The following is a 72,089-nucleotide window of genomic DNA, read 5'->3' on the forward strand; positions in this document are numbered from 1 at the left end:
AAGTGAAATATCTGCACAGACACTATACTACTTTCTCCCACATTATATACTGTTGATATTATGCAACATCTACCAATGTTCTTTTCCTATGCTATTTTATTTTTTTAATTTTTATTTTAAAAGTTTTATTTATTTACTTTTTATTGAGGTAACATTGGTTTATAACATTATATAGATTTCTAGGTGTACATCATCACATTTTGACTTCTGCATATACTACATCGTGTTCACCACCAAAAGTCTAATTTCCATCCATCACTGACCAAATGTCACCCTTTACCCTTTTCACCCTCCCCCCACCCCCCTTTCCCTCTGGTAACCACCAGTCTGTTCTCTTTAAATATGTGTTTTTTTTTGTCTTCCACGTATGAGTGAAATCATACGATATTTGTGTCTTTGCATCTGACTTATTTTGCTTAGCATAATACTCTCAAGGTCCATACATGTTGTTGCAAATGGCAAGATTTCATCTTTTTTTATGGCTGAATAGTATTCCATTGTATATATATACACCACATCTTTAGCCATTCATTCATCAATGTGCACTTAGTTTGTTTCCATGTCTTGGCTATTGTAGATAATGCTGCAATGAATATACAGGTGCATATATCTTTTGAAATTAGTGTTTTTGTCTTCTTTGGATAAATGCCAAAAAAAGTGGAATAGCTGGATCATATGGCAGTTCTATTCTTAGTTTTTTGAGGAATCTCCATACTGTTTTCCATAATGGCTGCACCAATTTACTTTCCTGCCAGCAGTGTACAAGGGTTCCCTTTTCTCCACATCCTCTCCAACACTTGTTACTTCTTGTCTTTTTAATAATAGCCATTCAGATGAATGTGAGATGATATCTCATTGTGGTCTACCAATGTTCTTTGATAAAGAAATTTTGCTGATACTTCTTTCTTTCCAAACATAATATTTATCATTACCTTTGTGGCTTTGTACCTTTTACAAACTTCTTGGCAACAGTGCAGCGTATATCTATTTTTCTATGAGGAGTGCATCCTTTATGACCCTCTGTAGTTTTGGTTTCTCTATCATCTTTAGCAATAAAATTCATCAATTTTGTATTGGGAAGCATTTACAATGGTTGCACTTGTTCTAGAAAAACTTTACTGTTCTATCAGAGAAGTCATTGTACTTTGTTAGAAAATAACTCTGAAGCTTTCATGGCTTTCTGCTGTTATTGGAAAATATTTTTATAACAGATGCCACCCTGGAGGTCTAGGAGCAAATATATCACTAGTCCAATAAAGTCCAATTTTTAGATTTTTCTGGTCATATTTCCTATTCTTGACTTTCAGACTTACATTTTTGTTAGCTTGAGCATCACAGTCATATTCTGCCTTCTGGCAGCACATACTGCTTCACCTCCTTTCATTTGTCCTTGAATCTATTCTTTACATTTAAGATGTTATCCCAAGTTACAGTATTTACATTATTATTTTCATCATTGCCGCTTTTGAGCCATTGATTGATTTTTGTTAATTGGGGAGAATCATAATATCAACAAGTAAAAATACAAATTCAATAAGCAAAAACAATGACAATCAGCTAACATTAGCTGAGACAAAATACACACCATGTAACTGAATGTTGGCTGAGATGGATGATGGGTTGCTGGGGTAACCAAGGGTTCTGAGGATCTCATTGGAGCAGCCACACCTGGTCTTTTCTCTTTCCCTCTCTTCTTCCTGTCTTTTCCTTGTTGGTCCTAACTAGACTCCTCACCCACCTTCTTCCCCTTCTTCTTCTCCCTTTGCCCCATTCCTCTGTTTCCGTTTTGAGAGTTATGGCGTTAAAATGGAATGAGACTTTGGAGATCTTTAGGTCCAATGACTTCATTTTACAGATAAGGAAACTGAAGTCCAGAGAGGTTCAATGAATCAAGCCAAGACAGAGGTACCAGACCTGGTCTCCTGGCTCCTCTGATTCATGTTTTCCATGAGTTTCCATTTTGCCATGAAGCCACTAAGCCTTCTCCTTCAGCTCTTCTTCCTGGTCCTTTCTTGGCACTGACAGTGGTTGGACCTATAGTGATTAAGGTTGTTTGTTATCAGGGCTAAGGAAGTAGGTGGTTAAGGGAACCAAACTTCCCTCCTCTGTCTCCTCTCACCCGTGTGAGTGAATATTCAGTCACTCACAATATCTGTGAGTTTTGCCTCCTAAAATATCTGTCAAACTTACTCAGTGCTTTCTAATGGTATACTGGTACCATTGCCCAGTTCATGCTGTCATCATCTTTCTCTTGTACTATTTAAACACCTCTTTTCTAGTCTCTCTGATTTTAAGAACTCCTTCCACCCCTCAAGCCCCAAATCCAAATATCCATCCATCTATCCATTTATCCGTTCATCCATCCATCCAACCCTCCATCCATTCCAGTGCTGCCAGAATGGTCTCATAATGTCACGCTCATCTCTACTCTTTGATTACTCTTAAATCCCTACAAGATAAAGTACAATCTTTGTGCAGGGCCCCTGCTCAAAGTTTCCTTGTGGTCTGGCCCCTGCCCTCCTGTCTAGTCTTATCCCCAACACTCTATATACTAGTCAGTCTAAGTTATGCTATATTAGCAAACAACTCCAAAATCTCAGTGGCTTAATACAACAAAGGTTTATTTCTTAGTTATACAAAGTCCGCTGCAAGTCTAGGTGACTCTCCAGAGGACCTCTTCTCCATGCAGTGACTCAGAGATCCAGCTGCTTTGACCATGTGACATTTCCATTTCACCAGGTCTCCTCCAAAATCACAATGGAGGAAAAAGAGAGAGCTGGAGGGTGGGCACGAGCTCTTTCTTGAAAGTGACACCCACAGTCCCCTGGTCAGAGTTTATCACTTAATTTCAAAGGGGCTGGGAAATGTAGGGAATGTTTGGTGAGCACTGCTATTTCCATCAATGTCCCTTCTTGCATTTGGAGCTCTGGAAATACCTGACTACTTGTTCCCTGAGTACAAACTCTTTTAAAGCCTCCATGTCTTTCCACTCTGCCTAGAATATCTTTCTTGCTGACCTGACAGACTCCTACAAACCCAAGTCTTTATTTCCTCTAAGAAGCCATCCCTGACTTTCCCAAGCCAACTTAGTAGTTCATTCTCCAAAGTCCCCACTGCATCTTGTAGTTACCTCCATCACAATTCTTTTTATGTTGTTATAATCATTTGCCTGGCTGTTTCCCTCTAAATGGAAATCTCTTTGTGGATTGAGAAAGTGTATTTTTATCCTTAGGTCCTCAGTTTTAAGGTAGTGGTACATAGAGACCTTTTATACCTGTGGTTGAATAAACGAAAGAACAAATAAATGAAAGAAATGACTACAAAACTATCCTGTTTCTTCCCAGCCCACCACCACCTTAGCCCACGTAACCACCTTCTCTTGCCTGGGCAACCACATAGACCCTTTCTGATAGTCCTCTTCCATTCTTGCCCCTATCCAATCCATTCTCCACTCAGCAACCACATCATAATGAAACATGAATCAGAGTGGGCCTTCCTATTTCTTTGGAATAAAATCCAAACATCCAAATTCCTTCCCATGACCCCCTGCCTGCCAATCTGGCCTCAGCTCACTCTCTTATACTGCGGCTCCCACACTGGCTTCCTCTTAGTTCCCTGAACACGCTAAGATTTTTCTTTCCCCAGGGCTTTCTTGGGGCTGGTTCCTGTGCCTGGAATGCTCCTACTTCCTCTTCTCTCTTGGTTAGTTCTTTCTCCATCTTTAAGCTTAAATGTCACTTCTCCAGCAGCTAAGACTGTTTTGTTTTGATTGCAAGTGAGAAAATCCCACTCAAACTACCCCAAATAATAAAGGGAATCTACTGGTTCCTGTATCTAAGAAGTCCAGAAACAGTGCTGGCTTCAAGAAAAGCTTGATCTATGTCACTGAGGACCCTGTTTCTCTCATTCACTATATAGCTGCAGCTCTTTCCTCATGGTCACAAAACGGCTGTCACTGTTCCAGACGCACATGCTCCCACCACCATCTCCTGGAGAAGAGAGAGGGTCTCTTCTGGTAGCTCCTGCTCAAGTCTAGGGATTCAGTCTCTCTCACTGGCCTAAACTGCATCACCATGTCTAAACCAATCACCTGGGAGGGACATGAAGGTAGAGGGGAGGGACTGGACTTGCTTAAGCCAATCAGGACCCTCCCTGAGAGCTGAGGGTGAGGCCACACATAACTAAACAACATGGCTGCACATGGGGGAGAGTTTAAATTCCCAAAGGATGAAGAATACTTTTGGCGGGAAAAGTGGGAAATGAATGTTTGGAATACAACCCAGAAAAAAAAAGTCCATGAGACTTTCTCAGAGGAGCCTTCAATGCCCACCCCATCTAAGAAAGTGCCCTCTGTTATCTTCTATTACTGAATCCTGCTCACTTCCCTCATAGCACCTGCTGCTCTTTGTAAGTATTTATTTTGTTTACTTGTGTATGATCTGAATCTCCCACTTGGCTCTAATTTCATAAAAGCAGATACCATGTCTGATTTGTTTCCCTAATGCTGGAACATACTAGAAAATTCAATAAATTTTTTTTAATGAGAGAAAAAAGAACAATTTTCTTCTTTTCCAATTTAGTCCTGGGTTTTCCCAAGAGATGCAGGAGAGGAGGAGTTGGAAGGATGAGGGTGAATGTGAGCCCTGCGAGTGTTAATCTGGCTTTTCTTTATCTAGGAGCTTAGTCCTCTTTCCCTTCCAATACTCTCTCAAATTCCCCATCCCCAGATCTTTTCTTATTAACCCACCTGCTCCTGGCATTCTCGTAATTTGATGCTCCTTTGAGGTTTTTTAAAAAAAATTTTTTTTTTAACCTAGCTTGAATTAGAGTCTCAAAAGGAATTTTGGTTTTTAAAAGAGAGTTAGTTAAATTATGTTTTTCCCAGAGAAGGTAGGAACCAAGTCTCCTCTCTTGTGTTTTCCGAGCTACTGCAAATGTGGTGGATGAAAATTCAATTTCCCTCATGGAAACTGAGACTGAAGTTGACGCCAGGCAGTAAAAAGAGAGAGAAAAGTTAGGAGCGAGCAGGAAAAAGAAAAAAACCACCAGGAAAGCATAAAGGTTGGTCAACAGTGAAGTGAGAGGCCTCTTGGGTGAAACAGACATAGCTCAAGAGAAAGAAAGTTAGAATAAACTTGAGAAATGAAGACTGAAGAACTTATGAAATAGAAATAGACCTGGAGAAATCTTCCTTCCTTCTTACATTTATCCAATTAGTCATCAACAATAATTGAGCACCTAGTATGTGCCAGGCACCCTTCTAGGAGCTGAGGATATGGGGGAAACCAAAACATACCAGTTCTTGCCAACATGGAGCTCATAGTCTAGTGAGGGAGAATAGGCAATGAGCAAGTGACTAGATAGAGACATGGACTGCTGATACAGATGTCAGATTGAAACCACAGATCTGCTTTTACTCCCTCCTGAGACCCCGCAGAATGAAATAAAGGCCCTTTTTAAAGGCACAGATACTCATGGATAAGGAAAAGGGGAGAGGAGGCAACAGGACCAAGTGTGGGAGCTGAAAGGCAAACTTGAGAAGACTGGTCCTCAGGGGGCAGAGGGGAAAGCTGGGATCCAACCTGGTTTACACTCCTCACCTCCCAAAGGGCAGGGGTTGGTGGTGTCAGATGAATCTGGAATGCGGTGTGTGTGTGTGCGTGTGCGTGTAGGGAACAGAAGATAAAATAAAGAGAATTGGTTCAAGGTCGGTTCTCCAGACCCTCGCCAAGAGCCGAGTGCCTCTGGCAGATGACTGAGCTTCATTCTCTGGAGAAGACTTCCGGCCCAGCTGAGGATGGCAGACTGGACCAACCAGGGGCATTGAGTGGACCTGTACTTGATATTGAGGCCCCCTTTCCCCAATAATGATGGCAGCCAGGCCTATACCATCCAGTAGGAGTTTAGAGAAGTGTTCTCTGGAAAGGCTGACCATCTCGAGCGAGAAAAACCTAAAGATATTGATATTGGGGTTTTCCAACCAAATAGTGCAGCCTCATCACACCAAATACTGAAACTCTCCAGTCAGCAAGCCCCACCTGTGCATTCAGAGCTACCAACCAGAATTTGAGTTCCCTGTTTCTCAGAGGAGCAGATGGTCAAGGATCACCAGATGTCTAAGGAAAAGTTCTAATAAGAAAGACCAAACAAAAACCAAATGCACAGAAAAAAGCAACTTGGAGAAACAGACTACGTAGGGAGAAGAAAATTTTTGAGAGAGAGAGAGCAGGAGGGAGAAAATTCTCGTTAAATTCTCAAAGAGATAAAAGATATTGCACCTCTGAAATAAGAACAGGATGCTGTAGGAAAAAAGTAATATTCAGAGAACAAAAAGGAGCTGTTGGAAATTAAAAATATGATGGCAACAGGAAAAACTCAGTAGAATAATTGGAAAGTTGAAGAAACTTCTCAAAAAGTAGAATGAAAAGTCAAAAGAGGTAGATGAATAGAGGAGAAAAGATGAGACAATTAGAGGAGTAGCCCAGGAGGTCCAAATAATATGGATTTCAGAAACAGAGAAGAGAGACAACAAAGGAGAGAGGGATTGTCAAAGAAAGAAAGAATTCAATCAAAATTCCCAGAGTTGACAAATATGAGTTTCCAGATTGAAAAGGCCACCAAATGCCCATCACAATTGCACAATGGGTGAAAATGGTCCCACACTCACATCGTCATGAAGTTTCAGAACACTAAGCCAAAGAAAGAGCTTAAACCTTTCAGACAGCAAAAATGTCACTTACAATGGATCATTAACTAGAATGTCTTCTACTGAGAAACTTCGGGAGCTGGAAGACAATGGAGCAATGTCTTCAAAATTCTGAAGAAAAATGACTTCAGAGCTAGAATTCTACTTCCAGCCAAATTATCAATGAGCTGTTAGGGTAGAATAAAAATATTTTCAGAGGTGCAAGGTCTCCAAAACAAGTGCCTTCCAGACAACCTTTCTCAGGAAGCTTTTGGAGCACGTGCTCCACCAAAAAGGATGGAGTAAACCAAGAAAAATAAAGATCTCGGAGTCCAGAAACAGAAGATGCCCAGGATGATGGTGAAGAGAAATTCCAGGAAGTCGGCAATGTCCCAGATACACAGGGAAATCATTTAGATTGGACCCTGTCAGAAGGGGAAGGGGGGAGAGAGCTCCAAGAAATTAAAATGATACGACACTATGTGTCTGAATATCTGCTGAGAAGATTTAGGTTAACTGGTGAAGTTTGGTTTATATTGCTGATAAGGACACGGAACTAAGGAAACAATAAAATAAGAAATTTTGAAATTAGCAACTCCAGGCAAAACAGAAATAATCAAAAAGAAAGAAGTAATACTATAATATTATATGGTTCATTGTGTTTACATAGTCAATTCTGTAACACTGAGTGTTGACCTATCCCTCCTATTTTAGAAGGACAGAGGGATGGAAAGTGTGTGCCTACGTGGTGAGGGCAGAAGGAAGAGAGAATCAAAATCCTCACCTTCCATAGTGGGGAATCAATAGATAATGCCTAAAAGTATTTTTTGTTTTATTTTCTATGGTTTTAGAGGCAATAACCAAAAAAACAAGAGGAATCAGTTAAAGTTGTTAAAAGTGGTTGGTTTGGGTAGGGGATACGGAAGGGGTAGGAAATTGCTGCTTCTCAGAATAAGCTTTGTAGAGCTAGTTGATTATTTAACTCTGTGCACAATTAACGTTAATAAAGAGTAAGACCAAAAGAAAGGAAAAGGAAAATACTAGAAAGAATATAGCAAAATGTTAGTTATCTCTGGGTTTATGGTAATGGACTATTTTTATTTTCTTATTTGTACTTTTTCATATTTTCTACATTTTCTAAAATGAACATGGCTTGGTTTTAAAATCATAAAACATATTTTAGGTTAAGGATTGAGCAAGTTATAGTGAAAAGAACTAGTTCTGATAGGAGGATTTGGGAAGGCTTCACTGATGGTGACATGTGGCTAGATCTTTGAAGGAGCAAACTATGTGGGTACTCAGAGGAAGAGCATGCCAAAAAAGATGTGCGAAGGTCCTGGGGTGGGAATGTGCTGAAATCGTGCTTGGTGTCTGTGAGGAACAGCACAGAGGCCAGGTGTGTGCTAGGTGTGGAAGGTGAGAGAAGATGAGGTCTGAGAGAAGGCTGGGGGCCAGATCCTGTAGCATCTTAAGGGGCATGTTAGAGACTTAGATTTTATCCCGACTAATAAGGGAAGCTATCCGAGTCTTGAGGAGAAAAGTGACACAATCTGCATTTTAACAGGATCACTGTGGCTGCTGTGGTGGGGGTGGCAAGGGTGGAAACTGGGAGACCATTTAGGAGTCTCTTGCTGTAGTCCAGATGAGGGATTCTTCAAAGTTAATCACTAGTGTTCAAAAAGTGTTTATTTTCTTTTAGCAGCAGAAATCGTATTTCAAAGGAAATCTGACATTGATCCCTCATCTATAAAACATTAAAGTGAAGCATAAAAGTGAAGGGGCTTTAGTTGAAGCAGGAGATGGAGAGTCCGGAGCCCCCTGCTCCCCTGCTCACCCTGCCTCCTGGTCCTGATGGTCCCTGGGAGGTGTGCCTTTGAAGCTGGGGTTCTGCAGATCGCCATTTGAAAACTCTGATTCCATCTAGCTCCCTCCTCTTACTGAGGTCCAGTCCGGGGAGGCATTGGGTGAGGAGCGGGGTTTGGGTAGGCGTGCTTCCTAGGTGGGGTTCATGCTGCAGGAAGAGGTGGGAGGTAGGAAAAAGGAATCCTGTGCCAGGCCCCTATGAGGCAGAGCAGTAACCGGATTTCTTCAATCCCGCTCAGGGCCCTTCCCGCTGCGCTATTCCGCTTCTGGCCGCTTTCAGGCCAAGTGTCATATGTCAAGTTTTTACCATGTCTACACACCCCCCACCCCTCTCCATTCCCCAAGGGGACATGCTTTGACCCAACTTGAATCCATAAGACAAGCTGGGGGAGGCGAGGTGAGTGAGAACAACCAGTGAGGTCTCTTCTGTGGGGAGGCTCTAGCATCTCTCTCAATTCCCCCACCCCACAGTGTGCTGGTAAATGTTTGACAACTGTTCTCTGGAAGAAAAAAGAAAAGAAGCAAAGAAGGAAGGGGCCTTGACTTGTAGCACTCACAGATTTCCATGGTGTAAACAGTCCCATCAGGACGGATTGAACGGAACTCACGTCAAGTTACTGCACATGAAGCTGGAGAGGTGCACGTCATCAGGCAGGATTCCCACCACACAGATACGATAGATGCAATAGCCTCATGAGCTTAGATAAGAGTCAAATGTAGTAACACAATTAGAAAGTGATGTTTTAAGTATTTATTACCTTTACTTTTAATTTAATTTAATTTTTAACTTTTTAATGGCTGTGTTTAGCAACTGGCTGGCACAATTTCTGAAAAGTTAACAGTTGGCTCTCATGAGCCAGTTTGAGCCAGCATCCCACTGCCCCACCTCTCAAAAAGTCCCTCTGAACTTTGCATTAAGAATTCTTCTGTAGGAGCCAGCCCTGTGGGGTGGTGGTTAAGTTTGAGCAATCGGCTTTGGTGGCCTGGGTTTGCGGGTTTGGATCCCTGGGAAAGACCTACTCCACTCACCAGCCACACTGCAGAGGCATCCCGCATAAAAAATAGAGGAAGATTGGCACAGATGTTAGCTCAGGGCTAATCTTCCTCAAGCAAAAAAAAAGAGGAAGATTGGCAACAGATGTTAGCTCAGGGCGAATCTTCCTCAGCAAAAAAAAAAAAAAAATTCGTCTGTAAACAAACTGTGGTACATCTATACAGAGAAACACTGCTCAGTAATAAATAGGAATGGACTACTGATATACCAAAACCGCAAATGAATCTCAAAGGCATTACACCACATCAAGGAAGACAGTATTGACTCCATTTTTCTGATGGGCTTGAAAGACGTAACTACCATGATAGAGAACAGATCAGTGGTTGCGAGGGGTTAGGGATGGCAGGAAGGCATGATGATAAAGGGGCAGTGCGAGACAGGTTTTTGGGGTGATAGAACTGTTCTGTGTCCTGATTGTGATAGACATTACATGAATCTATACATGTGTTAAAATTCATAGAACAGTATGCAAAAAAAGTCAAAATGATAACTTTTAAAAAAGGAAGAGGGCTGGCCCCGTGGCTTAGCGGTTAAGTGCGTGTGCTCTGCTGCTGGCGGCCCGGGTTCGGATCCCGGGCGCACACCGACGCACCACTTCTCCGGCCATGCTGAGGCTGCGTCCCACATACAGCAACTAGAAGGATGTGCAACTATGACATACAACTATCTACTGGGGCTTTGGGGGAAAAAATAAAAATAAAAAAAAAAATAAAAAAGGAAGAAAAGTCAGCATATTGTTAAAAACAACAACAGACAATTTCAGTCTGAATTGGGCAAGTCACTTCAACCCTTGGGGCCTCCTCTGAATCTGCTGTGAAATGAAAGGTCTAGATGGTCAGGAGCTGCAGATGCAAATGCCTATGAGGGGACCAATGGATAATGTAAATGGAAGACAATAGGGAATGGTGGGGACTGTGGAAAACTAGTGAGTTTCCACCTGCCTAAATGGAGCAGCTTCAGCTTCTGCCTCAGCTGACAGCTACCATGCTGGATTATGGGCCCAATTTGTCTGATCTTTTGCATTTTAAGATAAGTGGGAACTCTGGGTTTTTTTAAGCTGAAATTTCCTTTTTTGTAAGCACTCACTGACAGAAACCAACAAAATATGTCTATGAATCGTATTTATCCCAGCAGCTGCCAGTTGGTAGCGCTGGATAGGTTGCTCTATACCATCCTTTTGAACTTGTTGGGCCAAGATTGTAAGCCCTGATAAGCAGTTTCTTTGTCAGAGATTGCATCAGAGGTTTGGAAGTAACTTTGAAGGTTCTTTCACCACTGAACGTAAAATTAGACCCTGCTTTCCCCCATTTAAAAGTTGTGCAATTGAAGCACTAGGTGTTACTGTGGCTGTGGTTGTCAGAATCCACACGTGGGGAAGAGGACCCGGTGCCAAAGTGGACTCAAGTGGCTCTGCTCCCCTCCCCCGTGGCCCTGCGGGAGGGAGCACTCAGAAATGTGTCATTTAGTCTGTTACAGATCACAGCCTCTCATAAATGGGCCTGACTTCTCCGCACACATTATCTATTTTGTGATGATGAGTAAGAATTGAGGCCATCTTTCATCCCCATTGCCAGATCATGATTGATGCCTTGCACACTTAGATTTACACTTGGCGTGTAACAGGGGAAGGCCCATTAGAAACGGTTGGAAAATGGCATCAGAGTAGGGAACAACACGCATCCAGAGTGGGAAGCCGGGGAATGGAGTGCAAATGTGAGTAGGACAGATGAGCGCGTGAGTCGGAGGGCATGGTCTCAGGCTGGAAGGATGCTCCCCTCCCCGCTCCTGTACAACTGCACTGCATACCAGCACTGCACAGCCAGGGAAGAGCCCCATTTGGGAGTCTGTAGATGTGGGCCTGGGGCTGGGAGGGGACCTGGAAGGGGCTGGCCTGAAAGAGCTTTACTCCTTATGGCTGCATCCCAGGAAGCCCCAGACCCAGGCAGAAGGAGGGTAACAGGAAGAAATCTGTAAATTCAAGAGTCTCACTCCTGGGGCCTCCCAACCCACGAGGGGAAATCGGGCCTTTTCTTGCCAGTAACTGTGGCAGCCAGAGCTTTTGCCCAATGTGGTTTCCCTTCCGCACTTCATCTAATAACCAAAGCTTGTTTTTCAGAGGGAACCTATTCCATGTAGTTTGGGAAGAAAAGTGACCTCCCTTCCCCTTCCAGAAAAGGGCATATAACCAGCCCCCTCTAATCAGAGCACCTGTCCTCCTGGCTTCAGTGATTAGTCCTGGGAGGGATCGTGACTCCAGCTGGTATAACGTGGGTTCTTCCTGGGACTGGGGCTGAACTAAACAGAAAGCGGCACCCTTCTCTGTGAGTATTAGCTATAAGGATGGTATAACCCAGAGCATCTTGCTGCCATATGGAATAGTCTGTGAATGGAAAAGTGAACTGATAAGTGCATTTAAATGGTCTTGAAGCTCTTGATTGAGCCCCTGGATACAGTCCTACCTGAAGTCGTACTTCATACCTGAACTGGTTCATATCCTGCCTCTTCCAGATGCTAACTAAAAGACTTCAGGCCGATTACTTAATTCTTTGAGTCTCAGTGTACTCATCTGTAAAATGTAAAATGGAATAATAATACCTTCCTTGAGAAGGCACATAGCAGGTACATAATTATTATTATTATCCATCCACAGAAATATAATGATAACATTACTTGAGAAAAATCATCTCAGAGGAATTAGTAGCAACTGTTATTATTTTTGTAAACAGCATTCAGACTCACCACCTAGTCCAGTTCTCATACTTTTCACCAAAATACTTCTGGGAACAGAAGAGGGAAAATTATCCTGAGGGTGGGAGGCTGGAGGAGGGTAATGACCCAAAGTGGCTTCCTGCAAATGAGAAATCAATTTGTCTAAACTTATAAAGTTTTTTTTTGCATTCCAGTCTGTGGTAAATTCAGACCTATTTTAACGTGAAAGTGTTTTGAATTACCAAGTTAAATTGCTTCCAGCCCTTTTCTCCCTACCTGACACACCAGTAGGAAATGGCTGGTTCATCCTGTGGCTCCATGTGCCCTCCCCCGCCGCATCCTATGCACCCCTCATTGTCCCCCAGTGGGGATCTGTCCCCTCAGTTTGGGAAACACAGCCTCAGGGCATTCCGAGTGGCAGTGGGCTTGGAAGTGATGTCTTACTCAATGCTGTGTCACAAAGGGGTGGCCCTCCAAATCCCCCACAGCACCGGAGTGGGAACGAGGGTGACGTCACCAGTACATTCCCTAAGCAGCTCGAAGGAAGGTTAAAGGTGCTTAATATTCCCTCAAGGTTGTTTTTCAGAGTTATGTCGGGAAGAGATACCAGTGTCAACTGGCCTGAACCAGATCGAGCCCCACTGCAAGGGCAGCGACTGTCCAGATGACCTGGAGATGACCAGAAAATGCCCTGTGCTTGATCTTAATACTAAAGTCTCTGCCCTAGGAGGAGCCTAGGCCTTATTAGCATAACATGTGATGTATGTGAGAGCATGTTTTCAGACTGTGCCTGCACCAGCTAATACCCCCCTCTACATGTGATGACAAAACTTCCCTTTTCAATATTCATTCCCCACCCGAAATAAAAGGACGTGCTTCTCTTTGTTCCCGGAGAGCCACGACTTTGCAAATGATCCCACTTGGTCTCCTATTTGCTGCAAATATACTTTACTTTGTGTGACAACTCTGCTGGTGGAGAGTGATTTTAACTTGCCAGGAAGTGAACTCATTTTGGTTTGGTAACAGTGAGTGGACCCAGGTCAGCCTCTCTCTGCCTAATTTGGTAAACATGTGCTAGAGGCAACATATGTTAGGTAATTCTGTCACCAAGATGAAGAAAAGGCAGGATAAAAGATGTGGAGAAGTACATTAGTCAGGGTACTAAATCCCAAGGGAATATTCCTCCCATCAGGCTGTCACGGAATGATGCTGGCAGAGGGAGAACCAAATACCACAAACCAGGCACAAGAGTCAACAGGCTGAGAAGAGGGTACAACAGAGCAGGGAAGGAAGGCCCTTGGTCATTGAGAGTGAATTGCACACATTTGGGGAGTAGGAGTGATGAAAAGCTTTAGAATTGGGCACCCCCCAATCTTTTAATATGATCAGGGTGAGACATACGAGCATCAAATTTGCCGGAGTTGACCCGGAGCTGGCTGCATGGGCCATATGGTTTCCCTGACCCATAAAAGTCACTAAGTGAGGAAGTAATTTACTGCTAGAGATCACTGTCCACACCAGATTATCCTGGCGTGTTCGCTTCATTGTTTCCTTAATAAGGGAATGGGAGAGGAGCCCGGCTGTGAGGGGGTGGGAGTGGAGCCAACTGCTTTAGGTTATTTGTTCTAACAGTCAGACCTCATTTGGTGGGGAGGAGGAAGACTGGGAAGCCCGATGCTTCTGTAGCTTGATTCACAGGGGTTTTTCCTGCTCAGTAAATTGTGGGAGAGAGAGTGCTGGGAACGTAAAGAGGAAAAAGAGGTCATGAACCTCAAATGCATAACATGAGATTTGCTCAGTTTGAAGAGAAGACATTTCATAAATGGCAAGTCATTCCAGAACTCGGGGAAGGAGGCCGATATGTTCTAATGAATTGATGCCATAAAGGAGAGGGCTGTTTTCTTCCCTAAACATCGCAAATGAAGAAGCATCAAGACGATACCTGCTGATGACCTTTCAATGGAAGCTGGCATTTGGACAGTGACTCCTTCGCTAGAGGAGGTGCCCTGTGTAACAATGAGCTCCACACAAAGGCCCAAAGCTAAGCTGGGATACCAGGCGGCAGGAGAGCCTTGCAAGTTTGCTGGTACAATGAGAGTCTTTTCTTTTTTCAATAGCCCCAGGCTTCACAGCAGCAATTGTTTTAGTGATTGCGTCCTGGGTTTCTTACCTCAGTCTTATCTGAAGATGTTATCTGTATGAACTTGAAATAGGAACATTGCTCCAACACCTTGTCTGATCTGCTTCTGCTTTTAGAATAAAAACACATGTACTGACACTAAGAACATTTTTGCTTTCTGTTTTCCAGGCTGTGTGAAAATAGATTCTGCTGGATTGCTACCCGGGCATTAAAAAAAGCTCCCTCACAGTGTTCCTCACTAGCTGCCCTGGCCATTTTAACTATCCCCTGGGCTAATTGAACCCTGGGGTCATTTGTCAGTCCTTTGGCAGGCAGTATTTTAAGAAGTTAGGCCCATCTTAAAATGTGTCCAAGTACTTCCTCGGAACAAACATTTCAGATGGGCCTATGTAGCTCGCACAACCCGTAAGGCCTCTGTCTTCTCTCAGATTGAATCAGACTAGCCAGGTCCTCTTAGGCCCCAGCCCGTGGATCTTTCCAGCTTTGGGTAATTAAAGAACTAAGTACCACCTAGAAGGGTTTGTATCTGGGAAGGAGGAGATAAAAATCTGGAGAATACAAGCTCCAGCCATGCCCTTAAATGGTGGTCATTTGTCCTCTAGGGTGCTCTGGGGAGGCGGGGGGCGGCTAGGAGTCATGTGTAGAAGCCAGAAGTGGGGGGTGTGGGTCTTAGTGCTCTGTCCTGTGTCTGTTTTAGCACTTGCAATTGTACATCCCTGACCTTCCCAATGAAATTGGTTTGCTTTACGAAAAGATCTGGAGCTGTGGAGTCAGGTGACCCAGGTTTAAATCCCAACTATATCACTACCTAGCTGTGTGACTTTGGGCACATTTCATAACCTCTCTGAGTCTTAGTTTCCTAAGCTGAAAAGCAAGGCTCATAATGCTTACCTCAAATGGGTTGTTGTGAGGATCAAAATCTGGGGTACCTGTGGGAAGAACCTGGGATGAATCCTTTGTGTGTGGTCCAGCAGGGGCTCCCTCTCTCTCTCCATAATACAAGAGATGCAAGGCCCCCTCATTTAGTCTATTATAGTGTCCTGTTAGCCCCATGAGAAGGGGTGGCCCATCCTCTGAGATACATGGGAAGGGAGAAAGCATGGAAGGCTGAGAGAGAGAATCCAGGGAGAAGAGAACCAGTTCAGCAGGTGAGAGAGTGAAAAGTGAGGCTTTGGAGCCATAAATGTGTGCCTTGTCTGCAACACTAGCCATCTGATCTTGGACAATCTATGTATTGCCAATGATAGATATGTCAGTTACCACATCTATACATGGGGATGATATCTAATTTGAATAACTGACTCAATGAGATACTGCAAAGTGCCCAGAACATTCAGGCTCTCAATAGATAACCCACTGCATATCATTGTCATCTTCATCCTCATTGTATACTGACAGTGGGGACTCCTGGTAGGCTGGGGACTTGAAGAGAGGGACCAATGTTTGGAGAAACCATTGTGGAATGTAGTAATAAGAGGCAGCAAGGGCTCAGTGGAAGTAAGACAGAATGGATTAGTAGTGAACCAAGTCCATGATGCTCAGTGATGTCCAGCAACGTCCCTGCCCAGGATCAGAACTAGAGACCACAGAACCAGGTGAGAGGATCCAGGACTGGGGCCTGGCCTTCAGACTTAGCAGATGATTAGAGGAGGACAGGGAACAGGTTGCTCCTGCAGTCTATACTGCAGACAGCTGCAAAAGGGGAAGGCAGAGGGGTCGAGTCCAGAGAGGTCTTGGTGATGGTGAATAGCTGACACCATAGTGGAGTGGAAGGATGCTGTCAGGAGGGAGAGGCCTCGGCTGTGCACTCAGCAGGGAAGCAGTCCAGAAATCCTAATGTGAAATGAGGCCATGATGCGGGGACTATGGTGTCAAGAGGTCTGATGTGTTGTCATAGGGATGTTGAAGTCTTGACAATTCCCGGGTGGCCAGAAATAATATGGACTACAGTTACCCAAGAATGAAGAACTGGGTCATGGGGAGGGTCAAGAAAAGCCATGATGTGAAGAGATAGCCTCGCTAGACCCAGCAAGTCCTCTAGGGAGAGGGATATGCTTTGGCGAGGGCGTGGAGGGCAAGATCTTGAGCAGAGATGTGCATATTGTGTTTGGCTTACACATTATTTAAAAAAATAAAACTGAGCCAACATTTACATATTTTTATGAAAAAAATTAATCTTGATTTCCAGAAAAGTAGGACTATCTGGCAGTCCTGTGTCTGTATTTCTATATGTCAACATTCCGCTGTCCCCATTAGAAGGGGATGTGTTTGCCACACTCTCCACCATTCCCTGTTGTGCCCAATACTGAGTTTAAGTGTCATTTGTTATTTATTCTTGAACTGTCCTGTGGTTTCTCTATAGTAGGGAAATATATTATGTGCATATAGAAATATGCACCTGAAGGCGTTTGAGTTTGTGATCTTGATTTGGAGCAAGGGCTGTACCAATGAAGCTAGGCCTTGATCCAGTGGCAGAAGAGGGGACCCTAGTTGTCCCAGGAGCACTTTGTGACCCTAGTGCCAGGGAGAGAAGGGGCACGAGAAGACAGAAGTAGCGAGTCAAAAGGGACTGAGAGAAGGTTAACGGATGTTACAAAAATAAGGAAACCACTGTTCCTAGGGCTACTTGCTGGGGTCCCCTGAGAATCTTGTTCATTCAAAGTAGTTGTAGGTAGTTCCTTTCCTTGTCACAAGGATTGAGCCCACGGGACTGAGGGCTCTGTGGCAGATCCTTCTGGTTGCCTGTTCAGTGGGGGGCTATGAGGCTCCCACTGCACCTACTTCTTTCTTGCTGGCAGAACTCACCTTCCACTATGGAAGCTGAAAATGTCAGATTTTCCCTTTTCCCGTCTTCCTTACAACTAAGACTTGGGCACTGTTTTAGTTTCTTTGTGCTGCTATAACAGAATACCATAGACTGGGTGGTTTTTAAACAACAGGCACTTATTTCTCACAGTTCTGAAGGCTGGGAAGTCCAAGATCACGGCACTGGCAGATTTGATGTCTGGTGAGGGCCTGTTCCTCATAGACAGTGCCTTCCTACGGTGGAAGGGGCAAGGGAGATTTCTCTGGCCTCTTTTATAAGAGCAATAATCCCAGTCATTGATTAGGCACATGTGTGTGGTGATGGGTTGTAATTAGTCTTTGGGTGGTGAACATGATGTAATATGCAGAAATAGAAGTATAATGATGTACACCTGAAATTTATATAATGTTATAAACCAATGTTACCACACACACACACACACACACACACACAATCCCATTCATGAGGGCTCTGCCTGCAGGACCTAATCACCTCCTAAAGGCCCCACCTCCTAGTACCATCACCTTGGAGGTTAGAATTTCAACACAAGCATTTTGAGGGGATACAAACATTCAATCTGTAGCAGGCATATGGTTCCATTATGGCCAGTAGGGCTTGAGAGAAAGTTTCCTGGGAGGGCTTTGGGGAAAGGTTTTCTTCCCTAATAAAGTATGCTCATGAGAGGAAGCATCCATTTTCTTCACCCAGATGTTGTTGTGTTCATACAGAATGCCTTAACCATGACACCCAACTTGTGCACATGAGAGGATAAACCGAAGGATCCAGCCAGCACACTGAGGCTGGCAGAATGGAAAGCTGCCAAGAGCCTGGGTCATTGATGACATTTTTGAGGCACTGAAACAACCTTGTACCATCCACCACTGGAATTTTTTATGCGCAGTAATACATTTTTGTCACTGTTTAGGCTACTTTAAATTGGATATAGTGTTACTTGCTGCCAAAAGCATTCTAATGGATAGAGACTTCATCCAGAGTTGGCTTATTAATGGGGTTTATAGGCCAGTGAGCTGGGAATACCCCCAGTAACCGGATAAACACAGTATATTCTCCTAGTGGATCCATCTAACTTGATGATAGCTTAAACAGCACTTTCATATGAAAACAAACATGGATAATATTGGTATAGAGTATAAAATTCACAAGATAAAACAGGAGTCTTGAGACTTCTTCCAGACAAGGATCCCATAAGCTTGGGATGTTACGTGATGTAAGTCATAGTATTTCTCTTTCTATTGAGCACAAGACATAAGATAATTCAAATTAAACTGCAGTTGGAGAGATTTAAGTTAGACACAAGGAAGGATTGTGTCTATTGTGATTATTAAAGGGATTCTAAATTGGAAACGCAGTAGGACAAAGGAATGTCAGAGCTTTGGAAGTTTTAAAGAGAAGGGTATTGTGGTTTCACAAGCAGTTTTGCCTGGACTAGTTTTCTCAGCTTTCTAGGTCCTTGTCAATGTCTTGCCATTGTTTTGTATTTGTGAAGAATAATGATGTTTTTTTTCTTAGATGATGATTGCATTCCAGACCCTCCAATATTTCTTTGGTGATTTATCCTTTGTTTTAATTCAATGTGCTACTCAAAATGCTGCCCTGGAGATTTCCTTTAAGCAGTTAATGTGAATGAACGCAGAAAATTGCCAGGAGTCAGCCAAATGTTGAGACAGATTGTAAATACCTGTAGGGAAAGTACTTAAGCATTTCCGATAGGAAGGATACTGTAAATTTTACATGTGAGGGCTCTGCATCAAAGCCCAAACCCCAGCTTTTCTTCCCACTTTAAGACTTCTTAGCGAAGGTCAGCACAAAGGATCTACTGTTTCCACAGGCATTTACATCACCACTCTATCTTGTTATTCCTGACTTCTTGCCAATCATATTGAGAATTTCTCGAGGGGAGTAAAAAAAGAATAACCAAACCAGCTTTGCCTCCTTGACAGCAAAGAAAAGAAAGAAAAGTCCCTCTCCTGGAGACAGGCTTTTCTTTTCTTTTTCTTCTTTATTTTAGCTGTATGTTCTAACTTGACAATCTGCCTTTGACAACCCCAGGAGTCCAAGCTGATGAAAAGCTGAGTTAATTTTCTCTTCCACAGCTCCACCTCACATTAATTTTTTTTTTTAAAGGAATTTTGGAGAGGCATTGGTTTAGGAATAGGCCTATCAGATTTCTTCACTGGGTTACAAACCTACTCCCCAGGCCCCCAGTCTGAGGACGTAGTCGCTTCCTTTGGTTCTGTCAGCAATTGTGCAATGGGTGACGACAACAGGAGGATGGGAGGAGGGAGGGAATGTCCCTGACAATCTGTGTTCCATGGGCATTTGCTCCCCCTTTTGAAAAAGATTTAGCTTGTGCTAGCTTGTGTCTAGCCAGGCTAGACCTGCTCTGCTCTGTTTTAATTGCTCTAGCAGTTCTCTGCTTCAGCTTTCAGCCTCGAAGCAAGCCTCAGTGGGTCCTTCTTCCTTTATCCACTCACTCGGTCTTTCAACAAATTCATTAAGCGCCTAATCATTGTTGCAATAGCTAACATTCTGTGAGGACTTTCTATGCCATTTCTCAGGAGAAAGAGTGGAGTGGAGTGGTTAAGGGCATGGAGTCTGAAGCCTGATTGCTTGGGGTTGGATCCAGACTAGCTGAATGACCTTGGCCAAGTTACTAAACCTCTGTAGGCTCTGGATAATAGCATCCCACCGCTTCTCGTGAGGACAGGTATGGCATCCTCAGAGCTCAGCCCAGTGCTTGGGAGGACATAACAAGCTGGTAGATTGTCATTGTTGGAATCATTGTCATCAGTGTTCAGGAACTCACAAACATGGCGGCCCTTCCAGTGGAGCTCTTCTCCTTTCCTGAGAATTTGCTTATCTTTTATCCACCTTGAGCCCTCTTCTGCCCACCTCAGTGATTCACCAAGTGAACATTTAATACGTGCCAGGAGCTCTGCACTGCTCAATGCTGTGGGGTGACAAAAAGGTGGGTGCCATTGAGCCTTCAAGGGGGTCTGCTGTCTGAATGGAACTATATGCTGACACACACAGCACCAGGCAGGACCTAATGTATGTTGATTTGTGTGCTAACCAGAGGGAGGAGCCAGGGAGAGAGGAGCAAGGGAGAGAGGTGCCAGGGAGAGTCCACATGTTAGGAGGCGGGTGGAGCAAGGCTGCATCTCATCCCTGGTCTCAACACAACCCTGGGGAAGTCATTGTCCCTCTCAGGACCTCACTTTCCCCATCTGTAAAACCAGAGGGTTGGCCAATAGTTTTCAAACTTTTTAGATCAGGACCCACAATTTTACACGGTAACACTCAGAACTACATATATAACTGAAACAAAAGTTTTGTAAAACAGTAATTACCCTTACTGTGTGGAATTCTGTGTTATCTATTAAAAAAAAATGGCAGTCATAACCCTTTATATTGACTTCCTGACCCCCTAATGGTTCAGTTTGAAAAATATTGGACTAGATGATCCGTTAGGGGCCTTTCAGCTTGAACTTCCTATAATTTTAGATCTACATTGGCTGTACGGATTTAAGAGAAGAAGGAATAATTAATCCCCTAGGGTAATGACTTGCTAGAGCCCAGTTAGATTAATTTAAAACAAATTATATACATGATTGGCTCCCATACCAGCTTTCTGGAATTCAAGAACGTGGTCTAATGGAAAAGAAGAGGCTAATTATTGGGACTCATTTGCTGGAGCACAATGAGGCTGTGAACAGTTACAATGTGCATTGCTCATCTGAATTGGGTTTTCACATGTGGAAAGAGAAGAAAGAATCCTGTCATCGAAGTTTGCTCCTGCTCTGTAGAGTATGAGAATTCTGGAAAGAATCCACTCTCCTCAGGAAAAAAAAAAAGCCAGTTTATTTTAATCCCTAAATGGATCCAGTCCTGTGAATTAGGGGCCTTGGGAGAAACGACTTCCCTGCCTATATAAATGTTTGTTTTTGCCCTAATGTGTTTGTCCATTTGCTTGACTGCTCAGGAGATAGTCATCTAGAAACACAAGCTTCAGGAGAAATTTAAAAAGCGAACAGAACAAACAAAACCCACCACCCCAACCCCCCAGACAGAAAAACCAACCTACAACCTCCCATTCCATTATCTTTAGGTCACACTTTAGCTCCCTTTTGGTAGAGAAAATTCACATTCCAATGGGCCCTTTGGGACTATGCTCTGTGCTAGGGCTTCTGAACACTCGGGCATTTTAGTGAAGCACCTTCATGTTATCCTGAATCAAAGGTATTAGAAGACTTCTCTCTCTGTTTTTTCTTTCTTTTATTTTTTTACAGATGGCTCTCTCTTGCTCTTTGCACCCTAAAGAAACTTCTGGAATTGTCAGTGACTTTCAGAGATCAATGGCCTTTTTAACACATTGAGCCTTTCACAGTGCTTCCTGCAATCTGGAGCGAAGCCTGATCAACACCTGCAGAGACAGGCCCTTTGGGAAAATGTCAGCCAAAGTTTCATGGATGCAGACTTTGGCTTAAAGTCAAAGCTGCTTTTCTGCCCTTCTGATCTGTTGTCTGGCCTGGATTCTGGTTAAGAACACAGGATTCTGAGTCAGTGGGTTGGGCAAGTGTCTGAACCTCCCATGCCTCTGTAAAATGTGATCAACAATGGTATCGAATTTATAGGATTAAATTATATAATGCATACACAGTGTTTAGAACCATGTGGTAAGTTACTCAATAAAGAGCAGCTGCTAGTTTTACACAATATTCTAGGAAGAAGGTGGAAAATTCAAAGATGGAGATGGAGAGAATGACGCTAAAGGAGGTACCACTTGCCTAAAGCCATATTGCCAATCCAGGAGGATGGAACTAAGATGGTGTTTCGGCCCTTCTGACCCAGCCATCCATCTAACTGGGGAAGGGAGGGAGGCCGCCATGCAGTCTCTGTGGAAAGGGAGCAAGAGTGGGGTCTTCAGGAAATGGGGATAGAGACACCAACCCTGCAGAGTTGCTAAAAAGATGAGCAAACCCTCGGATAAAGCATTTGATTGGAGTTTGGCAGACAGTAGGGGCTAGATCAATGGCGACTATAATAATAGCCTTCTCTTACCACAGCTGGGCCCCTTGTCAGAGCTTCAGGCTTTCTGAATTTAGAGCCTTCTTCAAGGTAAGGAAATGGCAGTTTGCTTGAATACAATGGTCTTTTTAAGGCAGCTCAGATGTTTATCTTATTCCAATATTTACCCTATTGAATAGGATTTGGGTGGCTTATTTGTCTATTCCTCTGGGGAGTGAGGTTTCACTGAGTTAGGTTGAATATCAACTTTTAAATGAAAAATGGATAAAACTGGGAGAAAACCCTCTTCTGACCCAGGGGAGAAAAAGGCTCTGATAAAATCTGGCCTGGATCCTTCTCCACCCACAACCTTGCCGGAAGGGAGCCCAGAGGAAAAGCCGGAAGGAGTTCGGATTGGCTAAGAAAACTGCAGAGATTTAGCGGGAACCCCGTCCAGGCCTGCAGCCAGGAGTACCTGAGGTTCTAGCATCTGATTGCCTATCAGCGGATGGCAACTTGTCTAGAGCTCAGAGCCTCACTGTTTACTGAGCCAGAGCTCCCATCCCCCAACCCCCAGTGGCCTTAGGTCCGGCCAACCTTTAGCCTAAGTTAAATCCTACACCATTTATTTTTTTCCCAGTTTGAAATCAGCCCCAGGAAATAGGATCTATAACAGCTTCTTGAAGTAAGGAGGGCAAAGGCCAAATGATCCCCGTGGTATAGGTATGTGTTCAGCTACCAATAATTCTCCTTAGAACGGAGGACTTTACAGTATCTTTCAGAACCACCACCAAAAGTTTTCCCTTCAGGTAAGACTCAAGACAAGTGTGTATTCAGAATATCCAAAAGTTTTGAGTGTTTCTTTTTTGCCATGACTGTCGACCACTAGATATATTTTTACTTAGTTAATCCTCTCAACAACTCTATAAGTAGCGTTTTACTGATGAAGAAACTGAAGCACAGTGAAGTTAGGTCACTTTGGGATTAAATAGCTAGTGAGGGACAGAGTTTGAAGGTGTGTCTGCACAACTCACAGCACGACCCTCCTCCGGGAGCAGTTCTTGGAATCTAAGCACGCTGTGGGTGTGTGAGGGCGGTGGGTTTTATTTCTCTCAGTAGGCTGCCATCAGGTTAGAGGCACAGGACTAGCCAGACGAAGTGAGAGAAGAAAAATATTGTGTATAAGATTAGGATTTAGGTCCCAGCACGTGTTGTCTGTATGGTACAAACTAAAATTCTTTAAATTTCCAAGATACTGGGAGACAGGCAGGACACTTGCCACTTCCACCCCACCTGAGCAATTTCATTTGTTCTCTTCAGTTGACGCAGAAGCCATGGGCAAGTGGTCCAGAGAGAAAAGACTGGAATTTTACCAGACAGTGGGCATCTTTCTAGTCTGAACCTTTCCTGGTGGCTGAGGTTGTGTGAAAAGAGAAGATAGACAGTAGCTGCCCATGAGCTAATGAGAAAAAATCTCAAAGCAGTGCTTAGGTATGGTACTAGTGAGCCCCTCCTCCTCCAAACTTCTACCTCCAAACATGAGAATTTCCCCAATGATGTTTTGAAGTCTCCCATTAGCACAGATTTGCTTATTCATTTTGTTCAATCTATAGGGGTCTACTGAGAATTGTCTATGTGCCAGGCACTGTTCTAGAAGCTGGAGACACAAGAAGGAGAAGATAGATTTGATGGCATTAACAACAACAAAAACTCTGTTATAGTGAAAGGTGGTATGAACGACATTAAAATTAATCAACAGAGTAAGAGAAAATAGTACTATGTATGCCAATTAAGAGGTAAATATCCATAATATGTAAAGAGTACCTACAAATCAATAATAAAAAGACACACCCAACAGAAAAATGGGCAGAGAATAGGAACAGCTTTCCCAGAAAAAAAGTGGCCATTGCCTTGGATTCAGAATTTAGCAAGGGGGGAAAAGTCATTCGCTAGTGATAAGTGCTATAACCAGCAACAGGTACAGAGGAGTCACATCACATGTGTGTGAGTTTCTGAAGTTTGATGGTAACAAAAATCAACTTAGTAAAAATTACCCTTAATAGATCCCTTAAATCCCCCATGTACAGTATATATAATTTTGTGTATACAAGCCTTTACCTCTTGGTGTTTAAGAAGTGCTGGGACAGACTAAATGAAGGAACAGAGGGAATTCAGAGATCTGGAGATTCAATCAATACTGTCCTTAAAGATAATGGAAGGATGTAGTCCAGTTTGAGGCCTGTTGGGTTTGAGGTGCCGTGGGGACCTCTGGTTGGAGCTGTCCAGCACAGAGTTGTGAACATGGACCTAGGCTTAGCTCAGAGCTGAGGAGAGAGAGGCTGGACCTTGTGTAAGAATCAGCTGCTCCTGTGAGTAGAAGGGCCTAGAGTAGGAGTGAGGAGGCATGACTTTTTTTGGTGAGTGAGGTGAGTTTGTCTTGTTTGGTAAGCTGTGTGGTGAGATCTTCCTGTGAACTCACCTTTTAGGTGTGAATGAGCTTATCAACATCCTTCCGCCCCTGAGAGAAGAGCTGCTGGAGATCCCTGGGTGTCTGGCCCAAAGCAGGAGGCTCTGAAAGGGGCTGAGAGGGGACCCTGGAAGATACCACTTGACTGCTTTTCACTTAAGTGACTCTATCTCTACACAGGGATTGGAGACTTTGGACGGAAGGTAGGAGTGAGGGTAAGGAGGAGGGAGACGCACCATGGCCCCCTCTGGCTGCCTGTGTGGTGTGGCCTTGTTCAGGGTCCCCAGGAACTAAAGTGGAGGACCCTTTAACTTTACTCTCCATGAAAATCATCTGGGGCGTTTACTAAACTGCATAATCACGGACCCTATCCTCAAAGACTTTGAATCTGTATTAGTTTAGCATAAGGTCTTGAAGTCTGCATTTTAATAAGCACTCCAAGCGATACTAATGCAGGATTCAAAGGGGCATAGACGCACACAATATAGACATGTATTAAAAAATATGGAGAAGATAAAGTTAAGAAGAGCCTTTGAGAAACATTGGCCGTAAAGACAGTCCAAAGGACTGAAGCCGCAATGTGCGGATGTTGAGTAATGGATGTCTTTGTTGAAAGGTGCTTTGGCATTGTGCCTTCCGCGTGCACTGAGACACGTTAACAGAAATCGGACGTGAGACCCCCTTTTGTATTTGCTGAAGAGCTGTGGGAAGGACCCAGCCCGGCTGCATCACAGAGCTTCCTCTCTGGAGATCCATGGAGCAGTGATGTTGGGTCCCAGCACTGGGAGACTGTGCTTCTCCTCACTAACTGGTTTGCTCTCGTCTTGCGGGATATGGGAATCTCCTAACTGATTGCTTGGGTTTCTCGATCTGCTCTCTCCTCTGGGAATCATGGCTAAGTCGGTGGCCCACGCCTAGCAATTATGGTTTGTACTGTGTAACAATCACTTCCCCTCACTCCCAGGCTTCATATTAATCTTTTACCTTTCATTTTCTCTTCGTGCTTTGTTACTATTTTTTAAAAATATTTTTTGAAGTAAAATTCACATGACATGAAATTTACACTTTTAAAGTGTACAACTCAGTGGCTTTTAGTACGTTCACAATGTTGTGCAAGCATCACCACTATCTAATTCCAGAATATTTTCATCACCCTAAGAAAGAAACCCCTTACCCATTATGCAGTCACTCCCCATTTCCTCTCCTCACAGTCCCTGGCAATCACTAATCTGCTTTCTGTCCCTACGGATTTTCCTATTCTGGACATTTTCTGTAAATGGAATCACACAATATGTGGCCTTTTATGTCTGGCTTCTTTCACTTAGCACAATGTTTTCAAGGTTCATCCGTGTTACAGCATGTATCAGTACTTCAGTCCCTTTTATGGCTGAATAATATTCCATTTTAAAGGCTATATCACATCTTGTTTATCCATTCATCAGTTGATAGACATTTGGGTTGTTTCATTACTCTTTTTTAAAATATACTTTTGTATTGTATGTAGCTTTTAGCCACCTCAAATGCTTTTTATAATAAGGCAGAATACAGACAGGCAATTAAAATTCATCTATATGTCTGCATATGTATAGCTGTGTATGATTCTGTGCAATAATCAATAAAAATAAAATATTGTCATCATTTCTGAGCTCAGATGATAAAACGTGGTTTCTACCTATTCAGCGAAGTATCAATCTATCAATCGTACCCAGTCCTGAGTCTCTCCTGGGTTCCCACATCTCACTTAGAGGTCAAGGCTGTCTGGGGATGTGATCCACTTGTGCTGGTGATAACTGCTTACCTGCTGCTCACCAACGTGGACACCTCTTCTTTCTCAGAGGCAGGAACAAGAAAGAGGAGCAGGATTGGACACTCTTCCCAAGTCCATTTTGCTCTTTACAGTAATGGATGGGTTTCAATTAAAATGAGGTCATGGGCTGTTAAGACGACTGCGCAGTCTATGGCAGAGGGTGCGTCACCTGTGTGCATGTGAAATGCCCGTGGCTGTTTGGTAGAACTCGGGCTCCAGTCTCTGTTTTCTTCTGGGAGTGGGTTTAAGAGTGGGCAGCAGAGGCGTCATTGGAAATGAATGCACTCCCTGCAGGATCCAAGATCAGCTCCCTGCTTCCACTCTCCTCCCTGTCTGGACTCACAGAACAAAACCGTGTGAAAACAACAGAGGAAAAAGTGGCCAAACTTCAGTTGGTTATGTTCCTGGAGACCTCAGTTATATGCAGCGCCCTGAACCAGACCTTGATGGTGGGAAAGGGGTTTGGGATCAAGGAATGGATGGGCAGTGGGTGTCTTTAGGGCCATGCCCAGTTCAGCTGTGCTCTGCCTGGTCAGTAGTTCTGGTGCGCAGCTGAGGAGGCCAGGAAAGATTCTGCCTAGCTGTCCTCAGCTGCTGTTGATGGCTGTCCTACTGTCTGAGGAACAGCCAAAGGAGAGTCAGGGTGCTGGGCTTGTCTCTGAAAAAAACCGTGGTGTCTGAAACTGATTCAAGACATTCAAAGATGGGCCAGTTCCCTATCGCTTTTTTTAGAGGAGAGGGTGATGAGCCTGTCTGGGGGCACAAATACCTAACCTTTGAACTCTTACCAGAAAGGGTGACTTATGCAGTCCTGTGACAAGATCACTTAGAGCCACTCTGTAGATGTAGAGTTCCAGGCTGACTGAGCTGAGCACCAGCTCCAGTGGGCACGTTTTATGCTCTGATGATCTCTGGGACTGTCCTGCCTGCTCAAATCCCCACCACCCCCACCCCTGGCAACTCTGTGAGCAAGGCAGTGGTAGAAGAGGGGCTGCTGAGACTCTGAGGCCGGTTGAGTTGGTTAGGTTGGGTCTCTGACCAAATGGAAGGTGTCAGAATTTAGATTCTTTGGAGGTTTGAGCTAGAACATGGTTGTTTCAGATCTAGGTTGCAGATCTCACGAGAAGTAAGGCAAGTTGAATGAAAGATCATTAGGGACAGCCCATCTTCGGGTTCCAGAGGGCTCAAGAGGAAATGCTAAGTGTAAAGGGCCAGAAGCAGGCCTGGGGGTTGAAGTTCAGGGTTATGGAGCCAAGACATGGAGAATTAGCAATCAGGGAACTAAGAGTGTGTGCACATGTGTGTGCGTGCATGCACACATAGGGTGTTCCTGTGTGAGCACACGTGTAGGCTGAATATGGTGCATATAGGTGTATGTAGGGTTTGTGTATAGAATATGCTGGATGTGTTTATGTGTTTGAGACCAGCATGTAGACGTGAATGTGAGTGGTGGGGCCCTAAGCACTGTATGAACTTTGGAGTGTGAATTTAGAGGCTGGCAGGTGTGCAATGATGTTTGGGTTGTGGGTTGGGCTGCTCGTGAACTTGGGCCTCACATGTGGTTGAAGCCAGCTGTGCTCAGTACCTTGCCTTCTGAGGGTTGCTGTTCTTAAAGGGCTGTTAGGAGTAGAGAATCTGGGGTTGCATTTAGACCTTTCTAGGGTTGCATTGATTAAAATTAATGGAGCAGTGTATCTACTGAGAGAGGCAAGGAGAATTACTGGAACCTTAATAATAAAAGTCTGCTGACAGTTCTCAGGGAAAAATTTCTCCCTCAAACCTCTGACTTCCTAGTTTCTAGTTCTAGCTTCTGAGTTCAAATGCTCTCAATAGGCTGTAAACTCAAAGGCAACTCATAGTTTTAAATGACATCTTCAGCCGTCAGCAGCTCTGATGGAATGCACTTGGGGGAGGAGGAGAAGCAGAGTCGTCTTAGGGTTGTGCGAGCTCCGTGGAGCTGCAGAGGAAGCCTGGTCTGGGAGTTAGGAGCGCTCAGTTCTGGACTGGGCTCTGCTGGGTGACCGTGGACAGATAGATGCTTCTGGTCCTAGTGTCTCATCTGCATCCCGTTGTCGGGAGTGGGTTCTACAAGCCCCCTTCAAGTGTGGCAGTGTTGGGATTGCAGGCCAACAGCCTCCCGTGGTTTCAGGCTAGCAGGAAGATTTCTAGTAGTGTTGTGCTCCTTTTCCACTACTTTGAAAAGTGTAGTGATGCAGGTTTTCTAGAAAAATGACCCATTGTTTCTAACGGACAAGGTGCTTTACTTTCCAGATCAATCGATACATGTTCACAAAATGAATATTTTTCCATGAAGGTGTGTGTTTAATGGCGTTGCAGTCGGGGTTAAAAGATAATAATAAAATCCACTGGCTCCTTCTACGCTGAATAGCTGCTGAACTGCCTGCCCTTCACAGACTGGACCCTGGGTTGGTAGTTAGTCCTCTCAAAACCCTATGAGGCAGACACTATTATCCCCTTTTTACAAATGAGAAACAGGCACTGAGAGGTTAAGTAATGGAAGCCTGCGTGCTTCACCGCTGTGCTAGTTTCTCTTCTCTTCGATTCCCAAGGTCTTGGTTACAGAGGATCCCTTTCTTGATCTAAGAATACGTTACAAGAAAATGCGTTGTGTTTCAAGGGAGAAGCAAATTCCCAACAGATTCCACGTAGTGACAAAGTCCGGTCCCTCTACCCAGCAGGAAAAATCCTAGGCGCAAAGCAGCTCTGACAGCCAAATCTGGGAGTCAGCTTCCCGCAGCCCCAGCCAGTAGCCTCCTGGCGGCAGCAGGGGGAGAACCTTGGGTGGGGGCCATGTGGGGTGAGCCCAGTGGGGCCCTTCTAGTAATATTCGCACAGTGCTCTCAGGTTCCAGTGATGGGTGGTGGGATTTCATCCTTCTAACAAAGACCCTTTCACACATTTATTAATGAATTATTAAACATGATGTTTAGAGACATTTTCCTGTTAAGACAGAATCCTCCAGTCCATGAAAGAGAATCAGCACCCCTCCCAACCCCCTTTCAGAATCTCTCTCCCCACCAGCGTAGCTGCAGGGTTTTGTGCTCAGAATCTGGGGCGTCCTGCTTCAGCCACGGCTCTTTGTTTTTCCCTCCATACAAGTTAGTTTTCCCAGGGTCACGCGGTGACAGTTCACTATGGACACAGCATTTTCCTGCAAGATATTTTCTGAAACCGCCAACAGCTTTTGGTTTTCAGAATCCTTATTTAAAGAAATTTACATTAATAGCTCTTTGGGCCCCCTCATTTACATACATGTTTGAAAGGGCAGGAGCTTGGGGAATGCAATGGGAAAAATCGTGAATGAGCTGGTGTTGCATGCTCTGCAGAGATGCCAATGACTTTTAAAAGGGAGAAGTTTAACTTCCAGTTACCTTAGTATGTTCGTGTGCGGTTATGCAGTCTGGGCAAAGAATATTCACGTGCAGTTATGCAGTACGGGAAAAGAATGAACGCTTTTAATTTTTTCTTACCTTTGCTTCTATGATAGAGAACATTGTTATTAGCTTTTGGTTTTCCAGAAGACAATAAAGTTTTTTGTGTAACAACAGTTTTTCTGGGGATGGGGGAAACATGGGATTAATGAAGACCCATTAGGAAATGAAGTGGAATGTGTTCTAAGGAGACAAAAATGTTTTGCACTTAGCACTGGATCTAATCTGGTGCAGTATCCTACAGGCAAGATTTCTTTGAGTTCATGATTCTGAAAAGAAGGGGCTTATGTGTCAAAATACAATTTTTTTAAACCAACGATGTTTTATATTGTTTGGAAATTAGGTTGGATCTATGTAATTTGCTATAGTCCTGTTGAGACACGAATGTGTGTTTTGTGTTTTGTATAGCAGATCCTAGGGTAATTACCGAATCACAAGTATAACTCATTCCAAGTTTTAAAATGAAAAAAAAAAAAAAAGCAAGGACTCATACAGCCATATTTTTTCAAGGAATATGAAATATAAGATGAAATGTAAATTTGAGTGGCATGAAGATTTATTTAGACATGTTGAACCTGACTTAAATTAGGGTCCATGGACCCCCCCCAAGGAGTCTACGTTTAGAATTCTGAATTTCTCTAATTGAAAATTGACATGTCCTTTAATTATGAATGTAGGCGACAAACCATAGTAACATTAACAGACCTATGACTGTCACCAACAGAAATCACAGCCGTTATCATAGCACATAGAAATTGTTTCAGATATCTCAAAATATTATTTCTCTCACTGCTTCAAAATTATAGCAATTACTAGGCTAGCCCATAGATTTTGTTTTAAATGCTTTAATATATGGTAATATCAGTCACCGCTACATAAAATTTGCTTTTTGATATTTTGATAACAATATTTCAGTGTAGTTGTTTTCCTTTATATCCCGGGTATTCTATGTCAAGCAGTGAAAAACATCGTTCTGAGAAGAAGTTCAGCGACTTCTCCAGACTCCCAAAGCACAAGAAAGCGAAGAACCTGCAGCTTCCTCCCTTCTCTGCTCTCAGTGAGACTGGAGGGACAGTGGGGGTGAAGGCACACGTCGGGGGACACAGGAGTCCCCCCCACTCTGGTGCACATGCTGCCTCGCAGGCCAAGTGGTTCGGGGCAACAGACCCTCTCTGAGGCTGTTCTGGTTTCTAAAATGGTGATGACAATAATAATAACCTCCTTGTTTCCAGGAGGTCCAACTATATCCTGCACATGAAAATTAGTCAAAATGATTTGCAACTTTCCTTTCTTGCTAAGCTAGGTTGAAGGCTGGTGGAAGTTTACAGTAGCTCCCAAAAATATGTGTTCATCCTGATAAAAACAAAATCACCTTAGAGGTTTGTAAATTATTAAGATGTACTGAAAACCATTGTAATTGTATGTTTAGAAGGAACGGAAGCTGTCTTCCTTCCTCTAATCTGCATGTAGACACCATCCACCTTCTTATCTGTTGAAATCCTCCTCCTTTTTTGCTGGTAACTTGAACCATCCAGGCCAGTGGTTCTCAAAATGTGGTCTCTGGGCCAGCAGCATAGGCATTGTTACAAATGCATATTCTCTGGCCCTACCCCAGACCTACTGCGAATCGGAAACAATGGGGTGGGACCCTATCATGTGCGTTTACTAATCCCGTCAGGTGATTCTATTGTTCCTTAAAGTGTGGGACCCTGTGCTTAAACCATCCCTTATCCCACCACCAACTCTGGGATTGAATAAAATCGGAGTCAGCTGGTCTCCACTGCCTGATTGACTCTTTGCTACTTGCTCTTGGTTGAACCTAGGATGATCTCAGCTTTTGATCTATTTGGGCTTGCCTTGCCTTTTGGACCTGACAGCTTTTTGGAATCTATCTTTGGAACTGACAAACTTCTTCTTTTAGATTGGTTTTCTTGATTATGGCTACAGGTAAAAGTGACCCTCATTAGCTGGATTCCAACAGTGGAAGGGGAGCTGGGAGGCAGGGATGGGGGTGGGGGTGGGGGTGGGGGTGGGGGTGGGGGCTTGGATAATGTGCTTAGAGTGAGCAACTCTCAGCTCTTCCTAGCTTCGCCTTTGCCCTTGGTGTTCGTCCACCTCTTCCCTGCCCTCGTCTACCTGTGTGAGGCAGGCTGTTTGTAGCTTGAAATTCGCCACAGTGGGAGGATTTATACCCTGGAAATCGCAAATGCTACAAATCAAGGTATTTTTTGTTTCTTTGTTGTCTAGAGAGTCTGTTTATGAACACCTTTGAATATGTGATTTAAAACACCATAGGCACTTAGCTCATGTGAACTTGGGAGTGTCACTCAACCTCTCCGCTATCTCTGTACAAAATTGAGAAAACATGACAAGTCTAAATAAGAGAATGGAAATCATCCATAATTCTACCAAAGATAACCATGATTAATGTTTTGATGCATCTCTTTCATGCTTGGCATTTTAAGTATTTGAGATTATACAAGTAAGCATCCTTTTTCTAACCACCATCATATCATAAGCATTTTCCTGTTTTTATTAAAATTGTTTGAAAAAATGTTTAATGACTGTGTAATTAAACACTTTACCTGATCTGCATTATAAATAATGTTGCAATGTCTTTTTTTCCTGCATTTTAATTGTTTTCTTAGATTATTTTCCCAGAAGAGGAATTACTGGATCAGTTTTTGAGGTTTAAATACATATTTCCAAATTGTTTTCCAAAATGTTTGTACTAGTTTATGTTCCCCACAAAGGAGAGGGAGTACTCCTTTTGGTCTTAGTTACTATGTTGACCAAATTAAGAGCTCTGTTTTAACTTAGAAACCAGCATTTTGGCACATTACATTTGGATGTCTGTTTGTTGCCTGATAGCTTTAGAAAAAGATGACCAAACTTGGAGTGTTACTAAAAAAAATTTTGGTATCAAGACAATTTCTGAAGCTCTACTGATGGAAGGAGGTTGGCCAAACTGAAGAAAAATGAGAATATGCTTTTAACGTGCCAATCTTTTGTAATTTGAATGCATTGCAATGAAATTTGAAATGTAGGTAGAGGTTTCATAGATGACCATATTGAGTGAGGGTAACAGTGACACACAGTATATCCCAGGGCAGTGGTGGCTGGGGAAGTTAACCACTATACTTTCTTTATTACTGCAGACATGTAGGCCTCCTCTTCCATCTAAATGGCCATGGGGTGGGGGGCGTGAGAAGCAGGAGTGAGTGAGGTGGATGTAGTCAAGATTGCAGCATTCCTTTTCATAATTAAAAATTTACAACAGCAATGGCACCTTTTATTGTTCTATTCTTATTGCAAAAGGAATGTATGCTCAATATAAGTATTTAAAAAAATAGACAATCTAAAACATTACTTAGTTGTATTCTTCCAGTCTTTTTTTCTATGCCCATGTATATGTATATAGTTTTTATTTTTTGCATATGTAATTTTAAACCAAAAAGCCATGCTATATATGCTGTTGTATACTCTCCTTTTTTCTCCCTTTTACTCCCTTTAAACTGAATAGACTGTAAATACTTTTCCATGTCATTTAATAGCTTTCTAGGCATCCTTTTAAATGTCTGCCCAGTATTCTATATATGGATATACTATTTTTAACTTAAGCCATCCCTTATGGTTGGACACTTTTGCGTCGTTATGTTTTACATTATTGTCAATAACGCTTTTTATCCACTGAACTCTGGGTTTCATAGTTAGCAGCCTTGTTTGGGAACAGTTCAGAGAGAAGTTGACTCACTTTTAGAAGGTCCCAGCTGACCAACTCCAAGACAGATTACTGTGCCTGCCTTGTCCATTTCTCCTTTCCTCTGATTGTTCCCTTCTCTTCCTTTCACAGATCTGTAACAGGGAAGTACGGGGCTCTCCATCTTCCTCCAGCTCACTCTGTCTTGCTCTTCATCTCAGGAGCCCAGAGATCCCGAGACTGAGATAATTCTAACTATACCATGCTGCCTCCTCTCCTTGTTTGTTTAAAGTAATTAAGGGCATGGGTAAAGAGTAAGAAAGTACCAAGAAGATTAGGCAAGAAATGACAGTTGCCTGCCTGACTCCTGCCAACCTCCAATTATCTATCATTCCTCAGAGGTTATGATATTTTTACTTGTTTCTTCAGATATTTGTCTCTTTATTTCTGTATAACATGCTTATATTGCAAATTTTTCCATATTACACTTTATTTATTGTTTTCCTACTATAGATTTAGACAGTATTCCACTATCTCAGTCTCCAATTCCCTTTTTTACATTCTGTTGATAGAATTATGTAACAGTTTTGGTTAGATCAATCTTCAGTATTTACATCACTGTGATTATATAGACATTGTTCACAGCTGAGGCAAATAGTGTACTAGCCTTCTAATTCCATTTTTTGCGAAACATTTTATTTTCCTTGTAGTTCGTAATTGCTTTTTTGTTTTTGTATGTGTATTTGTACCTGTTACTAATATATCCCTAAAGTCTGTATCAGAGTTTTAAAATACCTCTCAAGATGGTTGAAACTGTCAGATAATTTATAGTCTTCTTAGCTCCCTTTTTGGGAGATGTTTTTCCTAGAACCCTCTATCCACTTTCTCCTCAGCTATCCTGGGATTCCTCTTTATCGACATCTTTGAAATTCACTTAGCTTTTCTCCTAAGTGGGATTCCTGTTTCCAGGATCCTCTTGTCTTCTTTCTTTTCTTGGTTTATTCCAGTGGTGTGCTGGTAAATGTTTGACAACCACCCGGGGGTGGGGGAGGGTTGAGGATGAGAGGAAGCCCTAGTTGGTAGTGTTGGCGATTTCTCTGGTGTCAATATTTTCACCATGGCTGATTTTAAGCAACTGGTGTGAAGTCACTAAACTTGGTGTATTCTGTATTCATATGTATTATTCATATATATATGAAGAGATGAGGAATTGGCTTACGTGATTATGAAGGCTGAGAATTCCCATGATCTGCTGTCTGCAAGCTGGAGAACCAGGAAACCTGGTGGTGTAATTCAGTCTGAGTCCGAAGGCCTGAGAATTAGGGGAGCCAATGGTGTAAATCCCAATATGAGGACAGGAGAAGACCAATGTCCCAGCTCAGCAGGTAGCCAGGAAGCAAAAGCGGAAAATTCCTCCTTCTTCTGCCTTTTTGTTCTCAGGCCTGTAAGATTAGATGGAGGGCAAACTACTTTTACTGAGTCCACCAATTCAAATGCTAATCTTATCCAGAAACACTCTCACAGACATACCCAGTAATAACTTTTAATCGGGGTACCCCTTGGCCCAGTCAAGCTGACAAATAAAATAAACTATCACACTTGGACTTGGGAAGAGATGCTCTTGTGAGCTGGTAAGAGTCAGCTACAGCACGCTGCTGGGTTACTACCTTAATTTTGATGCAGCACATTTTCTAATAGCTTCCTGAGAAAGTGTACATGGGAAGTAAATGTTTTAAAAACTTGCATTTTTTGAAAATGACTATTTTACTTTCACACTTGATTGACATTGTCTTGAAATTGAAATCTAGGCGGGAAATGGTTTTTACTAAGAACTGTGGGGGGGTTGCCCCATTTTTTTTCTTGTTTCCAATGTTGCTGGTGAGAACTCCAGTGCCATCCGGGGTCCAATCCTTTGGTCCAATCCAATGTATCTTATTTTACTTCTTTGGAAGCCTCTAGAATCTTCTTTTTATCCCTGATGATATGAAATTTCATGATATCCTCTCTCCCCTCATTGTTCTGTATCCTTAGCAGAACCTTTTCAATCAAGAAGCTCATGCTTTTCACTTTGGGGAAACTTTATTTGATTCTTCTCTTCCCAGAACTCTTGTTTGTTGGATATTAGATCTCCTGTTTTGATGGTCTAATTGTTCTTTTTTTTTTGGTTGCCGGGAGCTTTTTCTCAACTATGTTCCAGCACTTCTGTGTAACATTAGATGTTCCTGTCAGAGTGGTGATGGCACCTTGGATTTGGGGTTATGTCCTATGTCTGTGTCTCCTCTGGAGTGCCTGCCTGGCACAATGCTTGACAGGATAGAGAGGTATAAACAGCAAAAGCTTTTGATCCAGGTAGATCTGGTTTTCAATTGCATACCAGGGACAAATTATTTAACTTTTCTGTTCTTCAGCTTTCTTGTTCAGAGCTGAGGTCAAGTCACCCCATGGGGAAGGAGACCAGAAACCCTGAGGGGTGGTCTACCAGATCTGGTGAAAGGAGGTCACGGCCCTCCCATTATCCCACCCTCCCCTCAGCCTGCATTCTAAATAATGTGTCTTCATCTTAAAAATGTAAAATCTCGCAAGAGATTACTTTATATTTTATAGTACCCTATGTCACAGTTAAATAATTCCATCTTACTTACAAAGAACATTTTGTTACTTAAATAGGGGTATTGCTTTTCAGTGATGAATTTAAATTGTCTTCTTCCAGCTGCCTTCTACATCCTTGACCACATTAATGACAATAATAATGGCCAAGATTTATTGAGCATTTACCATGTGCCAGGCCCTATTCTAAGTGCTGAACACGTATTTATTTAATTCTCACAACAACCCCATAAAGTAGGCAGTACTGCTATTCCCATTTACAGTTGAGGAAACAGAGGCTCAGACAGTCCTAGGGTTGTACAGCTAGTAAATGTAGTGTTAGGACTTAAACCCTGCGATAACTACGGATTGCATACTACTGTGAAATCTTCATGGAGCGGCTTCCCTATGTGGATCCCTCACTTGAGAGAAGCCAGGGGCCCAAGGAAGGTCTCTTTAGCGGGAAGGCTGAGTACCCCAGGACCCCACTCTGAAGCTGGGAAGAACGAAGAACAGCTTAGCAGATATCCCAACCCACAAAGGAGGAGGATCTTTGGGGCCACACAACCTTTACAGCTGTCCCTGAGAGCAGCTTTGACAGGCCCGGCCAACAGCGAAGCCTCTCCTGCGTGAGCAACCTCAACTGCTAACATACAGTTTCGCCTCAGTGGCCATGCTCAACTCCCGGCAGGCCTTGTTTAAACAGACAGCTTGTAGCAGCTGGGGCTGGCTCAGTGGAGCGTGCGGGCAGCCAAGGATGCTCCGAGTGCAGGTGCCTATCTCTGAATGTGCAATCGTGCAAATCCGAGAACCCAGACTGACGTGAATGGAAAGCCTAGTGTTCAGTTCCAATAAGCTCGACTGTCTATTGCCAGAGCAACCCGGACTGGCAGTCCTCGACTCATCAATTCCAGTGAGCACTTCTGGTGACAGAGGAAAGAAGTGTGGGGTGAATCCCAATCAGAGCTTGCTCCCTTTTGGGCATGCAGCATCTGGGAAAGGCTCCAGACACCTTTCCAGGGGGTAATTCTCATAGGAACTGGACCTGAGACAGGAGGTGTTGCCGGAGAAGGAGGTAAGGGAAATCACACCTGGTCACAGGATCATGGAGATAGCCTGACCCTCCCTCCTCTTTTTACAGAGGAGTTAAGTGAAAGCCAGTGAGGGTAAGGGACTTGCCCAAGGGCACACAGCTCAGCAGACAGCTGGACTTCCTGACCCTGATCCTGGTTTCCTTTTAGCCATTCCACCCATCAGGCTGTCTCTTCTAGCTCACTACTTGGAGCACCAGGTCACAAGGGAGTCTAACACCTACCAACAGCTCTCTCCCTGAAGCCACTTAGGGAGACTAGTGACAGCAAACTTCACATTATAGCGAAGAACTGAAAGTGTTGCTTGAAGCCCTGAAAAGGGGAAGCTGAGGGCAGGTTGTGGTGCAAATGTCTAGGCATTATCTCAATGACAGAGCGGCTCATGGGCCACATTCCGACATTCTGTTCTCATGGACTCTTAAGAAGCCTTCAGATTGGATCTTAACTATTGAAGTCTGCTGTGTAAGTTAGGGCCCTTGGGTTGCCAGTAATATGAAGCAACTCCAGCTAATAAAAAGCAAACCTGGGGCATCCTTTCTCTACCAGTAGAACAATGTTCTCTTCTTTGGTCCAACTGGCCAACCATGACTACCCTACAGTCCAGGGGCCCTGTTATACAGACCTTGACAACTCCCTACTGCCCAGCCCTACCTTGCCCTGGCCTCCAAAGTCCATGTAAATGCTCTAGGCATAAGTCTCATCAGCCTTCTGATTTGCAGTAAGTGCCAGGATCATGTTATTCAAATGCCATACAGCCCAGTGCAAGGGGAATGAATTAAATGGTATGGGCTTCCAAGCTCTGAATCACCAGTTCAGGAAGTTACCTTCAATGCCATCTTGAAGCTCACCTGCCAAGCTGGTCTACGCACTTAAGCTCCCACACCATCCCGCCAAGCCAGGCAAACCAGCAGGGAGGCTATTCTGGCATCAAATGTTGGTTACACAGTTCCTATTTTTTCACCCCTACCAGCCCACCTTGTGTATCACATCCCAGGAGAAATGGTAAAAGTTTTGGTGGGCAGACACACCTAGGCAGTTGTAGCGCTGTAAGAATGAACCCCTCAGATTTTCAAATTCAGAGGCTAGAAAGAATGGATGTAGCATGAGCACACAGCTTCTACCTGAACCCAGTGTAGCCCACAAGGTATCTTACACTTCCAGTCTTAGATGGAAATTAACTTGCAGTCTCAATCCCAATTCTGAATTCCTGGGAGAGAGAATCTGATTGGCTCTCCATGGGCCAAGTGTCTATTGTTGGCCCAGTCATCAGAAGGAGCAGGGTCACAACACTGCCACTGGAAATCCACCCGTGTGAATTGCTTGGGGAAACATTCTCAAGAGAAAAGAGATTTCTGGCCAGCTGAGAAGACACCTAAGAGATGTCTACTCCCATTGCCTAATTAAATATTCGGGTTAAATGACTTTTCTGTCACCAATTAGCCTATTTCATTTTGGAGACTGTTAGCCAGTTTTCTCAAGGCCAGACCACCCTGTATTAAACCAGCCCCTCAGGTGGGTGGAATCTAGGCTCTTTGGAATGGTGAGAGGGAGCAGTGTCCTTGAAACCATCTCCTTATACAACTCAGACTTGTAGGCTTTGGTGTCATAGCTTTGTTTTTATAGATGAGGAAACTGAGATTCAGGGAAGAGACATATCCTGCTCAAGGTCAGCCCACCCTCAACAGGTACTTTGTAAAGTGGGGAAGATGGAAGAACCACCTTGCCAAATCCTTCACCAGCCATCGGCACCCTGTGGAAATGCCGACTTGATAAATACTGTACATCGGTGGCAAGATTTGTGGCCCTCGGAGGCCTTCCTGTAACAATGCCTAAGGATGTTTTAATGACCTGCCTACTGGGCATTTCTGAAGCATTCATTTTAGAGAAGGCCAAGGTGCTCACATTATAATTCTGAAGGTAATTTTTCCCTGGGCTCTCACACCCTGGCAGCGAGAGAGCACGAACAAGGAGCCCAACTAGGATTGCGCCAGCCCTTGATTCTTGTCCCTTTGACTTTGTGCTGCAGAAAGAAGATGGGCTTGGTGTGACCATTTATACCTGCCTCAAAATGTTGTTACAGAGGGCATTGAAGGAGGGGATGAGGGAGACTGCCATAGCCCAGTGCCTCTGCCTGCTAAATATCTTCCTGTAGTCCTTATGCTCTTAACCCCAAGATCAGACTACTGCTGGGAACCAGTGGAGCGTAGGATTGAGCTGGGGGTAGAGGTGGGAGTGGGCCAGTGTGAAGAGAGGGCATTGTCACAGCTTCTTTGAGCCCTCTGTATCCCAGATCATGGGGAGCTGAAGGATTAGGGAGGAGAAGATGAAAGGTAAGCCGGGGAAAATAGGTGAAGGAAGTAGGTATTAAAATAAGAAGTGAAATTCATGGGAAACATATCCAATGTTTTGTCCATGCTGAACTGGATTAGGAACATATAATGAAAGCAAATAGATTTAATGGGGTGGGGATGATTAACGGTGTCTTGTGATGCACTTAATTCTTATCTGCTTATGATGTTTTAGTTGCTTAACTTTTTAGTACACACCTGTAAAACCAGAAAGCGAGGCCTGAGGTTTAATATGTTGTTTGCAAAGTAACTTGAGATATGAATGTCTGGAGCATGTGCTTTAGCTTTATCAAGGACTAGGTTTTTTCTAGCCAATTATTGTAATAAGTGGATGTTCCTAGTGGTTCTGATGACTGATTAAACGTCACCTTCCAATGAAATAAAAGTACAGCTCTTCATCTACTCAGTCCAGCCAATTGTTGTCTTTCCAGGGCCCAGGTAAAGTTTTGTCTGCACATAAACCTTAGAACACATCCTCTCTACTTCGAGTCCTTATAATGCTTTATTTGCACTACTCATCTTTGTATCGCATCATATGTGGTTTTGTATTGCTAGTGCCTTGTAGTGGGATTTGAATTTTCAGACCTTTCTAATATGGAGACTTATGGCAGAGAATGGTAATTATGCCTTCCTTACTTTTAATAAGACACTCCTGCCCCCTTGTAGAAGGCAATGACTACCCAGCTCAAACCCACATTTCTCAGCCTCCCTTGCAGCTAGGTGTGGCTGATGATGGAATGTGAATAGAAGTCCACAATTGTTCCTTACAAGGAAATTGCCTGCCCTCCTTCCTTCCTTTCTAACTGGCTAGAATATAGACCAGAACATACTTGTGGGGTACTGGAAGAAGAAAAGGGACTTGAGTCCTGGGTTGGCTTTGTAGAATAGAGTTGCCTACCTGCTCTGGACTGCCCATCTACCTCTTGAAATGAAGTAAGAGAGAGAGAAATTGATGTTTTGTTCTAGCCTCTATAGTCTCAGTCTCATTGTAGCAGCTTATCCTATATCTAAACTAATAAAGAAGTTAAATGCTTTGCATTTCTTCCCTTTCCTTGTTGGTATACAGATGTTTCCCCCAACCCCCAGGGGGATGTGAGGGCTCTGACCTTCTTGCTCCTCAGGAAAGGGGGACTGATTTTTCTCTTATTGGACTTCTGGGTCTGATGGGCATCATGTTTATTGTGAAGGAAAGAGAGAAGAGGATTTGAGGAGCAGGTAGTGGGAGGGAAGTGTCTCTGCAGAAAGAAGGATTTCATCAGTGCTAAAAAGGATACCAGGGGGGCAGAGAAGGAGAAGGAAGGAACCTCAGGGTGGCCCCAGGAGCTGGAACTGAGCCTGGGAAGTTACTGAGGAGGGAGAGGGTCTGGGGTACGGGTAGAGATGTGAGAGCAGAGCTGGCAAAAGGCTAGCAAGAGGAGTATTGTTCAAGCACTGTGTGGAAACTGAGTAATGGCATTTGAGATGAGTCCAGGTACTGTGCCAGTAGAACTTTCTGTAGGTATATGGTGAGGCCTTCCCTGCATCAACATTTGACACCTTGACCTGTCACTGCCTGGCCAGAGTGACATCCATCCATGCTCCAAGACTTTGCTCAGCCCCACGATTACCCTCTGTAGCTCTTCTCTACATCCTCTACCCTAGGATACTGCTCGGCTCAAGAAAAGGCCAGTGGAAGTAGAAGTTCCCCCAACAACTGAACTTGAGAGTGGAGTTGCCAGATTTAGGGAAAAAACACAGGATGCCTAGTTAAATTTGAATTTTGGATAGCAATGCATAATTTTTTGTATAAGTATGCCCCATGCAATAATGCATGTATTTTATCTGGCAACCCTCCTTGGGGGAGGAGCATTGCTAGAAGTCTCTTGAGCTAGGCCAATGGTAATAACACCCCTGTTACATTACTCTTTCAGGAGTGTAGATGGTATAAATCTAAAGTAAGAAGATTAATGCCAGTGCCACCCACAGCATGAGGAAGAAGTCAGGGTTCCCAACCTGACTGTAGACTTCTTAGGGAGTAGGCACTTATCAGACACGTCTGAGCATTCAATTCAGCAGGAGCACAGGGCCAGGCACGTGGTTGGTATTCAGTGAAGCCTTGCTGCTGATTTGAATTAAAAGGCCCCGTTGAAGCCTGAACAGGAGGGAGCACTGGGGAGTCAGGAGACTGGGTCCTGTTCCTTTTGTTACCTTTGACTTGACATATGCTCTTGAGCAATTTTCTCTACCTCTCTGGGCCCTGGTTCCTTTAGGTATAAAATAAGGGGTTTGGATTAGAATTCATGGTTTTCGATTTGAGCCTTTTAGGAAAATGGGAGAGGTAAGAAGAGAGAGGGTCCAAATAGGTAGGATCCCAGCTCTGCGTTGCCTGCTTGAAGCAGATCACCAGCAGCAGCTTGATATGACTCACAGTCATCTGTCTATTAATAGTCAATTAACATGACTGGCCCTGCTTTCCCCTTTCCCCCCCCGAATGGATTTGGGGAAGTCCATTTTCCTGTGGTTCTTCTACCAAGATGTTCTCGGGGACCTCCAGGGTTGTTACCCTGTCCCAGGACATTAGCCTGATTAATGTGGTCAGGAAGTCTGCCCAGGCGCCTGCCGTCCACTGCCATCAGGCTGTCATGGTGCCACTGCTGAAACTTGGGCCCAGCTGTAGGCTTCTCTGCTCGTTGTTGCCCCTGCTACCCTGGCCCCCAGCCCCCAGCCCCCAGGAAGAACCAGCCCCTCCTGATTTTCTCCGAGCCAAGATGTAGGCCTCTCCCTCCCCTCCAGAAGTCTAACTAGGTGTGGACTCCATGACCCAGGCTAGTGGTCCATAGCACATTTCCCATTTCTCAGGCATTTGTTCTTAATCCTGCTGGGGCTAAGGAACAGGGAGAGATGAGGGTCCAGGATGAATTTCTCTCTAAGAAAAGCCATTTTTCTTCTGCTTCCAGAAGCACAGTGTGGTTTGGGAAATCACTTTACATCTCTTTCTGTAGCACATATATGCAAATGTAAGAAAACCTCACCGCTTCCTCCAAGGACCATGGGTGGGGACTTGTCTTGCACTGATGGAACTGAAAGGCCTACGACTTTCCCAAAATAAAGGGAGTGGGCTCCAAAGGAAGTGACAACCTCTGCTTCTAGAAACCAAAATTACAATCTCAAATAACAATTCCCTCACTGAAATGAAAAAAACAACATCCAAACTCCCTCTTCACCAGGTACTCTACTATATAACCAATGTCCTTCTGTGTTAGGTTTCTTTTGAATAAAGTTTTTAAAAGCTTGAAAAGCATTAGAGGCTTTAAATCTAGTAGAGGAGGAACGAGTAATATGAAGCAAAACTGGAGGGCATGGGACACGGCTCTGTGGTTTGGTATCAGAAACCAGCCCTGGGAAATGTGAGGAGTGGGAGACTGGGGGGGCTTGGGGCAAACAAGACTCTTCTTGGAGGAGATGGAATTTGATCTAGGCCTCGGGGATGATTGTGCTTTGAAAAAACAGAAGGAAGAAGATTTAAGTACAAAGTGCTGACATGTGATGACTTGGAGGTGTGGATGGGCACGTTGTGTTTGTGGGAAGGTGAGGGGACCCAGAGAGTGGCACCAGGTGTCTTCACTCCCTTTCACTAACTGGGATAGAAGGAGGGTTCATCTCACTGGGCAACTCTGGTCCACTGGGAGTGGCTGCCTGGAGTGCTGCACTGAGAACAGAGTTAAGGCCACAGTTCTCAGCAGGGAAGAGTGCTGTCATTGATTAGTCATGTCTGCCTTAGGTGCAGGAGGGGAGAGGATTGACATGTGTTTCAAGAATATGTCACTTTTACCCTAGAAACTGTTTGACATATGTTCAAAAGAACCTCCAGTATGGGAACTTTCTTCCTTTTTCCTCTATTGAATTTAAGTCAATAGATCTTGAGAGTGAAGTCTGTGACTTTGAATGATATCTTATTACATTTCTTCCAAGCCTGACTGTACCAGCTCCCCACTGTTGCTTTTCAAGTTGCTCAGAGAAACCAGGGTCCTTGTCTCTGCTGCCTGGTTATAGGAAAGAGCAGTCTGGGTACAAATAACTTTGGTTCAAGAGAAGATGATGAAGGCACTGAAGGGTGGAAGAGAACGGGAAATTCTGCCTGAGGACACTTGCTGTTACTCGTGTGAGTGTGTTATTACCTAACATGTGGCACTGGTCCTGTGTTGCTTCATGTACCCAAGCCTTATCTCCCTATCAAGGTTGTAAGTCCCTTGAGGTCAGCAGTGTGCTCTCTTTATCTTAGGAATTAGAGAGACAGGAACTGGGTTTTGCATATGGTGGACACGGTGTCCTTTTGAGAGGTAGATACTTATAAGATGACTGTTGAACTGTTCTGAGGGTCTTGCTGATGGCCTGTCTGCTTTAAAGAAAAAATAGAAAAAAGGAGTGGAAGGGGAAGATTATGAAATTGAGCTGTGGTCCTTGAGTCTGAGCAGTTGGCAGAATATAACAATGTGCCATTCACACCACCTCCCTTCTGGGCTTTTTCCTAGGGCTTGAGCCTCCTCTCAATTCACAGGCTCCTCCCTTGAGGGTGGAGGAGCATTGCGCGGGGACAAAGAGAAGACGGACTGGGCACCTTCACAAATATTTTCCCTGGAGCCTGCAGAATGGCATTTTTCTATTTGCGCTTAAGTTGTCCAACTGGTATTTTCAAAGGCTGGATTTCTGGAAAATTGGAGCCTAGAGGGTGACTTGTCAGGAAACAGGCTCTGATCTTTGATCCGTTTTAAAAACTGCACACTGGTAGGAAGATTGCATCAATGCAGCCACAAAGTAACCTGGCACGCCTGATGGGGGAGCGGGGCGATTCCGCATCACGGCGTTAATGATGCAGGCAGTGCGATCACGGAAGGAGCAGGGGACTGCCGAGGGCCACATCAGGTCATGGAGAGCAAGTCAGTTATACTTGTGGAGTATAAGATGGAAGGCCAGGTTAGCCCAGGTGTAACGCTTCGTAAAATTAGAAAATAGTTCTAAAATTACATGCATCTTAAAATTAGCATGTGACATCTTTAGGAGATTTATAGATATTATTATGTGGAACTTTAAGTTTGCCTGCAGCTTCTTAAATGATTAATATTTAAATCTTTGGTGAAAGAGCATGATAGCAAATAAGATTAGGAGAACTCTCTCTACTTTCAGATTGTGCATTAAAGCTGTTTTTCCCGGGAGGGATGTGAGTTGACTAAAGGGCTTAAGCAGGTCATCCTGCTGTCGGAATTGAGAGGTTAAAGGGGGCACTAGCGTAGGAGCTACCCCCACCCGCTTTGGGTTATGGATGAGAGCCATACATGGCTAAATGGCTTGTTCACCTGCTTTCGTGAGTGGCCAGGCTAGGCTCAGGACTCAGCATTCCTGCTTCTAGGCCTGGGCACTGTCCACCCCATGTCTCTGACCTCTTGGTGGACAGGAGCTCAGCTGGCTTTGGCTCCTCTGAAGTCTAGAATGGAGCCCTTGCCACCGCTCTGCCCTGAAATGTAATCCCGCTCAACTCTAGCCGCCACACCATCTGCACAAGGAGGACAGCATGCGGCAGCTTGCTCACCTTGAAGGAGAGGTAAGCATGGAAAGAGAGACCACACCTACAGTCCCAGCCTTGGGCTCGCCGCAGGAAAGGGCCGAACAATGTGGAGCTGTAACAGTGTTAGTAGCAGTATGGAGGTTAAGTGTGTGGCCTCAGGTCAGGTCACTTAACCTCGTTGTGCCTCAGTTTCCTCATCTGTAAAATGATGCTAATAATAGTATCCAACCTATTGGGTTCTTGTAAGGATCAAATGAGTTAAAACCCATACACTTTATAGTCCTTCTAATGGGGCCTAGTACACAGTAAACACACATATGGACACTTGCTGATACTCATGTGAGTGTTATTACCTAACATGTAGCCCTGGTCCTGTGTTGCTTCATGTACCCAAGCCTTATCTCCCTATCAAGGTTGTAAGTTCCTTGAGGTCAGGAGTGTGCTCTCTTTATCTTAGGGGTTAGAGAGACAGGAACTGGGTGGCTATTATCACATTACTTGTAATATGTCTTTCTAATGGTTTTGGTTGTTGTAGGTATGTTTATGACTGCAATTGGGTAAATATCCTATTATATACAGTAGCTCGTTTAAGGTCTTCAATGTCCACGTGAACGAGGTGTGATAACCACGCCCTGTAGCAGGTGCTGTTGGGGCCCCACACCTTGTCTCCTCAGCCTGGGTCATCAGTTTCCCTTATGAAGCCTTCTGGGCTCGAGTGCTTGCCGTCTCCCAGCTTTTCTTCCTCAGGGTTTTCTCCTAAGCCGTGAGGTCTGTTCAGCCCAGAAATGCAGGAGAGTGAATGCTTCCTTGAGCAGTGAGCGACAGGAGCCTCCTGTCTGTCTGAAGCTTCCAGGTACCTTAGATACTGGGACCTCTCAGACTTAAATGTGTACTCGAATCACCTGGGATCTCATTAAAATGCAAATTCTGGTTCAGGAGGTCTGGGGTGGGAGAAGATTCTGCTTTTCTAACTTGTTCTCAGGTGACACTGGTGCTCCTGGCCCATGGGCTGCACTGACAGTAAAAAGTCTCTACAGGGTTTCCTTTGAAAGTCCCTCGGGGGTTTGGACCAGAATTGCCCACAGTTACCCAGCTCAATAGCATGTTCTTATTGGTTTTCCCTCCTTCTCTGTCTTACCAACTCTCTCTGGCTTCCTAGGATTACTTTCCAAATAAACCACCTATTCTGTGCCAAGTTCTTGCTCAGACTTGGCTTTTGGGAGCACCCACAGTAAGATACCCCCCTTTACAGAGGGCCCTTCTTGATGCAGGTCGCACAGTTACTGCAGAAGTGGGGTTCCAGTCTGAGTCTGATCCTCAAGCCCTTTGTACTGTACCTCACTGCCTTTCTAGTAGTCTGTGACTGCTTTGAGTTTTGAGTTCAGCTGTAGAAAACTGAAAACCCAAATACTAGTGGCTTAAATGCAATAGGAATTCATTTTTCTCAAGTAAGGAAAATTCCTTGGTGATGTTGATTTGGTGGCTCAGAGATTTTACGCTGAGAGTTCTATGAGTCTCTTGGCACTTCCCTCATGTTTGCAAAGGAGCTGCCACACTTCCTGTCACCATGTCTGCATTTCAGGAAGGAGGATGGGGCAAATTGAAGGGAAAAAGGGTACATGCCAGCTCAGAATGCCCTTTCTCTCCTTTTAGGAACCTTCTTTGAAGCCCTACCTAAAAACTTCCACATATGTTTCAAAGGCTAGAATTTTCATGTAGCCACTGTAATTTACAAAAAACTTTGGAAAAGTGTAGTTTTTCTGAAAAACTGATTGTTGCTGCCCCAACACAATCAACTCTAGCCAGTCACTCCCATAGGAGATTAATGGAGGGTTTCAGGAGTTCTTTTTGAAGGGCTTTATGTGATTTTTTCCCAAAGCTGTCCTGTGTCAAGTAGGGGGCAGGGAGGGAGGTGGTGGTGACAGAGGAAGTAGGGCAGTGTATCCCTGGTCTATGCACCTCACTCCCTCTTACCATACACCGGTAGACCTGGCCTGGAGGATTTTGGGGGTGGGCACACAGTGGGGCTTTAACTCCAGGCTGGCTTAGCTGTCTCCCAAAGTATAAGGACTAAATATGGTTTATGACCCCTAGGACTAATTCTTCCCAAAGAGCCCCATCTGGTCAACAGGAGAAAATCATATTCTTCCTATCAACATAATGTTAACTCTATTTCGAGTGGACTAATAACCCTTATTATAACCCTTGCCTTATTATACCAAGAGGATATTTGCCTCCTCCCTGCCTGGGTTATGCTTCAAAGCTTCCTAACAGTGACTCCCTGAGAAGGATGCAGAGCACAAGTAATTTCTCCCTGATCCGTAGTTTCTCTTCTCCCCACTCCTCCCAGCACATCCTCCTGCCACACTCCACACCTCAACCAGGCAGGTATTAGGTTAGGTAAGCAGGTATCTTTTCCACTGGCTTGTGAGCATCTGCAGTACCATATCTCAGTTCTTATTCTTTCAGATGCCTAGAACAGTCAGTTAATCAATTGACTGGAGATATAGCAATGATATAACCCAGATCCCTTTTCACCTGGAACTTGGGAGTCTTTTTCTTGAACTAGGGGCTGAAAAATGTTGGTTGAATCAAATTAGTTATTCAAAAAGTGGTAAAAATTTAAATATAGAAGAGTTCTTGAAGATGTTTTTCCTTCAGGCTTTGAGATCAGGTAGCTCCTCTCTACCACTTAAATTCACTGTGTAAATTCAGGTAAATTAACTCACCTCTCTGTCCTTAGTTTCTGCACTTATAAAATGGAGCTAATGATAATAACATGAGTGTGCTGAGTACTTACTATGTGCCACGTGCTGTTCTAAGAACTATACATGTATGAACTCATTTAAGGTCTTATCATTGAGTTCTTACAAGGCGTAAGTGAATTAATACATGGAAAACACTTAGCATGGTATCTGGCACGTGGCAAGCATCCATATATGTTAGCAGTTGTTATTATAATCAGTTCTCAATTCTTGCCCTCTTGTTGAGTTTGAGATCTGTTTACAGCATCTGTTTTCTTCTTCTTTTAATTCAAGGCAGTATTTGAGCATCCCACAGGCTTCCAGCACGTCTGCCCATCTCTATGTTTCAACCACCCACATCCATTCCTCTGGGCTACTTGCTTCCTATTGCCCTCTTATTCTCCATCCCACTCCTTCTCTGAAAACATTTCCTTTTCTTGATGGTGGAGGCAAAAAAGGAGTGGATATTTCAGGCTTTCCAGTGCTTTCTAAACTTCAGAGCCTATCTACATTGCCTTAGTGACAGTTTCTTTTCTTTTCATACCACAATAAAAAAAAAGAAAAGAAATGCATAAGTGGTAAGAGTTGGGTAGAGGGAAGACATCATTGTATTACATTACATCTATAAAGTGTTTTATAGTTTACAAAGCCCTTTCACCTGCATCTTCTTACCTAATCCTCCCAGCAACTCCAAGTGGTCCTCATTGGAATCCTTGTGATAAAATTGGCCAGTAAGTTTCAAAGCAGGTTTCAAAGGATAGGGCAACTGCCTTACAGAGTCATCTGGTGGTTTCTTAGTTTAGACCCCGTGACAAGCTTAAAAATGACGACTGTGGGTAGGGAAGGCAGACTCTATCCTGAGTGATGAGCTTCTTGAGGGAAGGGATGACATATCTCATGGAGCATCCACAAGGTTTAGGGCAATAAATGCTTGTTCAATGAGTCAGTGAATAAATGGTGAGAAAGAACTTTAACATTTCATTATTTGAATGACCACAACCAAAATTTTTCAAATTTGAGAAGTTTAAACCTGTTAGTTCTCAGTGAGTTTTCCATTGTAGTGATAATCAATTGCAGACTGAGGACTCTGCAAGTCTCCCTCTTCAGGGGCTTGAGGTGTTTATGTTAGGACAGGAAGAGATGGCCTTAGGTGAGGGAAGTCCTTGTACGGGGTCTTTGACAATCTGGATGCGCTTTTTAAACTGTACTTACAAAGGATTTACCAAAAAGGAGTTCCTGACTATGAGACATTGGAATGGGGACCGATGAAGGAGACAAATGAAGCCACAGAGCCAAGAACCTCCACACACTTGGGCTTGAAGGCAGGGGGCGGACCTCCTGGTTGTTTGGCTTTAGAATTCTTTCGTTGTGTCTTGTTCCACATTTGACCTAGTTTCCTGGGTAGCCTCCTAATGGTTCTTGCTTTTTTTGGGGAAGGAGAAGGTTCTGGGGCTTTTGAGATTCTGATGACAGTTATGTACTCTCTCTAGAAAAATGCACACATACTACAATTCTGCTCCCCAGATCGGAGGACCTAGTTAAATACGTCCTGTCTCTTACCATACTTCCCAGAAAAAGGGATTAATTGTCCTTGCTTATAAATATTCTTAATGTGCCCCATTGTTCTCATCTTTGTCCTCTTTCTGAAAGTAATTATCACCCCAGTGTCCAAATCACTCTTTGTGCTATCTGGGGCTGTCTTCAGTTCAGCACTTTTGCAGTGAGCTCCAGCAGCTGCTGGGGGAAGAAGGGATTATCCTATCTCCAGTCGCTCAGTTATCTAGAAACCACCTATTGATTTCCTGCTCTCCACAGAACTGAACATTGTCTTTAGCTTTGGCTATGTCTCTGGAAGCATAAAGAAAGAAGGTTGAGTTGATGCTGGGAGAATTTGCTGAGGGAATTTAAAAAGCCAGCTGTGATATTTGGTGGTGGTGGGGAAATGGGGCCAGAAAGGGGGGGAAAGAGAGATGAATTATATAATTATTGATGGCTGATGATGTCACTGTGTTTTTTCTTGATTTGTCCTGGTAGGAGATGATAAATCAAAGTTACTTGAGTTCCACCAGCCTGTTCCCTCTCTTGGCCCTCATTTTAATTCTGCTATAGTGATCTACCAGATTATTTTGCTCCTATTCATTCCCAAAGTTGAGTATTTTTGAGCAGTAGAGACGAGGCATGAAGCAAACTCTTATTACTTCCCTTCTGCTGGGTCTGTTGTATAAGCTTTCCCAGATGGGCTCTTTCCTTCCGGAGCTATTGATTGGCTGCCTTTGTCACAGACTCAGTGATTTCGGATTTCCTGTCACTGAAAAAAAAGAAAGAAGAAGAGTTCTTGGTGGGGGCCTTCCTCAGAGACACTTGGGGCCGTCCCCTGAGTTCACTGTTCCTATTCTTTTGTTTACCTTAATAAAAATAACACGAAGACATATAGGACACATCAATAGACCCACCCACATCTGCAATGAAAGTTATTTTTAGTGAAAATAATCATGCTAGAAGATTCACTCAGGCAATGCTTACGAGGATCCACCATTAGCAAGGCACTGTGCTTACTTTAAGGAAACAAGCTGTTGAAAATGTTCACAACTAGCTTTTATGTTATTGCTATGTGAGGAACACTTGGAGGGCTCTGCAAATGCTCCCATGCTTCTTTCTTCCTATTCATCTTCCAGATGATTGAGGATCCAGATCCCCTTTGATGTATAACCTCTAAACTTGAACTACCTCCTTGTGTTAGTGGATCTATTTAGAATCCATACCTCTAACTCTTTGCATCTCAGGAGCATTTTCCTGTTTCCAATATGTTTTTCAGTTCACTTGCTTGACCCAAATACAGCCATTAGTTAGCCACTTTGAATTTTACTTTGCTATCAAACAGTAGTAGAAATATCACAGTTATAGTTCTTTTTTATGTAACCTCAATACCCAAAATCGTCTCTAAAGTTTATTGAACCACCCAGGGTCAGAAATATGAGCGCGGCTTTTTGTTGGGCTTGACCTATTGACCCAGGAGAGCAGCTGGTGTGGTGCCTACAGCTGCTCTGGTTTGCGGAGCCTTTTACCCAAAGGAGCTCCCTTTGATGGACTTCTCTGGGAGGCGGGCTATTCCTGAATGGATTTCTCTCTGAAGGCACTACTAGGCCTGGCGGAGAAAACAATGATAAGGAGAAGACAAACAGAGAGCTGAAGGATTACCTCACAAGAACAGCACAACAACAATGAGGAAAACTGCTTTGAAGTGGAGTGAACCCCTGAACTTTATTAGTTATTCTACCAGAACTGGAGGGAAAAGATGGAAGAGAACAAACTCTTTTGGGTTGTTGAGGAGAGATGGTTTCCCTAAAGGTGGCACTACAGCACAGGAGAGGTTAGCCTATTTGGGCATGGCTGACTGTGGGCCTTTGTTAGGAATTAGCCAGTGAATGCGAGTTGGCTAGTAACTGGGACTACCTGCCACTCCCCCTTCCCTCCCCCACCCCCACCCCCCCCACCCCACCCCTGCACACGCACTTTGAGCTTCTCTGAGCTCTGTTCAAATGTCCACTAAAACCCTTATCTGCTGATCACATTATGCTGAGTTAATCTGCTTCTCCTGGCTAGAGAGCTCCTCCAAGATAAGGACCTCTTCCTATTCTTCCTGAATCCCCAGGGCCTGCCCTAATGTAGGACCCAATAAACAATGATTAAATGCTGCCATCCAGTACTCTCGTGAGGCATTGTTAATTTTCTTTACTTTTCTGCCTCCACTGCTCTGTGAGATTTTAGGAGACTAGAGACTATTTCTTAATCCCTCTGTCTTTCCGAGATCTAGAGGAGTGCCCAGGGCCTAGGGGGCTAAACACTAAGTAGTGTTTGCAGAGTATATATCGGGCACGGACTGAACAGAGTGGTGGCTCTGGCTCTTCCACTCACCATGGGTCATCTCAAGGGAGTCGCTCTCCCTCACTGGGCCTGTAAAAACCACCTTCACCATCCTAAAAGATTCTATAAAAAGTTGAAATCCAGGCAGCTGTGATAGATATCCCTGGTGGGGTGAACTGTACAAACAGTTAAGAATTAGAAGGCCTGGATTCTAGTTCTCAACTAATTGGCTGTGTGGCCTTGGGCAAGCCATGGAACATGGCGGCAATTATACTCATGATATTTACCTCATAGAGTTTTTATTTTTTATATTTGTATTGACTGTTTTAAAGAAATATAACAGTAATACGTGCTTGTGATAAGAAGTAATACATCATAGAAGAAAACAAGGTGGAAGATCAAAGATCCGTCCTTGTACCGCCAATCAACCTGTCTTACACCCGGTCTACTTGCCACTTACCGGGATCTTTTGGGAATCTGGTGAGAACACGACTTAACATAGCAATGAAGTGGTGTGTAAATGTGTAGTACTCCACACAGATGCCAATATTGTTATTATTACTACTACCACTAGTAGTAGTAATAGTAGTCTGAGATAAAGAATTTATATTTGAGAATTCCAAAGTGAACTAGTTGGGAGGTAGAGTAAGTGTTAAATAGCAACACTGCCTACAACAGCAATAATGTTCTCCTGCAAACCCCCAGATTGCTTTAAAATGTCCACTGCTAAACCCTTCCAGGTTAGGAGGCAGGAGAAATATATGGTGATTCAGAATGTGGAAGTCAGAATGCCTGCAGCAGATCCCACTGCTCCCCTCCACACCAGGGGACATCTGGAAAGTGCCTTGACTTCTGACTCCACTGGCCAGCTATGTCTACTTTTAAACTGGGCTGGGATTCATTTCTAGTGGTTCAGCAAATATTCAGCAGAAGAGATTCTAGGTTTTTTGCATGTAAAAGCAGCCCTCCCTGGATCAATAAGGATCCTCTTGGGACTTCCCATCTCCTGTACTTGATCATCTCACTCTCCTGCACAAGTTATCACCTTGTGTAATTGCAAGTCTGAAACCCAATGTCTGAGTGTGAAACTCAATGAGAATTCACTTCTTCAGCAAATGTACCCAGAACTTGCTTTGGGGAGAATCAATGGACACCTTGCAAGATCACCTCTTCTATTATTTTTTCATAAAAAGAGAAACTGACAAGTGGATAATACCATATATCAGTGTGACAGTATTCCTAATTAATTTCTTGGCTTTGGTTTGTACAACATGAGTTTTCTTAAAAATGTTGAGGCGTGTCTTCTGCTCCTTGAGTTTCCCATTAGGTTCACAGATGAGACTGTTGCTCTGACTGATACTTTCTGGAGGAGCCTTTCCTCCTTTTACACGCTCTCTGTCAATCTCCCTGCTATTTAAACTGCTTGTTAAAGTCTCGACTTTCCCTGCTGAAGTTTCACGAAGTTTCTTTCCCTTAACAGTTTAGCTGTCAGGGAGCATGGCCTTTGCCTAGAATTTGGGGGAAGGGGGAGTTCAGAGAGATGACAGGGGAGGGGCACCCCTCAGCAGTCCCTGACAGAAGTCCTGTGATATGACATCACAAGGACACTGAATGTTTGTTTATTCTTGGTTTCTAGGCTTCAGTGGGGGTTATTATCACATTGTTTCCTATGTACTTCCCTTGACTTCGCATCAATTCTGCCTGATGCTCAAACCTTCCAGGTCTGTTTTGACACACAGTATGTGTCTGGGAGCCCCACAATGTGCTGAAAACATTTGCTTGATCTGACAGGGCCATCCTTCTCTTTTCTGGTGACACAGGGCCTTCCAGAACACAAGGGCTTGAGGTCTTTGGACCTTCTCGGCACTGTCAAAGTTATATTCTGAATGTAAATCTTGCTGCAGCTTCCTTCCCAACTTTCTGGAGAATCTCTGCTCTTTGGCTAACAGCTAAGGGCCGGTTGGTTGCCTGCCTTCACAGTGTGGTCTATGGAAATTTGAAATCAGCTGTGAAGTGTGCTTCTTGTAAGGAACAGAGCCCAGAAACCCAGCTTTGCAACCACTGTGGCTTGTGGTGAAGCGTTTCGGATGCATTGGACAAGGATGCAGGTGAGAAATTGGAGAGGAGCCTGTTTCAGGATATTAATCTGCATTTCCTGGACGGCCAAGCACAGAAGGCTTAGAAAACAGCCTGTGTTTGGCCGTGAATGCCAAACAGGTGCTGACTCCAAGCCATCCCCAAGGCTGCCTTGGGGCAACACCCAAAGGAATTGGCCATTAAAATAGATGGCTTAGGCAGTGCTCCCCATCTTTGGGGGTCACAGGCCCCCTTTGGGAAATGGGTGAAAAGGTATGGTCCAGGTTCCCCAGGAACATGCATCAACGTGCTCAACATTTTACACTAGAGACTTGTTTCCACCTCAAGGAGGCCCGCTGGACCAAAGTGTCTAGGGCCATCACATCTTGCTCACAAAATGCATCACACAGGTCATTTCCTTGCCTCTGACACAGGATCCGCTGTCCTGTGGGCCATGTTTGTGCACTTTGAGCAGTCTTAGTTAAATCCCAAAACCAAATGTCATCAGATGCAGGAAGCACCCGGTCACTTGGCACTGAGGAAAACTCAATATGGCCATAAACACTTTATGTGGGTCTTTACCACTGTTATTTAATTAAGTCTCACATTACTGTGCGCCAGGAGAGCTGTACTGTGCAGCTGGGTGACAGATGGATGGAGTAGGACCAGAAAGGGACCGTAAGGAGGTCAGTGTGTCTGAAAGAGCACCAGCTTTGAAATCAGACAGACTAGGGCTTGAATCTTGGCTCTGTCCTGTAAGCGACCTGTCCTCTCAGAACCTTACTTTACTCATCTGCAAAATGGGATCAATACAATAGAAACTCCAACAAGGTGAAGAGTCATTGAATAATGTGTGTAAAATACCTTCCTGGAACTCACAACTAGGGTTTACACAAGAGCGCCTAGCTTGTATCGGGCCCATGACTTGTGGTACGTGTATTATCCCCATTTGGATGTCAGTCCTGACATAGGACTGGCACTTGTGCTTCACGCAGCTCATTTGCAGGTTTGTTCTTCCTTATTTGAGTTTCCTTGTTTCATATTCAAGGTTTGGCAATGCTGAGAAAAATGCTGTCTCACTATCCAAAGAGGATTTCATGGATCCACTGGGGGCACGTGGGTTGGTTGACAACAGATGTAGGAGTGTGGATCTGTCCCCTATTTCTTTCCTGGAAGTTGCTGTGATCAGAACCCTCCTGTCTGCAGGAGGCAGCTGGCTGTGCTGAAAGGTTCTGTATGACAGGAACTGATGAAACCAGCAGACCTGTGTAAGGACTAAACCCGGGCCTTGCTATTTTCACGTGTTCAACAACCACACTTGGGTTATAAAGGCACAGTTCAGGAAATCCCCATTTCCAAGGACTTTTTCCTGTTCTGTGGATTCAGAATCAAAGGTTAAAGGAAATTTAGAAGGGAAAATTAAATTCCTGAAACAGATAAATTGAAGCGTTTTGATTTATATTCTTTATCTATCTATCTATCTAACTATGGTAGATAATAATAGAGGTTTTCCATGTCTAAAGGATGTTTGTTTATATATATCTCTTATCATGGAGAGAAAAACGACTTTTACTAAGTCATCTCCCCATTGAGATCTGAAGCTCCTTTGTCTCTAGCCATTTGTTGTTCATCTGTTCATTGTCTGTTTGTCCATCTATCCATCCATCCCTCTGCACCTACTATGTTCAAGGTGCTGTGAGGACTGAAAGGTTGTATCATAGTTGTCTTTTGTATGGAGCCAGGTTAGGGTAGTGCTTAAGTTCTTTGTTTTTGGATTCTGACGACAGACTTGGGTTTATCATCCTACTCTTCATTCATTAACTGAGGAAAGTTCATTAGGTTGTTTACTCATCAGAAACACGTGGATAAGAATTTCCTCTTGTGAGGAGCAAATGGATTGGGCATGTACTAAATCCTTGTAAAAGAGTGACTGGCACAATGTGTGACTATAGCAAAGGCTCACTAAATAGAATACAATTGCATAATTGGTCCAGCAGAGAAGACAGAGCACCTCTGAAATGCTTAAATATTATTTAGCTTGCAAAAATTCAATGTAGTTGCAAGTTTCAGGCACACACCCCATGTGCATGCGTATGTGCGTCCATGCTTTGTGAGTGTGTGTGCATGTGTAAATCAAAGAATACATAATCTATGGGACAAACTTTCCCTATATGTTTATGGTGATAAATTCTATATCCATTTAGATTCTCAAGTGGGAAATTTAGAAGGTATTGTCTTCCTCACTAACACTAATTTTATGACATATAAGGCCTTTGGGAACATATATTTCAGTTGTATGCCTTATACGGTCTTTGCTATTAGTAGTTCCTTACGTGGTCTTAGTCGACATCATTCTTTATAAAGAACCTTGTTTTCCGTGCCTGGAATGTCAATGATTATAGCTATTAACAATTTATAACTCTTAGTTATTATTTGGGTATTCTTTCTCAGTATCTTTATTTTTCAAATATCCTTATTCCTATCACAGTTTTATTTAGACTCTTCACATGCATCTTATAAAGTAATTTTAAAAAACCTTACTATTCAGGCAAATGAGAAAAAGGAGATTTGACTTTCAGGAAGTAAGGGGAAGATTTTAACGTCTTGATAAAGGAGACTCTGCAAGAGGCTCTGTCTTTAGTAGGAAACCAATTTGTCCTGGTATAATCATTGCTGGAGGGAAGGGCCCGACTCTCATACCAAATATTTCTCATTTATTTTTACCAGGTTGTTTTTGACAGATATTTTATCTCAAGTGCCCTTATAGCAATCCTAAAGGCATATCTAAAGGATTATTTAATAGCACAGACAAAAGAGATGATACAGGAAATGAAGTAAACCAAGAGCATGGAACAAGCCTGGGACATGGCATCCCAGACCCTGATGAGTAGTGGATAATGGTGCTTCCAGTCCAACAGAGGGGAAAGGGATTAGGAAAAAGAAGCTAGGGAAACAGACCACCCAGGCTGAGATGTGTTCATTCTTGTTTTACAATTTGAAGTATAATGGAAATCCAAATTAATTTCTCAGGAGAACATCAATTCCTTTGCATAAGGCAGCAAACAGTGGGTCAGATGTGTCATATAAAACCCACTAGCAACGACTTGATTCTGCGCCGAGGTTCACAGCATGGGAATACCACCTCCCTGGCTCCACAGAGCCAAAGACCAGGGAGCCTGGGGGTGGCATCTGCTGGAGACTGTCTCTTAGGCCTCACTGATCAAAGTAGGCTGACTGTGTCCTTTTAAGTCATGGATGAGATGGAAAAGGGCCAGAGTTCAGGCTGAGGCAAACACAGCAGTGTTGGAAGGAGTTTCATTGGCAACTTAAGGAATAGCAATTCCTCTGTATTCAATGTTCAGGCGAAGATAAAGAGGATATTGGGAATATGTGCAAGGAGTCACATGCAAGAGAGTTCACAGTGGCGCTGTTTGTAATAACAAAAACGCTGGAATTAACTTAAATGTCTATCAAGAGGAGACTGGATAAATGAATTGGGCTGCATTTATGCAGTGAAATAATAGACAGTGATGACAAGGGAATAAACTAGAGCTAAAGTATTAACATTAATGATTTTCAACTACACAATGCTAAGCAAAAGAGCATACTGAAGAAAATATGTGGTACAAACCCATCTATATAAAGTTCAGGAAAATGTAAAAAAATACTACATGGTAAAACAATACAAACTGTGTTTGGATATATAGAAACGCAGTAAAAAATGTTTAAAAATGCGTGAGAATAATAAAAACCAAGTTTAGCTTAGTGGTTATCTTTGGGGAATCGGGGAGGGGGCTGTCACCAGGGAGGGGAGGACACACGAGATATCAATTGTACTGATGTTTTATCCTTTAAGATGGGCAGTAGGTACATAAGAGTTTTGTTATGTTACTCTTTATAGTTTTTTTGTAAGTCTGAAATATTTCACAGTAACTTAGGTACCTCCTTCCCATGTACACAGAATGTATTGAGAAACAAGAGGGAAGCTTTGCTCAGGGAGGAAAATGGGTATTGGAAGGTTACAAAGAGAGATAAAGTGGCGCTGTGTTTTGCAAGAGTAGGTGCTTAACATATATTTGCTGAATTAATGCAGGCTGGGAAGAAAAGGAAACAGAGTCAGAAAGTAATAGAGAAGGTGTATGAGATGAAAGGGGTCTGGGGAGAAGAAAGTTTAGAGCCAGCGATGTGTGGAAAATAGCAGCACACGCAACAAAGCAGAGCAGGAAGATCAACGAGCTGGATGGATGCTGAGATGCTGCTGTGAAAACCAGCCAAATACTCCACTTCCTCTGCTCCAGAGGTTGGAAAGAAGTTTCACTGTGTTGGGAATTCCTGCAGCCAGAAGGTCATCCTCTAGGGGCCCCCCAGCATAATGCCTCAAATGATTTCTTAAGAAATTACTCTTGCAAAGAGAAAGGGGGAAAGAAAATGCATTTGAGTTTGTCCCTACCAGAAAGTCATCAAAAGATGGTGATGGGTGTTATGATTAGTGATGTGCTGTATATTAATGGCTGGCACGTGATGGGTTTTTGGGAGTCACACCATATGTCTTCCTTATTATTATTTCTTTGCTTGAGTGATTTATTCTCTTGGACTCTGACAACACAAGTTGGGCTCTTAGCATTAGCAGGCAGGAAAATGTTCATATTTTATCCTCCTTAGCACCGGTTACTCAACAAAGTCCGCTGTGCCCAGAGCTCCTTTGATGTTGCTCAGTAGACGTTGTGAACGTATCAGACAAATTTGTTTTTAATTGCTCACTGAGGGCTTTGTGATTATCATCTAGTTGTTGTTCTAACCATTCGGACCGACCTTTGCTGAACAATGTAGAATTAATCAGGCGGAACAGAGCCCAGCTCTCTCCATTCCTTTTGTCAGGATGGAGTGAGCCCTGGACCTGAAGCCTGTAGAATTCTGGGGCTGGGAGGTTTCTGCCTGTGCTTACTTTTGTTATTTTATTTAATTTAAAAATTAGTTTTAGTTTGCCTTCTTCCTCCTCCCTAGCCTTGAGCCTCCATGGCTCAAACTATTAAAGGTAGTTTCGAGGAAGGAAATGCAAAATAGCAAGAAATAGTTCTGCTTGCTAATGGCCCAGGTCCTTTTGCTTTCTAGGTTAAAAGGACTGTTCGGGGGAAATGAAGTTCTGTCTCCATAAGGACATTGTTTAGCTTTGTATCCTATTTTAGTTGGAGGGTGAAGTGGACCAGATCTGTTTCCAGCCTCTCTGACTCTTTGATTCCAGACTGGGGCGCTCTCAACAGGGTTTTATATCCTGCTGGAATGCAAAGCTATTTTAGGAAATACCTGTTGGATTGAGAAAAAGCATGTGTTATAATTATGGTGACCAAACCATGTGCCCCAGATTTTCCAGGATGGTCCCTAAATTGTGTAGCCTGAGGCTTTTTGATAAAGGCAGTTTATTTTCTGTGTATCAGCACAGAGTCTGATAAAGGGTATATTTGTGTGTATGTGTGGGTGAAATCTATATGTATACATACACACACACACATATATTATTTGTGGGTTTATTTGCATGAAATCTTCTTTAGGATCTTGTGGCTTCAGAACATGTGGTCCAAGAAGTATTGTGGAAATAGCTAACTAGCTGAGTGACCTTGAACAAGTCTCTTCCTGTCGCTGGGTCTTCTCGGTTCCCTACCACCCTGGCACCCAGCAGGGTCTCAGTAACCATGCTGGAGGGAGCCAAACACCAGGCCCTTTCAGAATTCTCTCTCGGTCCTTGTCCTTTCTTCTCTCTTTGTGTAGAAAGTTCCAAGGCTGCGTCCTTTGTACTTGCCTCAGTGTTCATATTGTACGACATTTCACTGTTATCTTGCACGTCATCCTCACTCAAAAGCTGGGCTGGGTCTTTACATTTGTCTCCCTCATTTAGCACAGTGCCAGGGAGATATACAATTAAAAAATGGCTGGAAGGAGATATACCATGGTGAGATAATGGGTGATACGTTATTCTTTATACTTTTTCATATTTTCCTTTTTTTCATTTTCTTTTTGACCATGAATAGATATTAAAGAATCAGAAAAATAAAAAAACAATGAATGGCATTTTTTTTTTTTTCTTTGAGCGTTTGGGATCAGAGAGGATCTGAGGAATTTGTCAAACAGATTTCCATGCTGAAGGCTATTGCAGCATCCTCTGCCTCAGCTTCTGCCACGCGGGAGCAGCTGACTCTTCCTCAAGCTCTCCCACAAACTGGGCCACGCTGCTGTGACAGGCAGCCACGAGGGTGTCAGAGCTGAGGAGTGAGTCTGTTGTGGGCTGACCCTCCCAGGGAGTGATTTGAGCTGTGTCATGGTAATCAAGCACAAACCAACATGTACACTGACTGTTTCATATGCCAAATGTCCCAGCAGCCAGAAGGCACTCAGGATTCTTGACCCCAGCCTGTGCCTTCACTGGGGGCTGAGCTGAGCGATGGGCCAGGCCCTGTGCTGGGTGTGAAGGTGAGTCAGAGCAGCCAGGACGTGGTTTGGGCCCTCTAGGTGGCTGACCTAGTTGGGCTAATAATTTGTGTACATTAGGAGCTAACCAAACATCACAAGGCAGTATTTGAGCTTCAGATGAGTGGTAAAGAAGGCCAAAAGGATCATGGGAGTTTCTAGGAGGGAAAGATAGTGGAAAGGCTCTGTAAGAATGTGATGTTTTGAGATGGGATTTGGAGTGTCTCCAGTGGTGGAGAAGAGAAGAAGCCCTCCTTGGGAAGGAAACAGCTTGCAGACAGACATAGTGGTGGGAGTAAGGTCAGCCTGTGGGTTTAGTTTTAGGGGGTGGCGGGGAAGTGAGTGATGGACGGGAACAGGGAAGAAAATGTGCAGTCTAGAATGAAAGGTGCTAAATAAGGGAGACTGGGAAATTAGAATGGAGAGCTGGGGATGGGCCAGGTCTGGGAGGGCTCAGAGGACAAGACAAAGCAAAGCCTTGAACTGGGAGGTAGTGGGGAACTGTCATGTGACTCTCAGAAGAGGTTGTGTAAAGTAACTGCCCAGGGCCACAGATTCTTCATACAGATTAGAATGTGGCATGAGAATAATTGAGAACACGGGCTCTGGGTGATGCTGCCTGGGTTTGATTCCTGGATCCGAGTTGTGTTACCTGTCTGAGACTCAGTTTCCCCATCTGCCAAATGGGGATAATGATAGCCCTTTCGCATAGAATTGCTCTGAGGATAAAGGAGACAATCCATGTAAAATATATAACACAATGCCTGGCACGTTGCATGAGCCTAATAAATAGCTGTTATATATGCAAATTAATATGAATACTCATATAATCAGTATGGTAAAATGGTAATAAGTTTGACAAGCCAAATATTAGAAACAACTAGAAATTATTCCATTAAGAGGTTGAACTTGAGGGGCCAGCCCGGTGGCGCAAGCGGTTAAGTGCGCGCGCTCCGCTGCCACGGCCCGGGGTTCGCTGGTTCGGAGCTTGGCAAGCCATGCTGTGGCGGCGTCCCATATAAAGTGGAGGAAGATGGGCATGGATGTTAGCCCAGGGCCTGTCTTTCTCAGCAAAAAGAGGAGGATTGGCAGATGTTAGCTCAGGGCCGATCTTCCTCACAAAACAAAATAATAAATTAAAATAAAAGTTTCCCTTTGTTTAAAAAAAAAAAAAAAGAGGTTGAACTTGAGAATACTTCAGGGAGATCTTTAGTGGGAAGTCCCACTCCAGTTTCACAGTTTGGCCCCATTTACTGTCCTGTAGCTTTTGTGAAATATTTGCATTGGCAGGTTACTCAAGTATAATTTTTGTTCTTTATCCCCCTGAGCGTAGGGAGGAGGATTAGTTTGTTTACATTATATTGCAGAAGATACACATAGATATAAACATAATGACATTTAGTTACAACATCTCTTCTGTTAGTCGTTACCACAGTTATCAGTCAGAGCCTCTGCAGGGGAATGATGGTGGCCAGGCTAGTCTGTGCCGTGAAGGAGAAGGCAGTGAAAACTTTGAAGGGACCAGGGCAACTTCTTCTCGGCCAAACTTAAGACCCAGTCTTTGAAGGTTAGGAATGACTAGAATTGCCAAACCAGAGCTAGCAAAGCCAATCAAATACCTCACACTCTTTAGAACCTTAGTTATTCCTTGGATACTGTAGTTTAAATTATCCCTAATTAAAATGTAACTACCTTTGGGAGGGATACTATTTTTGTGCCATTATCAGTGGACTTCTTGGTGGAGAAGTATATTCTAAGCCAAAGGACAACATCCTCAAATTCGGCTGCCACTCTGACATTCATGCATGCCGGACGTACGTGACTCTTTTTAATTGGTAACAATGGCGAGCTGAGAAGGTCCCCTGGGGGATGTGACTCATGGTGAGTCAGGTGCACATGGGGGCTTGATCCAGCCCTATTGTCTTTTGTCAGCAGGTCTTCACAGTGCTCCAGCTGCAGTATCAGTGGAATTTTGTGTTGTGGATGTGACGGAAGGAAAGTCATTCAACACCAGTGCTCTTTCTGGATGCTTGGCAGCACCAGCTACCACTGCAGTGGCTGGCCCTGCGTCCACATGTGCTGGCTAACCAGACAGATGATGATGGCAGCTCAGGTGAGCTGTGATCTGGGGTTGTTATTTGGTCTGTGGGTCCCAGAGAAGAAGGTGTGAAAGAAGGGTGTAAGAGAGAAGGAGGAGGGCACAAAACACAGCCCTTGTACCCATCAGTGTTTGCCCAGGGCACTCTTAACATTAGCTGCCTCCCAGGTACCAGGTCCTTCCCATACAAGAAGGCTAATCCTTTCCACAGACGGGCTAAGTGCCTGCAGTGAGCTTCAAACCCCGGCCTGTGGAACTGCACTTCTACGTCCTCTTCCCTACCTCATGCTGCCCTTCTTGCAGGGAGAGAGGCCCTCTGTGGGGGAAAAAGAATGACTCTCTCTCCTTTTACTTCTAGAAAAGTGTTGTACCCCAGAGTCAGGCCCTTTGCATTTGGCTACAAAGCTGGATAGTATCTGTTTGTTGTTTTCCCCACTATGCATCCTTTTCTCCTTCCTCTAAAAATAGCATTCTAGTTTTCCTCTGGGTCAGCATCCCTCCCTCAGTCTTAGCCCACGTGGGCTGGATGGGGCTGACTCCACATCCTGAACCCCCAAGCATGTGCGTGCGTGCATGTGTGTGACCCAGGCATGGCCAATCGGCATCACAGTGCTTATTTCAGAGATGGACATACAAGTCAAGCTGGAGCAATGGCTATTAGCTCTGGGATTTTTAACATTGCTATTGGCAAAGAGGTGCTTTCTTTTTCCTGGGGTTGCTAACTTGGTAAATGGATGTAAACTTGGAACTACTAGTAGAAATCTAAGGGAACAGGTAAGAAGAGCTTGCCCAGAGAATAAAATAAAACTAAGAGATAGAGAGAAACATATTCTCGAAGACATTATTTGAGTGCCTTGATCCAACTGTGCCTGAAGATATGATATGGATTTTTTCTTTTAGTTACATGAGCCAAATAAATTATCTTTTTAATTTGAGCCATTTTGAGCTGGAATGCCTGTCACTCACAACCTAAATAATCTTGGGTAATAGGCCACATTCTAGATCATCAAAAAGCTGTACAATTAAATTTATAAACTTGTATTTTCCTTGTGACTGTACCTTCACATATCATCGCTGGTTTACCAGCAGCCTACCACCCAACCAGGGACCACAGCAATCTTGGGTGGCAGGGAAGGGTGGTACTTTCACATCTCCAATACCTGTGGCTGTTGGCCCCTGGACGTAAAGGAAAGAGTCTGGGAGAACATTTAATTGAAGGGCTTTCCTGAACCAAGATTTTCCAAATAACTTACGTTTCATTCTATTTGTATTCGGTAACACTGAAAAGTCCCCAGGCAAACATTCAGCCTCTGGGCTATGTAGCAAAGGTGTAGAAATCATCTGCTGAAATGGAAAGTCAAGTGTATCCTGAGGAGTGCTTTCAGGGATCTGAAACATTTCAGAAGAATGTTACAACGTTCTGAAATCACAATTCTAGCACTTGCCTGGACCCTAGAGTATACCTAGTCCAACTCCCTCATTTCAGAGGAGAAGGGACTCAGTGAGACTAAGAAACTCTGCTAGGGTCTCATAGCAAATATAGTTGCAGACCACTATCACTAAGAGAGAGGGTCCCTCTGAATGCCTCATGGAGACCAGAGACTAGACTCTTTGCTTGCTATATTAGGATTCTTCAGTTGCAAGTGACAGATCTCAACTAAAACCAGCAAAAGAGGACTTTTTACTTATTGCTGTCCCAGCTGAAAAGTCCAGGATCATGATCTAACTTCAGGTAAGGATGGATCCAGGAGTCTATAATGACATCATAAAAACAAAGCCTTTTTATTCTCTGTATTAATTGCACTACTTTCCTCTGTGTTGGCTTTAATTCTCCAGCAGATTCTATCCATATAGTGGCTTCTGGCAGTAGTAAGATTTTATCTTATCAGATTAGCGATTCCAATTGATAAAGAGCTTCCATTTTCCAATAGTACCAGCAGAATCCCAGGGCTCATGTTCATGGGCTCAAATAGAGTCACCCCTGGATCAGCCAGTATGGCCAGGGGTTGACAGTGCTGTTAGCACTACAGGGCCTCCCCGGACTTCAGCAGCTCAGGGAGGGGTGGGCTCCACTACAACCAGCTGAACTGAAACAGGGGGAGGGGTGGTGAACGTGAACATGCTGTTGTTACCTGGAGGAGGAATAATAGTTGTCAGAAGCAACAGATGCCACTACTCTTACTTTGAGTAGGGAGGGGGTCTGGCGGAGGCCAGAGCTTTTATTTTGGGAGCTAAGTCCCAGGGCTTAGTAACGGTTTCTGGCCCTAGGCCAGCAAGTTGCACCTTCAACCCAGCAATATAACCTCTGAAGTTTGACTCAACTGCAGAAATGAGGTTTTGCAGGAGGGGTATCAGCTTGGCCATATCTAGTGGGCTTGCCTCTGATAAATATCCTTCTCTTCTTGGCTGCACTCCTCCATTTTCTGGCTGTGATAGGGCACCACGTCAAGCATATCTCAGACAAATATCTGTATTGTTTGTGGTGCGATTGTGACTTCCTGTCTTCCAATTTAGTTTTCTGCGTCGCTTTTCACTGTCTGGGTCATTTGATATTACATCTGGTGCTTCCTGTTTTTTAAGTCTCTGACTCTAGTCATCCGACTGTAGAAACCAGGGGTCAACTTCTTCATAAGCAGAGCCGCCTTTGTCACTTGTTTTGGTATACTAATTGAGATTTGCGTAAGGAAAGCTGTCAGGTGTCTGCTGGTTTTCTCAGCCTCAGATACTTCCTTATTTACGAGTTTTTGTTTTTCAGACATTGGGACTTTCTCTGCCATGTGTGGATGTGGTGTGTGCGGGGGTGACCACTCCCACCCCTGCCCCCAACAACTTGACAGGGGTTCTCTCTCCCTGAACCAGAGCTCCTGGGTCCCACGGGTCTGGTTCTCAGGATGAGGCTGCTTCAGGCGTGACAGGCTCAGCCAACCCCCCTGGTGCCTTCCTCTCTGTCCTTCCCCAATCCTGGGGTTCACAGGTCTCCCTTTTTCTCTCTACTCAAAAGAAGTCAGCTCCCATGAAATGAAAAGCTACTAAATGCAGATGTGCTTATTTTTGCCAAAGAAAGATAAATGTTTTACTGACTAAAATTTTCACTTCATTTAACCTTTCTTTCCACACAATGGCCTGACTTAGGAGGAAGGGGATAAAGCCCCAAGACATTTATATCAAGGAATAGAATATTTATGATATCACTTGCACAGCTTCCTGCCCCTCTGGGGAGAGGAGCTTTGCTGGCCTGAGCTGTACCAGACTTACCTTTCTTCTTTTTTTGGCGAGGTAGAGGGATGCGTTCAGGGTATTTTCTAAGATAATGGAGAGAGAGGAGATTTATTCCATCCTAAAGGCAATGGCAGCTTTTTCAGGGGGTGGGGAGGTCAAAAATGGAATCCAGCCCTTGAGACTTGAAATACTGCTCCTTCTGTGTGAGGCCTTCTCTGAACAAGAGAACAGTTGGACGTGGCAGTTGTGAAGGATCGGAACATCATTGCGGGCAGTTCCCACAGCATCTCCTGAGGCCGTAGTTGGACTTCACAAAGGCTCAGTTCCCAGAGGAAGGGCCTTTGACCCACTACTCTGTTTCCCAGAGGCCAAATCTTCCCTCGCTCTGCCTTACCTCAGGCCAATGGGCCACTGGGGTTGGGAAAATGTCTGGGCCTCAGGTGTTTGTGGCAATATTGGTACAAGAGTGAGGAAAATCCCCTTGTGGCTCTGAATCCTCCCTTCACTGTCTTTTCTCTGTGTGGCAATCGAGGGGTGTGTTGGAGTTCGTCTGGCCTGTTGTGTAATTCCACATGTGTGAGATGTGCATGCTCAACAACACAGTAAACTCAGCCCTTTATATTCCTCAATCAAAACCATGTGCTTCCATGAGCTCATTGCAAGAGAGGCAATACTGCTCAGGGTCATGACTTAAAACAAGAGAAAAACTAGCAAAATCCCAAACCGAAAAAACCCTTGTTTCTATATAATGCTTTAAATGACCTCATTTCTTCTCTGAAGCCACTTCATAAGGTCAGGAGGACAGGCGTCATTAGAGGATTGGAGTCTTCAGATGGAGAGAGAAGGGGCCCATCCAACGTCAGTGGGCTTCCAAGTCCTGAGTGGGTTTGGAAAACTTGTTTCATTTTTGGTTGACAAAAGAATCAAAACCAAATAATAAAAAACAGGCTTTTACCCAGACAGACAAAAGATTCAAATGTGACTGAAATTGCTGGGCAAGCCATTCAGAGCAGAAGGGACCGTCACAAAGTTATTAACGCCACTAGAAAGGGGCAGGCAGACATCTGGGGCGTACCTGGAGATTTCTAGAGTCTCCCTAATCTGCTTCCTTGCAGGAAGGTGTCCTTCCACACTCTGTCCCTGCTGCTCTGACAGATGTCCACCAGGGGCTTTAGATGTCTCCTTGGTGCCTGCAAGGAAGGTAGCAGCTCACCCCAGGGCTGGACTCTGCCTCTGTCCTCCTCTGCTTCTTCCTTCTCCCCCGACCCCTAAACCAGGTCTGATTCCAACCTCAGTGGGGACGTCCCCTGAGAAATACTTCATGTGTCTAAGAGGTCTTGTCTTCTGTATGTTGTGCTGAGTGCTCTCTTGTGGGAATCTATAGTACAGCAGAGTGGTGAAGGGCATCAGGACTCAGAGCCATAGGTTCAGATCTTAACTCAGCCATCCTTTTTTTTTTTTTGGTGAGGAAGACTTGCCCTGAGCCAATCTGTGCCAATCTTCCTCTACTTTATATATGGGTCGCTGCCACAGCATGGCTTGATGAGCGGTGTGTAGGTCCGTGCTCGGGATCCTAACACACGAACCCTGGGCTGCCAAAGTGGAGCACGTGAACTTAACCACTACACCACTGGGCTGGCCCCTCAGCCATTCTTATGTACTGAATGGCCTCAGACTAGGCACTTAATCCTTTTAAGTCCCACTTGGTTTACCTATAAAACAGATGTTTTGTGTGAATTTCTGAGAGTGCTTTGTACAGTGCCTGGTTCCTAGTAAGTATTCAATACAAGGAAGCTATTATTAACATCCTGCTGGATAAATACAGTCCAATTTTCCTAACCCTATGTGAAATTCCAATGAACTGCTACTTTTGATCATTATGATGATCACAGATACTATGATTTTTAAACATCTTCCCTTTAAAATGATATTTGTGTATAGCTCAGGATTACAGTGAAGGCTCTGGAGTGAGTCAGACCTGGGTTCCTGTTCTGGCTTCAGCATTTATGTGTGGTGTGACACGTCACTTCTCTGAGTCTGTTTCCTCATCTGAAAGCTGAGGCTAAGAGGAGCTCCTTCAGATGGTACTGTCTTCATGAGAATTGTATGAGAAGGGTTCAATTAGTGGTCATCCTTATTATGTTTTATTGAGGACCTACTATGTGCTCAGTGTTCTCACACCTGATTTCTCATTTTGTCAACACAATAATCTTAGGAGGTAAATATTATTGTTATTCCCATTTTATGGATAAGGGAACTGAGGCTCAGTGAGGCTGAGTAACTTGTCTGAGGTCACACAGCTAGCAAGTGGTAGAAATTGGATCCATATTGCTCCTGCCCTGAGCCCTACACAGCATGTTTTACCCCAGCCCTACTTTCTCTTTAGCATTGGTGTTTCCAGGATTCATTCTTCCCTGGGTGTGTAGCTCTGTCTTCAGCCAGGATGTCCAGAGATTTCCTGTCCTCACCTCTATCACCTCTGTCACTTTTCCTGCTTGTCTCCCCCACCAGCCTCAGGCATCCTTGAGGCCAGGGGCTGGGTCAGTCCCTGCTTTCTCAGTGCTGGTGGCTTGCCTGGCCCACGGCACACCAGTGTGTGTAAAATCAGTAACGGACGAATGCAAGGTGATGACAGTGGGGGTTTCAGGGTGCAGGGCCGTCCCACGCTGTCTGCCTGCCTCCATCTCTGTATTACCTGGCACAGACGCACTGCCTGACATGTCCCGACCTGTCTGTGGCCTGTGGACTCTGCTTCCCCCTGAGTCATCAGCACTCTTCGCACCCTTAGCTCCTCTGCTGCTCACTGGCCCCAGCATCTGGCGTGGGGTCCCACATCCTGCCTCCATCCTGCACACCCTTCGTGTGGTATGAATTCACTCAGAGAGTCCAGGCCACACCAGTTCCCCAGACCTCCAGGCCTGGGCCCCTGCTGCTGGCTACAGCCAAGTTTCCGAGCATGCATGCTTTTGTTCATTCATTCATTCATTCATTCCCCCACTGATCTGGATCCTATAGATACGTAGACAAATAAGAGACTCACAATTAAGGTTAGGGGTCTCTCAAACGTGGATTTGCCTTAAAATCCCCACGAACAGTTTTTACAAATACAGATGCCTAGACCCCACCTGAGACCTAAAGAAGCAGAATCGCTAGGAGCAGGTTTGTAGGAATCTGCATATTTACGATGCTCTCAGTGTGACTCTGAGGGACAGCTGGTTTGAAGAACCTCTGGTCTGAGAATCCACCATGTAGCAAATGCCCTTGAGAAGGCACGGAAACGACGACGGAGGGCTGGAGAGGGGGATGTTGCCCTGTCTCTTCTCTTACCCTTTGTATTTGGGCTCCATGGCCTCTAACAATCCTGCAGCGCTTACTTCTTCCCCGGGGCCTCGTATACAAAACTGCTGTCAAATGGTCTGCTCCTGGGAACAGGGACTATGTCTGTTTTCCTCATTGCTGTGTCCCTAGTGCTTACAGGATGGCCTGGTATCTAGTAGGGGCCCAGTAAGTATCTGTGAATGAATGAAAGAGTGAGTGAATGAATGAATTCCTGATTCCCTTTAGGTGCCTGCGGGCCCCTCAGCTTGTTGTTTCCATGAGGCTGTATCTGTGTCGAGGAGGAGGATGGGAGAACCTCATGCCAAGACGAGCAGTCCTCTCAGCTCTGCAGTCCAGCGGGCCTCCCTCCAGGCCCTGGCCTCTGAGGAGAATGGGGCTGAAGCTGAGTCTGTGTCCCGCCAGGACAAAGGAGTGTTGGGACGGGAGAGTTCCCAGCCCTCTGGGAAGTGTGCAGTTTGCCAAAGACAGAGACTGGCCTGGGCTGAGCTTTTGAGCAAGTGAGAGGCTGGCATGAGGTAGTCATTAAAACAGCAAGTTGACCTCCTGGCAGCTCGAGTGAGGCCCCACAGACCTCAGCCCTCCCTAGAGGGAGGCCCGTCCATCACGGGGGTCCCCTGGGAGGACTGCAGGCGTTTTTCTGCGAGTCTGTTATGGGGCTCTGTTTTCAGCACAGATCTTGTCAAATTCAAGCTGTCAACAGCACAGACCCTGAAAGCCTGTCACAGACCCCTGGGGACACGCGTGCGGCGGGTGACCTTGAGGGGGCTCTGCTGAGTGTGGGACTATGGTGATAAGAGGGACAAATGAGAAGAAGCCACCTGGGCCGATAGCCCATTGTGCTAGTCCACGCCACCCCCTCTGTGTTTGTCCTTGAGGGGCGTCCGTGCAGCTGCCCTGAATATGGCCTCCTTCCCCTGGGTTGCCTTTCTCCCTCTGTGTCGTCTCTCTCGCAGGGAACATGGAAGGCGGTAGTGCGTGGATTGGGTTAAGGACACCGACTGGCTCTGCCACTTAGAAGCTGTGTGACCTCGGGTAAATTACTTAATCTCTCTGAATCTGTTTCCTCAACTGTGGTGAAGATTACATGAGATGATACAGCGCTCAGCACAAGGCCTCACACGCTGTGATTGCTCAATGATTAGCAGCTATTATTAGCGTTTTTGTGGTGGTGAAGCGCAAAGCAGCTTGGATTCCCTGCTGGTTTTCCCTCATTTCAGTAGCATTTTAGCTCCACTTGGCCTCATAACATCCTCTCGCCCATTTAAAGATGAGTAAATGGAGGCCGAGCTGGGATTGGAGGCCCGCTCTCCCACCTGCGCTGATTCCCATCTTGGTGTTCAGATGGTCTGATGAGAGACCAGACGGTCCTGCCAGCCCTGTGTGGGCACAGCCATCCAGGCTGTCTTCAGAGGGGTGCAAACTGGGCTCTGTGTGGGGCTTTCTGCTGTCCTGGGTGGAGGGTAGGAGCTGGTCTGATGGGTGGGCTGTCGTTGGGCCAGCTCTGGGGCAGGGGATATCTCATCTGGGGCTGTGGGGAGCTCAGAATCTGGACCAATAAATTGAAAGTTCAAATCACATCAGCTAAAAAGAGCCATATGAACAGGCTGTGAAAGTGAAGAAGGCCAAGAGCAGATATGACCTTTGTGGAATCTGGATGCTAGAGAGGTGAGAGGAGCAGCAGTTAGACCGAGGAAAGGGAAAGCTGCCCAAGATAATGGCTGTGGCATGCTTTGATGTCTGTGAGGAGATTGCTCTGGACCTCCTGCAGTGGCCTGTTTAAAGGGCCCAGAATGTTCTAGAAGACTCCCCTGAGAGGAAGCTAGAGTCCCCTCACCTTGCATCTGTGCTAAGTATTGGCTGCTGGGGCTGATCCAAAACCTCTTCCTCCTCAGGAGGAAACATTCCTGGTTGGAGGAGTCTAGATAGAAATGTCAGGACTCGCACACACACAGGCTGGCTCTTCATCAGCATTTATTAAGCACCTGCTGGGTTAGGGTGAGATAGAAAAATTTTTAGGACAAGGGCTGTTACCCTGGCCCCTCCACTTCACTGGAGGGTCCCTATGTCTTGCCAATGTGAGGGGCTTGCAAATGCCCTTCTGGAGGGTGGTTGTCCTTTGATCCTTCCCTGAGGTCAGACAGGGCAGCTGGTGGAGGGCAGCCAGAGCCAGGCTGTGACCCTGAGGGGTCCCCGAGAGGGGCCTTGAATTGTGGGCTGTGGCAACTGCACCCAGAAGCAGGGCTGGTGGGTGGAGGGTTAAAGGGAGAGGCTAGTGGAGGCCAGGCAGTCAGCAGGGTTGGCCTGGGTTATCTCAGGGCACCGCCTGCCTCCACAACTACTCAGAGCCAAAAGCTGCATTTCCTACTGGCCCTTTAAGAAAGGCCCCCACCTTGTGAAATGCCAGGGCAGAGTGGAAACTCAGCGAGTGTGACCAGACACCACTCCCGCTGTGCTGAGGGTCACACAACCTCTGATCCAGGCCGTGAGGGATGTGGGAGCTTGTTTGTGTGGTTGCCCTAGGTTACCCCAACCCCACCTACCCACACAGCTTAACAGACAGCACTGGGCTGCCTCTGTCTCTGATCACATTAGCGACTGTGGACTGTCACTTTCTCCCTCTTTGGGTGTCAAAGGATTTGGACTAGAGTTGTGTTTCCCAGAATGCGCTTTTGTGTACCACGGGTTTTGTGTGTGGATGAGCTATTTTATATATTTATTTCAATGCTTATTAGAAAAAATTTAACGGGCATATCAAACTTGTGATTTCATGGTTATTATTGCCTGAGATACGGCTAAGTTTATTTAAGTAAAAAAGATGAGTCAAGAGAAAAGAAAAAAATCAAATAAATAATAGTATAGGTTAGTGCTGTCTGCTAGAACTATGTTGGGAACCAAAAATATGAGCCACATATATTATTTAAAATTTTATATTAGTCACATTAAAAAAAAAACAGGTGAAAGTAATTTTAGTAATAGATATTTTATTTAACCTGATATATCTAAAATATC

Source organism: Diceros bicornis, chromosome 10, assembly GCF_020826845.1.
Source record: "Diceros bicornis minor isolate mBicDic1 chromosome 10, mDicBic1.mat.cur, whole genome shotgun sequence".
NCBI lineage: Eukaryota > Metazoa > Chordata > Mammalia > Perissodactyla > Rhinocerotidae > Diceros > Diceros bicornis.